Below are 72,089 nucleotides of genomic sequence, written 5' to 3'. Positions count from 1 at the left end.
TCTATTTCCTCATCACCTCATGCCTAGACTTTTGTAATAGATTATTTGCTGGTTTTGCCTGCCTCACATTTCTGTCCATTCCAGTCCATCTTCTATTCAGATGTCAAGTGATCTTCTTAAAGTGTGGTTCTGACTACATAACCTCTCATCCATCCTTCCCATTCAATAAACTCCAATGGCTCCCCTTCACCTCTAGAATCAGATCCTATACACTCACAAAAACATAGCCAAAAAGATTGAGACAGAAAAGGTTATTGTGTGCAATTCCCCAAAACTTGTAGTAGTTGAAGGTCTTTTCTTCAGGCAAATTTTGTGCTTCACGTCTATTTTTATATATTTTAGTATAATTTGAGAGCTCTATCATTTAGTCACACTTTCCACTCTTGTATAGGAATCTATACCTATTTCCAAACCAAAAAAAAATTTCATATTTTGTTGTTGAGTTGCTTTTTAGTTGCATCCTACTTTTTGTGTCCCCATTTGGTGTTTCCTTGGGAAGGATACTGGAGTACTTTATAATTTTCTTCTCCAGCTCATTTGAGAGATGAGGAATTGAGGCAAGCAGGATTAAGTGACTTGCTCAGGTCACACAGCTAGTGTCTTAGGCTGAATTTGAACCCAGTTCTTCCTGATGCTAGTCCCTGCATTCTCTCCATTGACTATCTAAGAAATTTCCTAAGGGGCTATCAATTTAACAACAGGCTCTTCCCTGGTCTCTCAAGAAAAGAAAATTTTCCAAGGAGAATCCTTCAGCATTTTGCTACTCTAGGAACCCATAATTCTTCTCCATTCCTGCTAAGTCACCCTATACCCTGGGACAAAATTTCTAAATTTCCCCAATCCTTGGGGTAGGTCCAAATTTAACCTAAAATTAAGCTTCCCAAATCCCTGGGAGAAAGCTTGTAAGCCTCAAAAACAAATTATATATTGAAACACATCCAAGCTGGAAGAAAAAGGGGTGGAGAGACTTCTATCTTACAAAACAGTCTTCCTCAAAAAAGTCTCTCAGTGAAGGTTAACTAAAGATCTCTAGGGAGTTTTTATGGAAAATGGAAGTGGGGAAGGAGGCTGATGGGGTTTAGGGGTTAGAGTTCAGTATCATGACTTGACCTAGCTGGTTCTTTCAAAAACTGTGGCTGATGAAAGATGAAATGACTGAGGAAACCATCGATCTTCTGAGCATCAATTATAAGCAAAGCATACCCATTGCTCTTCCTCAGTTTAGGGCTGGACCCAATACAGGGGCAGACAGACTCTTAGATATTAAAAACAATTAAATAAGGCCAATTAATTAAAAGGAAACAATATAACATTAGGTAATCTGATTACTAACTAAAGGAAAGATTAAGGATTTTCCAGGTTGGGAAGGGGAGAGTGAACAAGAATAGTTCTCTAAATACAGAAGAAGAGGTGTCTAACTCCCCCAATATCAGTATGAAATCAAAAGAACATGGAAACACTAGCTAATTGATCAATATGAGGCCAGTTTTCAGATAAGTTATATGGGTTTCTTGAGATATCATGTATGAAAAAATTCCATAATTCTTTGGATCTACCATGGGTTTTTGATCAGCACAACTTAGATTCTTGGCTAAAGATATCTAAGCAACAGGGAAATGAGGCTTCCCAGCCATGGAGAACTAAATTCTGATAGTGCAATAAGGTTTTCTTTCAATTCCCAAAATGAAATAATTCTCAGAAGACAGAAATTGGACTAGACTCAGAATTGAATAGAAAAGGAACTGATCCAAGGCAATCCCAATAGACATTGGACAGAAAATACCATTTGCATCCAGATAAAGAACTATGGACATTGAATGTAAATTGACATATGGTATGTTCACTTCTTTTTTCGGTTTTTTATTTTTCTTCTCCTATGGTTTTCCCCCTTTGTTCTAATTTTTCTCTCTTAACATGATTCATAAAGCAATGTGTATTAAAAATAAATAAAGAAAAAAGAGAAAAGGAATGAGCTAGCTCCAGAATGGAGTCACATGATGGAGTCAGTGTGGTTCACTCAAATCCCAGAATTAACCACTTGCTATTCTAATTCCTTAAGTCCCTCAGTACTTCAATTCTGTTTAATTCTTCATGACCCCATGGACCATAGCACATCAATATTCCTTGGGATTTTCTTGGTAAAAGTACTAATATTATTTTCCATTTCCTTCTCCAAGGGATTAAGGCAAACACAGATCATGTGACTTGCTCAACATCACAAATCTAGTAATGTCTAAGGCTGGATTTGAACTCAGGTCTTCTTGGCTCCAGACCTAGCACTGTATCCACTACTCCAACTAGCTGCCCATGTAGCTATTACCATCCCTGTTTTACATCCCTGAATAAATGTTTGTTAGGAAAGACTATTGGACTCTTAGAGGTCATCTACCAGGACCATCTCGTTTTATTGAAGAAGCAGCTTAGGACCAGAAAAAGGAAGGATTATATTTTAAATAGTAAATAGTATTTAAATTTAAATAGTATTTTTCCAGTTACATGTAAAGATAATTTTTAACATTTATTTTTAAAAATAATAATAGTTTTTTTATTTTTCAAAATGCATGCAAAGATAATTGCAAAACCTTGTGTTCAAAATTTTTTCTTCCTCCCTTTCCTATTCCTTTCTCTCCCAGACAGCAAGTAATCCAATATAAGTTAAACATTAACATTCATTTTTCATAAGATTTTGAATATTCAATTTTTTTCTCCTAAACTCGGTTTCATACCCCCTTCCCAAGATGGCAAGCAATCTGATGTTACATACCTGCATTCATTAAACAGTTTCACATTAGTCATATTGTAAAAGAAGAAAGAGATCAAAAGGAAAAAGCCACAAAAATACAAAGTGAAATTAATATGTTCAATCTGCATTCAGACTCCTATCTCTGGATGTGAATAACATTTTTCATCCTGACTCTTTTTGAATTGTCTTAGATCATCTTGTTGAAAAGGGTTAATTTTGTCATAGTTGATCATTGCACAATGTTACTGTTACCGTATACAGTATTCTCCTTGTTCTGCTCACTTCACTCAGCATCAGTTCATGTAAGTCTTTCCGGGTTTTTCTGAAATCAGCCTGCTGGTCATTTCTTATAGCACAATGTATTCCATTATATTCACATCCCACAGCTTGTTCAGCTATTCCCCAATTGATGAGTATTCTTTCAATTTTTAATCCTTTGTCACCACAAAAAGAGCTGCTACAATAATTCTTGTGGGTTCTTTTCCTTTTTTGTAATCTATTTGGAATGCAGACAGTGGTGATGTTATTAAATCAAAGGGTATACACAGTTTGATTGTCCTTTGGGCATAGTTCCAAATGCTCTTCAGAATGGTTGGGTCAGTTCATAATTAGGGCATGTATACAGGAGCTTTCTCAAGTCTTCCACCTTCTCATCAATTCATCAGGAATTCCAGCATATGCCAGCCTTGAATGCTTCACTCTCATCAACTGTTTCCTAGGGTTTCAGGCCTTAGAATTGGCACAACTCACCATTATGGGCCCCTGGAGTGGAAGCCATGGGCATATCTGCACTACTCATGCAAACACTGAAGCTCCCTGCTCCCTGTGTCCAGCATGGCCATTGGGAAGGACCCCACAAGCCAAAGGAAGGAAACGGAGGAAACCAGTCTGATTGGCAGCAGCTAGTTTTTATTGGCCCACTTGGTCCAGTCCCCACCAATGTGGGGAAAGATATGGCACACTTCAGAATGCTCCAGAACAGAGAAATTCAAATTAAGACAACTCTGAGGTACCACCTCACACCTGTCAGACTGGCTAAGATGACAGGAAAAGATAATGAATGTTGGAGGGGATGTGGAAAACTGGGACACTGATATATTGTTGGTGGAAGTGTGAAATGATCCAGTCATTCTGGAGAGCAGTTTGGACCTATGCCCAAAGAGTTATCAAACTATGCACACCCTTTGACCCTGCAGTGTTGCTGGGATATAAGCCCAAAGAGATCCTAAAAATGGGAAAGGGACCCACATGTACAAAAATGTTTGTGGCAACAAACTGAAAACTGAGTGGATGCCCATCAGTTGGGGAATGGCTGAATAAGTTATGTTATATAAATATTATGGAATATTATTGTTCTGTAAGAAACAACCAGCAGGATGATTTCAGAGAGACCTGGAGAGACTTACATGAACTGATGCTGACTGAAATGAGCAGAACCAGGAGATCCTTATGCACAGCAACAAGAAGACTAGATGATAATCAATTCTGATGGAGTGGCTCTCTTCAACAGTGATAATTCAGGCAGTTCCAATGAACTAACTCATGATGATAACCGTCTACACCCAGAGAGAGGTCTGTGGGAAATGAGTGTGGACCACAACATAAAATTTTCACATTTTTTTGTTGCTGTTGTTTGTGAATTTTATTTTCTTTTTAGTTTTTTTCCTCTTTGATCTGATTTTTCTTGTTCAGCAAGATAATTGTATAAATATGTATGCCTATATTGGATTTACATATATTTTTACCATGTTTAACATATATTAGCTTACTTGACAACTAGGGAAGGGTAGAGGGAAGGGAGGTGGAAATTGGAGCACAAGATTTTGCAAGAGTCAGTGGTGAAAAATTATCCTTGCATATGTTTTGAAAATAAAAAGCTTAAAAAAAAAAAAAGAATTCTCTAGAAGCCCTTTTTCCTTAAAGGGACTTTGGTGAATAACAATTCATAACAGATAAAGGGGTGGCAGGAAGCAGAACAGGACAGAGGGCACAGTCTGAGCAGGGGGTGCAGAATAATCCCTGATTACAACAGTTATGATTACTAAACTATGATCTTCATGAATGTTGGGACTGGGTCTTTAAACTTTGCTCCTCCCTCATCATGCTATACACTTTTTTTTTTTTTTTTTTTGCACACAAGTGATCCATGCTTTGGGCATGTGACTTCTACCCCAGCCTCAATTTCTCACCTTTAGTATGAGGACAGTGGGTTAGATGACCTTGTACCGCCCCACAGCTCCTTTTTCTCCCTTTCTCTGAGTATCCTCTCTAAAATGGCACCTGGGTCACTTGCCTGGTTGGGTTGCTTTAGGTAAACTTAATCACTAGACAGTAGGAACTGTTATTTTTTTTTCTTTCACCTCAGGAAAGTAAATGGTGCAGGAAGGAAGTGCTAGATGAAAGGACTGAAGCATTTTTATGTCATTGCTTCATGGGTTGTCTGGCTGACCTTTGGCAGTCATGTTTCTGGGAAAATCTGCCAGTCTTCCCTGTCATCCCCATGCTCTTCTTTCTCTTCAACAAAGTCTTGTTCCACACAGTGTAGGAGTATTGGATGCTCAGGAAGTGAAAGAGAGGATCATGATGAGGAAGGCAAAGAGCTGGGCAACGTGGTATGGAAAGCACGCTAGATTTGGAGACAAATTGAATACTGACCATTACCCACCATGCTGCCACCAGCCTGTCACTTCCTCTACCTTGAATACTGTTACTTCCTCTAGACCATTTAGATGCTGAAGAAAATGACCTCTAAGGTACGTCTTGCTCCAAATCTGTGAATTGCCTTGTCTGGTCACAACAGAGAACATGGGGAGGGAGGGAGAGGCTGGAGGACAGACTGACTAGATTTGCCATGAGGAGAGCTCCACGTGGAGTTCCACTAGATCTCTGGACAGTAGATAGTTAACTCTGGGGCAGTAACCTTTGGCTACTCTGGCACAAATGTGCTCACCTCCTTTATATTTTTAGCATCATCTTAGTCTTTCTTGGCCCTATGAACCATACAGGAGCACATGTGCATACACACTTACGTTACACAGGTGTTCCTCCCTCAGAAGGGTGAGGAGTCAATGTCTATGAGCCCGTTGTTCCACCCCTGTCCCTCCCACATGAATACCCAGTATTGCCACAACTGCCTTTGACAAAGAGTTTTTCCCAGAATCTCAGATAAAGCAGAGAGCCTACGTGATGATTGAGTCACTATCAGTGATCTGTGTATGATCTTAAAGATCAGGAGAGTTACCATAAGAAGAGTGAAGGGAGTGAATATGTTTTGGTTGAATTTTAAAAGTGATTTAGATTTCTGGGCAGATTCTAGATCATATTGTTAAAAAGAAGATAATGATCATCTGGAAAAGGAAGCAGCAAGCTCCAGGAACTAGCCTAGTTTCATCAAGAATAGATTATAACATCCTAATCTTATTTCCTTTTCGGATGGCGTTGTGACACTGGAACAATTAAACAAGGAAATACTGTAAATACAATATTCAGAACCATTTGCATGACTAAATACATGTAATCTGATGTTCGCTGATGTGATATTGATTAGTTAATTCCAATTCTTTGTGAACTCATTTGGGGATTTCTTAGCAAAGAGATTGAAGTGGTTTATCATTTCTTTTTCTAGCTAATTTTTTCTTCTGAGGCAATTGGGGTTAAGTGACTTGCTCAGGGTCACACAGCTAGAAAGTGTTAAGTGTCTTAGGTCAAATTTAAACCCAGGTCTTCCTGACTTCAGAGCTGGTGCTCTATCCACTGCACCACCTAGCTAATTTTACAGGAAACTAAGAAAACTGGATTAAGTGACTTGTCCAGGGTCATCCAGCTAGGAAGTATCAGAGGACAGATTTGAATTCAGGAGAATGATCCAAGCCCTGTGCTCTATCCACTGCACCACCTAGCTGGGCTACCATAAAACTTTCTTAGGCTATCTTAAGATGGCATCCCAAATGGGGGACATTCCAGTACAGCCTGTACTGTGCTCCATTCCATTCCATTCCAAGTGTGACAATTTAACAAGTTTAGGAGTATCTAGAAAATGGTGATCAGGATACTCTGAGAGGAATAAAGAACAGGAGAGTGTGTATACTCATAGATTAAAGGACATGGGGTGCAAGTTGGGAGTAGAAATGGAGGTTGAGAATATGACAGGCATCAAGTATTTAGAAAGATATCTGGGAGAAGGATTAGATTTTTTAAAATTTTATTTTGAATAGTGTTTTATTTTCTATGTAAAGATAGTCTTCAACATTTATTTTTTTAAGACTTTGTGTCCTTCACCTCCCCTCCTCAAGAAAGCAATTCTATATAGATTAAAGATGTACCATTCTTTTAAACATATTTCTATACTTGCCATATTATGCAAAAAAAAATGTCAGACCAAAAGGGGCAAAAAAAACCCCCAAAAACAAAAACAAAATAACATGAGAAAGAAAGAAATAAAAAAGAGAGAAAGAAACAAAAAGTGAAAATACTATGCTCTGATCTATACTCAGTCTCCATAGCCCTCTTTCTGGATGCAGATGGCTCTTTCCATCAAAAGTCTATTGGAATTGGCCTCATTGTTGAAAAGAGCTAAGTCCATCAGAATTGATCATCACATAATCTTGTTGTTGCTGTGTACATTGTTCTCTTGGTTCTGTTCACTTCATTCAGCATCAGTTCATGTAAGTTTTTCCAAGCTTTTCTGAAATCAGCAAGAGGCATTAGATTTGCTCCACTTGGACCTACTGGAAGAACTGGGAACAATAAGGAGAAATCCCCAAATGGCAGATTCAGGGACAGTTACTGCTTGAGCTAGTAGATCTTTCTTTCTTATTTCTCTGGTGTCCAGACAGAACGGGCATTCTGGAAATGAGAAATGCAAGACATGTGGAGTGGAAATGCAGGGACACAGTCCCTAAATATTACACTGAATGAGACTTTTAAAATACAGTTGACTGCTTTTTTTTTTTTGACACAAGGAAGAGGTGCTCTGGAGAGAAACTACTTAAATAGTGGGGTCAGAGACTCCTCCTTTTCTCTCCTCTCTGACTTCCCTCAGTTTCTTCATCTCTACAATGGGGAAGATATGTTGAATGAGATGGTCTCTAAGATACGTCCAGGTCTTGATCTATAACCCTACAATCCTCTTCTCAATCTCCTGTCCTGCTTGGCTCTATTGCTTTCTCTTAGACATTTGGGGTAAGATATGGCAGCTGCTAGGAAGGAAGGGAAAGTTTATCAAATAGCCACTAGATCCCAGGTCCTGTGCTAAGTGCTTAATAAATATTTCATTTGCTCTCTACAAGAATCCTGGGAGATAGGGAGGTGCCATGACTTTCTCCATATGGTAGATGAAAAAACCAACAGGTTAGTTCAGAATCACACAGCTAGGAAGGGTCAGAGGCCAGATTTGACACGGGTCCTCCTGGCTCTGAGCCCAGCTTTCTGTCCAAGAAGCGACCTAGTTGTCTCTAGACTAGCAACTGCCCATAGGGCAACTTAGCTCAACAGGCAAGAAGCTCTTTATGTTGGCAGAGTGGGCAGGCTGAAATTCTCTTCCTTCAGGAACTAGAGCAAAGTAGTCCATTCCTTTTTCCTTGCCATTTTGTCCTTGAGTGTAAGGCAAAGGATGCTAGGAGGGTTTCTTCATTAACTAGGTGGGTTAGAAGTATTGAAGAAAGGAAGCAGGGAATGGGGAGCCCAAACCAAGTTGTGCCCTTGGGGAAAATGAAGAATTAAGTTCCAAGAGGCTCTGACCACTGGAAATGAAGGTGGCTGAGCTATTCATTATCTGAGTGGTGACAGTCCTTACTGGAAGTTGTGAAAGGGCCAAATGGGACTTGATATCAGGAAAAACTTCCTGCCAACTGGAGCTGTCCAGAAGAGGTGTGGGCAGCCTGCAGAGTTGGGGGCTCTTGGCCCTGAAAGTTTGCATTCAGGAGCCATATGGTCTCTTGTCAGATATGTCATTAAAGAGATTCCTGCTCAGGAAGGAGTTGGTTTGGTTTGCCTCAGAAAGTTCACTAATGTAATGGGGTGAACTGTTAAATTATCCTAATTTGTGATTAGTGTAGTCCCACCTATGTGCAAGAATATAAAGAGAAGGCCCCTCCCCCATCTCCTACTGGCTGATGTGCTTGCTATTGCCTCCTCCCTTATCTATGCTGGGTGAGTCATGGCGGATAAAGCATTGTGTCTGAAGCCAGGAAGATCTGAGTTCAAATCCACTTAAGAAACACTTAATAGTTGTGTTGCTGGGCAAGTCATTGAATTTCTCTCAATCCTAGTTTCTTCAACTATAAAATAAGTTTAATAACAGCACCTACATCCCAGGTCAAATGTGATAATATGAGTAAAATATGAAGCACAGAGCCTGACATAATAGGTGCTAAATACTCATTCCCTTCTCTTTTTCTATTTTAATTGATTCTCCTATGACCTAGTCTTCAATGTTCTCTATCCAGATACCCTGTCCTAAACATTTGTCATCTTGTTAGTATCATATTTTTCTCTGTGCCCCTCAGCTTTGTGCACTCAGGAAAACTGCCCCATTTGCCTCACCTTTGTTACAGTTGTGCTCTGAGGTCCCACCTGCCTCTAAGAGGCTGTAATTCTCTCCTTTCCAATTTGGCAATTCTATAGTCTTAGCACATGGCTTGGCAGGAACTCCAATAAAGTACAGTCACTACTTAACACAGTCCATCCCCTGATACATAGAAGGGGGATGTCCATAGAAAGGAAGCCTGTTTCTTGGATGCCTCATTCTGGGCCCCATACCTTGCCTAGTCTTCTCTGATCAGAAGAATAACTTATCTGAATTAAGCAAAGAGCTGCATTTGAAAGCTTTGTGCAGGGAAACAGTGAAAATGTTCTTTTAAGTTTCTTGGGTGCTGAAGTGTTTGGGATGAATCCTGGCTGGGCTGGGTGGGGCTGGGAACAGGTGCCCCATGCAAGGCAGGGCTTTGAGTAATCAGTAATCACTGGCTCTCTCCCCTCCTGTGAGCCCAAAGCACTTACTGAAAGTGGGGGCAGAGATTGAAAGAGTTCTCACTGAAAGGCAGGGATTCATCTCCATCATTATTACCTGTTACTCCATTTTAAAAATTCAGCCTCAATGGTAATGAGATCCCCATCTTCATCCACACAATAATTAATTTTTTTTTCACATACTAAGATTTCTTTTTCAAACATTTATTTACTCTCTATTAAATACACAGTGAAATTCCAGTGTCAGGGACACAAAGATCAATAGGACATAGCATCTGCTCTCATTTAATTTATACTATAACAGGAGAAGTAAAGACAGCTGGTGGTGCCATAGTGCACAGAACTCCAGCCTGGAATCTAAACTCATCTTCATGAGTTCAAATCTGGTCTCAGACACTAACTGTGAGACCCTGGGCAAGTGCCTTAACTCTGTTTGCCTTAGTTTCCTCATCTGTAAAATGAGTTGAAAAAGGAAATGGCAAACCATTCCAATATTTCTACCAAGAAAACTCCAAGTGGAGTCACAAAGAATCAGACACAAGTAAAAGAAAACTGAACAACAATAACAAAAATGGGGAAGGACAGTTGCACAAATTATTAGGATGCAATCCCTTGTGAGTTAAGGAGAAAGGCAAGGCTCAGGTAAAATATTATGAGAAATCAAAAGAGGAAAAAAATCTCTTCCAATTGGACATATAATGAAAGGCTTAGAAAGTGGAAATTTAATGGATGATGATGGAAATGGGAAAGGGAGTTAATTTGGAGGCATGAGGGTAGTTTGAACAAAGTCCCAGAGAAGGAGAAAGGAAAGATGAAAAAAGGGGATTGATAATCATTCAGTTTGACTGAAACATCAAGTGTTTGAAGGGATATCCTATGGGCAAGTAAAATGGAGCCTTTGGATTGAATTGGCCATTTTTGAGAACAATGGAAAATTGGTCTTGGGAGAGAGCAGAATCACTCCTGCTATCACAAATAAACTTCTCAGAGTGAAAACTAATGTCAAGAGATTGTTCTATTCATCACTAGTCTAAGACTCCTGGGTGCAGAGCTAGAAAGAACCTTATTAATCAAAAGTATAATTCTCTAATCTTATAGCTAGAAAATTGGGGCCCATAAAAGTTAAATGACTTGCTCTAAGTCACTTATAGAATAGGAGGATTTAGAGACAGAAGAGACCTAAAAAAAGTTTTTTTTTTTGGGGGGGGGGCAGCTAGCCTGAATAGATAGAGTTGCAGCCCTGAAGTCAGGAAGACCTGAGTTCAAATCTGACCTCAGACATTTAACACGTCCTAGCTGTGTGACCCTGATCAAGTCACTTAACCCCAATTGTCTCAGGAAAAAAAAAATGTATTGTTGAGTCCAACTCCATTTTTCAATGGAGAAGTAAACTGAAACAGAGAGAATGGGACTCCTCCTAGATCATATAAGCAGCAAGAGGCATTTGTTCATTTAAAGCAAGTTGTTTAAAAAAAACTAAGAATTTTAATGAACTGATATAGAGTGAAGCAAATGAAGCTAGGAGAATCATTTATACTATAATAGAAACTCTGTAAAAATGAAGAATTTAGAAGACTAAAGAACTCTGATTAACACACAAGAATCAAACATGATTCCAGAGAACCAGTGATGAACCATCATCACTGAATTAGACTCATATTTTTGAAGAAGGCTGATGTGAGAATTTGTTTGTTTGGTTTTTTTGTTGTTGTTGTTATTCATATTTATTCCAACGTTTTTTCTTTTCTTCATTTGGGAGAAGGAATGGAATGAAAGAGAAAAATAATTTTTTTTTTGACAATTGGATGGGAGAATGTACTTTGTAAAAAATAAGAAATAGAAGTAGTATTTACTAACAAAATTGACCAAACTCAGGAAATATGGCTTTTCCTTCCAGAAGGTAGAAGGCTATCTCTGTAGCCTTGGATTTCTGGAACAAAGGAAAGCACAGAGGGAGACAGATGATTTAGGTGTCTTCTATGTACTTGACAACTCTGTCTGGTAACTATCCTGCCACATTACCACATGAAACTTTGGACAGTTTATAAAAGAATCCCAGTGAATTTGTCTTTGTTAATTCTTTCCTTGTTTCTTCTGTGGTGTCTTCAGGAGCTAACAGAGACTTCAGTCCTGTGAGAGAAAACAGAATAATTTTCCAGATTATACAAAGAAGAACCAGTATCACAGTGCTTCCCCACTTCCTTCCAGAAAGCTTCAGTTTCTATCCCAGCAATCTTCAGTTACTTCAGCTGGGTGGGACTGAGATTCATTAAAGGAAATCCAACCTAACTAGACTTTTTACTTTTCCTAACTAGGCTCTGCATTTTATTCAGCCCAGTCTCTCAGAATGACCTCCCACCATCTCTGCCTGTCAATGACCTACCTATTCTTCAAGCTCAAGTCCAGATACCAACTTTTCCAGGAAATCTTCACTTCTATCCTCAGCCAAAAACATTCTCTCCTTCCTCTAACCTCTCATATTTTCTGCTAATGCTCCAACCCACAATAGTACTCTTCTTTGGATTATATTTATATTCAAAAGTGTAAATTCCTGAATGGTTGTTACCATGTTTTGTTCAATTGTGCAAATACATAAATGGATCTGTGATCTCATTAATTCTGAAATTCCCTCAAATGATGCAGATTTGCAACCCATCCATGCCTACCCATCCCAGGTTCATGTTTTCTCAAAAGTTCACAACAACTACCTTGCTGAATGCCTTCCTCACTTTCTTCTAGGGCCCATTCATTGTCCAATTGTACTGTTTGCCCCATACACACACACACACACACACACACACACACACATATGTATATATTTGGACAAATGATATATGGAGTCCCAGTGTGTGTATATTGAAATCTGGGTAGTAGGCCTTCATCCACTTAGTCTTTCTTGTGTGGAAGGACAGATCAAACTTCTTTGAGTAATATTAGCTCTCTTCTAGGATGCAGGGATGAATTCATTCATTATGATTATCCATAAATAGGAGTATCAAAGGGATCTTACCATCCATAAAGAATCCTTCCTTGATCTAGACTCTGTGCTTGATCTTCTTCATCATAGTAATAAATAACGCCTTTAGTCACTCTACATCTATCAGTTTCATCCGATATTTATTATCAGAGTCATTATACAGGGTTATTTCATTATTATATCTTCCAAAGAATGATCTTGATACACAAAAGGATATATCTTGCTCTAAAAGAGCCTATAAGGTGAATCTTCTGAATCAAATGATTTTTCATAATCAACAACAACAAGCACAATGGGATCTTATATTTTTGAAATTTTTTATTATTAGTCACAAAATAGTAAATATTTAATCCATTGTTGAATAGGGCCTGTGAAAGTCAGCTTGTTCTCTTCTAAAAACTTTCATAGAGAATGTCTTGGTTTGTGTATGGATGACCCTCATATAGATTTGATATCTATAGTTGAGTAGGCATCTGGTTTGGTGCTTATTGATGTTCTCCTAATAATCTTTGAAGGGCATTAAAAATGTTTTGATGTTGTTCCTGAGTTGTTTTAGTTACATTTGACTCTTTGTGACCTCATTGGCAAAGATATTGAATTGATTCATCTTTTCCTTTTCTAGCTCATTTTACAGATGAGGAAACTGAGGCAAACAGGGTTAAGTAACTGCCCAGGGTCACACAGCTAGTAAGTGTCTGAAGCCAGATTTGAATTCAGGAAGGCGAGTCTTCCTGACTTTAGGTCTGCTACTCTAACTACTGCACAACCTACTTGCCTTTATTAATAAGGTTAGACATTTTATTTCTAGATCTTTGGTATCTTCCCTTTCTTCAGATACCTTTTTAAAAAAATATCAATTTATTTTAATAAATCAATAAATTTATTCCTTAAATTTTTAATGAGCAAATATATCCCCTTATTTTATTAAAAATATAAATATAAAATACAAAATAATAAAACACAAAAAAATTATAAAAAACCAATAAACATTTTTCTACTTTATTGGACCACTTTTTGTGACTATTAGTAGCTCAATGCCCTCACAATTATATGACCTCTAGCAGGATACTCTCTTAGTATACTTCTATTTCCTCATCTTTGTACTTTTTAGGGTCATTTTTACCTTTATAAGCACCTGAATGATCATAACATAGAATCCAAATATGGCATACACTATCATGTTGGAGAAAAGTTTGTTGAAATTATTTTTAAGAATCTTTTCCATGTGTGTATATGTGTGTGTTTGCACATGTGTGTGTGCTCATTCAACCCAACACACTTTTGTTAAAGTGTCTGCTATGTTTAAGGCATTGTAATGACCTTGAAAATATAAAGATGACAAACAATGTAATCCTTGACCTCAAGGAGACATCATAGGAACACAGAAAGTTATGGTACAGGGGAGAATGTGATAATGACAAAGGAGGGATCAAGGCAAAGCAATATAAGAAATTTGAAGAAGGAAAGATCATTTCAGTTGGAAGGGTTTTCATTGGCTCTTTATGGGAAAAATGGTCCCTGAGTTGGACATGGAAGAAAGACAAAGATCTGAACATGTGAAAACTTGGAAGGAGCTCATTGTAGATAAATATGGATTGTAAAAATGCAAAGGGACAAGAGAAAGCAGAATAAGACTGGTCAAATTTGTCAAATTTGGCAGAAATTTAGAATTTAAGAGAAGAGGAAGAGCAAGAGAGTAGACTCATGATCTCATAAGTGAGGATTCTCCTTCCAATGAGGGAGATGTCAACTCATTCATGCTGGACATTCATGGTGTTGAATATTCATATCCTCTCATATAGAATTATATAGCTAGAGTTGAAAGGAGATTCAGATTGCAGTGAGACTAACCCTACTATTTTACAGGTGAGGCTCAGGACTTGCCTAAGGTTTTCCAGGAAACTACACATCAATTTACTAATTTACTTAATAGGATGTGAACTTTCTTCTAATTCTCTTGACATTTCTTAATAACAATGAAGCACATGGGCTGACCATCAGTTTCTTTCTCTCTTTCATACATCACTGGCCTATTTTTTTTCCTGGTCATATGTTTCTGATAATATCCTTTACAATAAAGGATTCTCTACAATCAAATTATGAAAATGATTAAACCCCATCCTTGTATCCCTAACAGTACTTAACATAGCATCCCCATATAATGAGTATTCAATACATACTTTTTGAATGAATAAATGAATAAATGTCTTGAATGAGTGAATGATAAGCAGAGATCTTTGCCTACTGAATTTTTATTCATTCCCTAAAACCTAAATCATATACCATATCTTATATGCTGTAGTTAGTCTTTCCCAGATCCCCTGACGGTATAGCTCTTCCCTTTCTGAACTAAAATAGAATTTGGTTCTCTGTCTGTCTGATGGGCTTATGTGATATTTTTACTGGAATTAGTTTTGTTTATACATCTATCAGACTGTAAGTTCCATGAGGGTAGGGACTGTCTTACTTTAATTTTGTATCTTTCCTTTTCTGAATAAAACCGTAATTAATTAATAAATATTTGTTGAGTGAATAAATGAATAGGACTTTTATTGTTCAGTCAGTTTTCACTCGTGTCTGACTCTTCATGCTTCCATTTGGAGTTTTGTTGGCAAAAATACTGTAGTGGTTTGTCCTTTCCTTCTCATTTTACAAATGAGGAAACTAAAGCAAACAGGATTACATGACTTACTCAGACTCACATAGTTAGTACAAATTTGAAGTTGGACTTGAACTCATGAAGATGAGTCTTTCTGGCTCCAAGCCCCATCTAGCTGTTGTATAAGGCTTAGGAAAGAATGTATAAGCCATAAAGTTTAGGAAACAATGTTTAATGAATGAATAAATTAACACTAGGGCTCAGAATTCCTTGTTGAATGAATGAATAAACAAATTTATTAATAGGGCTCAGTAAATATTTGTGGACTTTGATATTTGATCTATTATAACTATTATAGGTCCCTAGTAGGGTATAAACCCATAGGGCAAAGACAACATTGCTAGCTATCTTTATCTCCTCAGTCACCATCTTCATTCCTCTGTCATTGTGCTTCTTTCTGTTTTTTTTTTTTTTTTTTTTTTTTTTTACAGACTTTAACACAATGGTTCTCAAACTTTTGTTTTCAGTATCTTTATCCTATTAAAAATTATTGAGGATCTCTCCAAAGCGGTTTTGTTTATCTGGATTATATTTATAGACATTTACCATATTGGAAATAAAAAATATTTTTGAATTTGTAGACCCTCTAAAAGGATTTCAGAGATCCCCAGGATTCTCTAGACCATACTTTGAGAACCACTGCTTTAACACTATGTCCCCTTTTAAGATCCTTCATCTCCTCCTTCCCTATTCTCCTGCTCCCTCCTCCTATTCCCTTTAACTTCTTTTTCTGTGCTGTTTTCTTACTTTAGCATATAAGCTCCTTAAAGCTTTATGCTTGTATTAGTATCCCTAACACTTAACACAGAGCCAGTGCATAAGTGCTTAATAAAACTGTGGCCTGCCAACTTTTGGAGCCCTTACCTCTGTGGTACTCCTTCCTGGCCACATACTCTTACGAGGTGAATTCTTTTCCTTTCTCAGACCAACCCTAAGAACGTGAGAAATCCCTTATCATTTTGGAAGTGGTTGGCATTGAGGATAACCAGATTCCTGAAGTCTGGGGAATGGTGCTAGATTTGGTTTTCCCTGTGAAACATTTCTTATTTTCTTCTCGTACCTGGAGATTGAGAAACAGAGATTATACATTTCTGGGTTTCAGCTGCTTTCATAAAGGGAAGGCTGCGAGGAAGAGGAAGTGGTAGCTATGGCTTTGGCTATTGATGATGGTAAATAAGTAAGCCATGGTTCTTGCTATGGGACCAATCTGAGAAATTCCCAGGATCCAGGAGCATCCCAGGATGAAGAGTTGAGCAAAAGCTTTAAATGCCAGTACCCTGTGGGGAAAAGATTGGGAAATGGAATCATTCCCCTAAATGTCTTGGAGACATGTACCTAAGGTGAGGTGATTAAAACTATTGCACAAGATATCAAATTTATCACTCTCTAAACTGAACTAGAATATCTTTTAGCACTTTTAGTCTTTCAAAAGTATAGAAAGATAAGAACTTAACACATCTTATCTTCCAGTCAGGATCTGTGGTGTTCTTGTTCTTTAAAATATAAGAGTTCTCTCTGAGAGCAGGTTTCTTGGGGAGGTTTTCTGGAGGCAGCCTTAGTTTCAGTTAAAAGTAGTAATCACCCCAAACGCAGCCAGGTGATAAAAGTTCAGATCTTTTATTGTGTCCTTCAACATAGCCCGCTTCGCTTTCTTAGAGGCCTCTCTCTCTGCTTGGTTCTAAGAGCTCTTGCAGATTTGTCCTTTGCTTCTGCCTCTGCTTTCTTTAGCCTCCAGCCAGCACCTCCTTGCCTGGGGCTGGGCAGCTTTCTGGAGAGCCTTTCAGACCAGCTTGGTCTCAGTGGGGGAAGTGCAGGAGCCCAGCCACCACAGTAGTGTGAGATGAAGTGCGCCTCCGAGAAAGGGCTTCTCCTGAACTGACTTGACGGTCCCCTCTTTTCAGCTCAACTCCCAGAGAGAGCCTCTGTCTGTTTCTTATATATGATCTCTTCTGAGAGAGTGGGATTATGGGTTTCTCCCAGAGTGCTTTCTGGCCCTAGGAGCTTCAAGGGAGGTGTGAATTTGGATATCTCATACTAAACCCTGAAATCTCCCAAATGTGTGAGCTCCAATGAGTACAGATGTGAACACAAGCATTGTTTCTCAGTTCCACTTAGTACCTTGTTTCAAGTTGAGTTAACACTAGGATTCCAACAAGGATCAAAGTAATTTCCCTGAATGCATAGGTCTGCCATGTTACACTCCCCCTCCTTAATAAGCTTCAGTGGCTCCCTGTTACATCTTGGATCAAATTCAAAATTCTCTGTTTGGCATTTCAAAGTCCTTCATAATCTGGCTTTCAGTCTTTTTACACTTTATGTGCCATGATATACTCTTCAATCCATGGACAGCAACCTTCTTGCTCTTTAATTAACAAGATACTCTCAGCTTCAGGCATTTTCCCTGGTTGTCCCCATGCCTGGAATGTTCTGACTCCTCATCTCTGCTTTATGGCTTCCCTGGATTCCTTCAAACCTCAACCAAACTCTAGTCTTCTACAAGAAGCCTTTCCTAACTCCTCTTTCTTCTTCTTTTTTTATTATAGCTTTTTATTTACAAGATATATGCATGGGTAATTTTTCAGCATTGACAATTGCAAGACCTTTTGTTCCAACTTTTCCCCTCCTTCCCCCCATCCCTTCCCCCAGATGGCAGGTTGATCAATACATGTCCTAACTCCTCTTAATTTTAGTGCCTTCTTTCCTATTTATCCTGGCCTTAGTTTGCTTTGTATACATTTGTTTGTATGTTGTCTCCCTCATTAGAGTGTAAGCTCCTAGAGGCCCAGGGCTGTCTCTTACCACTTTTTGTATCTCCAGAACTTAGTATAGACTCAAATGTTGTAGATACTTAATAAATATTGAGTGACTGATCGTGTTTATAGCTCATTTGTACTTATTTGTTTAATGTCTTCTCCATTAGAGTGAGGGCTCCTAGGGTAGGAACAGCTCTAGAACTTAGCACAGTACCTGGCAAATAGAAGATGCTTAGTAAATGCTTATTGACTATTGAATATCAGGAATAATCTGACTGGAATTTGAAATAGCAGATTTCAAAGGGTTTAAGGAGAGAATAGAGGCTTGCAATTTAAAGTTCTATAATAAAAATCCGAGGACGCTGGAGAAAAAGTTCTAGTGGAAAAAATTCCACTGAGGGGAATAAAGAGTAACTGCCTAAAGAAATTGGTGAGGTTGTACGGGGAACTAAAACCAGTTAAAATTTCAAAAACATATTTGTGAATGATTAAATTAAGGGCCGGTCATTAAGTTGAAAACACAAGAGAACTATAAATGTCTAAGAACAGTGTCAGGAGTACTGAAGTTTAGAATGAGATGATGATGGTAAAGAATAATAAAGGCAATCAAAAAGCAGATTGTGTGTGTGTGTGTGTGTGTGTGTGTGTGTGTGTGTGCTGTAGAAGGCTGAAGAAGGATTAGAATTACATATGGTTCAGAATAGAGAAGAATATAGTATTTGACAACAGAAGACAATGTAGAAAATAGCAGGAAAAAAACCCCAAAAGGTCAGGGATCTTCTGTGAGGTGACAGATAAACAAGCAATCATACAGACACAGAGATTGACACAGATAAAGATTTTACAGTTATAGGGCATTTTTTGGCATGAGGGCTTGGAGCAAACAAAAGGGAATTATTATTCCAATTCTATAATTTCCAACAGCAGAAAGGAGAATTTATTCCTGGATTTTTATAATTAAAGGAATCAACAGTTTGGGCAGAGAGGGCTGTGATGATGTAGGGCAATGAAAGAGGTGGGGCTTTGTTATTCCCCTTTATATTGGCTGTGGTTTTTCCCCTCCTATAATCAGTGACCCTGGGCAAATCACTTAACATAATACAGTTTGCCTCAGTTTTCTCATCTGTAAAATGATCTGGAGAAGGAAATAGTAAGCCCCTCTAGTATCTTTATGAAGAAAAAATATCTTTCTTCATAAAGATAAACCCAAATGGAGTTACAAAGAATCAGACATGACAAAAACAACTCAACAACAAGGGGAGATAGGATAGGAGATCACAACAGGCTAGAACACTGAAGCTTTTACATGGTAAGGTAAAAATTAATGAGAATAAATGTAAAGTGGGCTGTGGTTTAAAAAATCAGTTTTCCAAGTAGATGATGGAGAGATATGATTGGAAGAAAGGAAAATATGAAGCTAGCTTCTTTTTTCCTTTTATTGAGCAAATATTTATGCATCTAAATGTGTTGGAGCACAGCTGAATGTCAGAGGAACTAATACCAATAACTGATTTACATATATGTCAGGTTGATAGTTATGTTCAAGGAGCTCAGCTGACAGGATGCATCTGTTTTTGCACCAATATTCAGCATCAATTGGGGGAGAGGAGACTGTGTCAACCACACCATGGCCATAAAGCAAGTAAGAGGCATCTCCAACCACAAGCTAACAATTGCCACAGAAAGTCTCTGGGGCCAACTCAATGGGGCAGATTTGCTCCAAGTAGCACCCTTGCAGCCCTCCTCCAAAGAAATCAGCAGATGATCCTTCTGTTCAGAGAAAAGAACAAAAGCTAAAAATACGGGTTAATAACTGGGGCAAAGAAAACACTGCAAAGTGATTTGGAAAACCAGAAAAGCGGTAATTTTCTGATGTCTCAACAGACCCCAGTTTATCTAACATGGCACAATATAACATGTATAGCATAACATGACACAGCTGCTCCCTTCAGTTCTACCCTCCCAGGAGAAATTAGACTCTGGGGGCTTGAGCTCCTGTAGATGAGCTGTTCCCTTATCTTGCCCAGAGCCAGGCTACCAGGACACTTCCTGGTCATTTCCAACTATGCTACCTGAATATGAGCATCATCTTCATCTCTGTCACAAAGGAACTCAGGCTCTGTTTCTCACACTGCCCTAGGTTTTGAGAGATTATCTTTCACTTTATCTAGCCTGGAAATGAGCCAGTATGTCACTTCTCAGCCATTTCCAAATCATGTGGTCATATGTTCGTGTTCCCTTCTGTCCTCTTTTCTAGTTCCTCTTTATTATTGTCTTTAGAACTGGACCTCTTTAAAGGAAGGTATTTTCTTGCTTAATTCAATTTATAGTTCCAGTGCCTGGCATATAATAAGCACTGAATATATTCTCTTTCTCATGTTTATTCATCCTATAATGCTCTTCAAAATACCATCAAGATCTCAGGTCTCTACATTATCCTGTGACCCCAACTGTCTTTGGAATATGGTGGAGAGAAGCTACTAAGAGAGCCTGAGTTCTAAAATGAACATTGGAGAATCTCAATCTGGGATTGTCCCATCCAGGCTTTCTGTGGCATCAGGAAGGGATGCATCCTGTCCAACCCTCATTCCTGTAGTGTCTCCACCTTGATCAGAAGCATTTGGTCCACTGGGCCTTTAAGCCCACCTGTTGTATTTGAAGGTTAATACTTCTCCATTGACACTGGACAACTTCTTTCTCAGGATCCAAAGGGTCCATGAGAGGAGGACTGAATTAATCTGCAAGAAAATCAGAAATTTTAGTAAAAAGAAAACCTATTAGCTCCAAGGCAGCCCATTGCACTTTGGGATAATTCTAATTTTTAAGATTTCTCCCCCTGCCACATCCCCTCATTGTTCCTATTTCTATCCCCTGGAGCCAAGCAGAATAAATCTAATTCTTTTTCCCTGTGATTTCCCTTCAAATACTTAGAGAAAAGTTTCATATTCCCTTCAAATCTTTTAAAAAATAAATTTCTATGCCAGCTATAATGATCAATAACCATAATCCCTGCCAGCTGGGAATGGTGAGACAGGCAGATTTCTTGAGGTCAGGAGCTGGGAGCTAAAGTAAGAGATGGAGCTTGGGTAAGTGCAAGAGGTGTCCATTTTAAGTTTGGCATTAATATGATGAGGCTGTTGGGAATGGGGAAGGAAGAGAACCAGTTAAAGTCAGAAAATAGAGCAGATTAAAGACCCTGTGCCTATTAGAGAGGGGTTCATCAGAAACCTTTGTACTTCCAATCTGTATGAGATAGGAGACCCAGTCTTAAAATTAAAATAACTAAATATATTTAAATTAATCACTAAATTATTAAATTTAGGTTAATGTCTAGTATAACACTTAAAATTGTTAAAAATTTTTTAAATTAAATTAAACATTTTAAGATTTAAAAAATTAAAAATAATTTCTAATCACATAATACAAGGAAAAAATGGAGGAGATAGCATCTTGGGACTCCTAGAACCATGTCATTAGACCAGCTGCCCATTTCCCTGATTTGTAAGATTGACCCATTCAAGTCCAGAGCCCAGTGATCTCTTAACCTTGTCGTGATGAAATGGAGCACAGGCCTTGGGTTGAACTCCTTTCTCCTGCCCCTCTTCCCAATTTTCCTCAGGAAGACACTTAAACCAATGACTTACATACCATTATTACTGTGCAAACAGGTTCCACAAAACTCCAGATGAACCCGGTGTCTGTATGTAGCCAGCAGCTTTGGAATTACAAAGGAAAGTCAGCATTTATCACCCAGTCAGTGAGAGGGTTGGGGCAGGAAATGAGGGTGAAACAATCCCGGCTCACCAAGCCCCAGCCCTCATGTAACAGCTGTATTTCCTAATGAGAAAGGAGGATCTGGGCATGGTTTCATGGGATGTTACAGATGTAAAATCCTCTAGAACCCTGAGTACAGAATTTCATAGCTGGAAGGGTCACAGGAATAGAGGATGTCAGGGCTGGAAGGGTTCTTTGCACAGAGAATTTTAAAAGTGGAAAAGAACTTAGATCTGAAATTCTTAACTTTGTGTATGTGTGTGAAGAAACACACACTCCTCAAAATAATGTCTTTAAATATAGAAAATAAAATGCATAGCATCAAAAGGAAACTAATCACACTAAAATATATTTATAAAATATATTATATATATTCATATTTAAATATAAAAATGGATTTATAAAATATATATATCTGCAGGCCCCAGATTAAAAATTTTTGGCAAAGGCAAAAGGGACCTTATAACCCAGGGTATTAACCCTAGGAAGTCTTCAGGATGCAGAACATAAAATGCTAGAGTAAAAAAAAAAATCTCAGGGGCAGCTAGGTGGCACAGTGGATAGAGTACCAGCCCTGAAGTCAGGAGGACCTGAGTTCAAATCTGACCTCAGACACTTAACACGTCCTAGCTGTGTGACCTTGGGCAAGTCACTTAACCCCAATTGCCTTAGCAAAAAAAAAAAAAAAAAAAATGCCCCAAATTTCAGAAGCAGAGTTAAGGAGGGTCTCAGAAGGCTTCCAGTTCAAGACAGACTTGAGTAAGACTTCCATCTCTAACATGCTTGACAAGGACTTATTTAAGCCCACTGATGAAGACTTACTGAAAGAGAAAGCCCTTCCTCCTTTAGGGCTGGTTCTCATTGATAGCACTCTTCTATAGCTTAGGCTTATCTTACAGCATGCCCCCTCCTTCATCCCTAGTTCTGCTCCTTGGGGCCAAGCAGAACTTAGCTAGTCCTTCTCTCATACATCAACCCTTCACGTATGTCTCCCATAAAATCCTATCCTGTTATAGACTAAATGTCCCTCAAGTACTCCAAGAAATAACTGTCAGAACTAGAAGAGATCTCGAAATATAGAAAATTTGACCTGGGAGGAACCTTAAGACATGGAATGTCAGAGCTGAGAGGAAAAGAGGAAAAGAGGTGGAAGGGATGTTAAAACATAAAATATGGCATATCAGAGCTTAGTGAGTTCAACCATAAGCTAGTTCAACCATAAGAATTAAGGAGGAACCTGTGCCCTGGAAGAGGAAGGATTGTTTATGGTTCAAAGGAAGAGAAAGTAATGGAGACCAGATTTGGACCTCGGAATTCTGACTCCCCACTCCAGCCCAATAAACTTCCCTTCCCCATACTGACTGGTTATGCATCCCATAGCCTTCCCACTGGCTTCCTGTGGCCACCTCCACTATCAGTGCTGGGAGACCGTAGCCAAAGGCACAGAGGTAGAATACTTTGATATTTTGGGAGCCAAAGAAATTCACAAGTTTGAGGTTTCTGGCCATCAGGAAGAGCATTACGGCCTCCACCCACATCCAGGCAAAGCAGGCCAGGAAGAGGTATTGTAGCAGACCATCAATGACTGCACACACCATCTGCAAAGAAAGGAGATCCTTCATACTCCCCTCAAAGAACCATGGAAGGGGCCATGGTGGAAAGTGCCCAGCCAAATAAACCAGTAACACCAAGGACAAAGTGCCTCCACTGGCCAGAGAGCTGGGAAAGGGATGTTGTAGGTTTGGCCTGGGTCAGAAGGATGGTAGGGTCTCCCGAGACTCTCCTCAGAAGGGTTGTCCCAGGCTGTCCCCCTCACTATCCTTTTGGCTAAAGATCACAAGATCATCTAGGTCGGGTTGTAGAGCTAGGAGAGACACAAGCAATCAAGTCTAGATCCCTTAGATTATAAAGGAGAAAACCAAGGCTTGGAAAGGCAGAAAGACTGACCTGGAGCCATAGAAGGAGTACATGACCAAGTCAGGATTCAAATGTGGATCTTTAGATTCACCTCTAGTGCTCCTTCAGGTGGACACGCTGGCCCAAGAGCTTGGCCAGCAAGGCCAAAGAAGCAGAGTCCTCAGTCACAGAGAGGCTGGGGGGACACAGATCCAGGTACACGTGCAGAGGACAAATCCCTCAGACTGCCTGAGTCTCAGACTTCATCCATCTTGCCATAAAGAGATCTCAGATGATACTGTTACTTTTCTATGTGTTCATCACACTCAGCTGAACTTCTATGATGCAAGGGGCCAGGCTTTCCTTGGCCAAGAGAATTAGTATCTCCCTGGGGAATTAGAGGTGGAAGAAACCTTCAAGATCGTTGTATTCTAAGCCTCTTATGTTACAAATGAGGAAACCAAGGCACAGAAATGTTATGTTATTGGTCTAAGAACACAAACCCAGTCAATGTTTAAGATTTAAATCTAGTTCCTCTGACTCTAAGTCTGGTGCCCTATCCACTGCACCATGCTGCCTCTCTATTTGCCTGTGGTCTTAAAGTACCAAGAGTGAAACACATATAGGAAATGGGTGGTTGGGGAGTCTCACCTGAGGATGGGGAGCAAGGAGGAGCCTGAGCAGAAGGATGAGGAGAGGGTCACTTAGCACAAGGCAGTTGAGACGTATCTCATTCTCTGTCTTGGCCACTCCTGTGAGGAAGAGGAGCTTAGCTAGGAAGAGGCAGATGCACAGGTGCAGGTAGAGGGTGGTGTTGTGATTCTGGATGGAGCGGCACAGCAGGAAAGTGGCAATGGCCAAGGCAAGACACACTAGGGAAAGAATCAGCTCCACGTGGCTTATCAGAAACAAAGCAAAGTCCATTTGAAAGGAAGGTGGCCCACAGAGGTCACTTACACAGCACCAGCTTTACAGGTACTTCTTAGACAGGCACTTTCAGGGCTCATGCTCCACCACCCTCCCCCACCTCATCAAAGTGTCTTCCTGCCACATTAAATAGCAGAGGCTCTAGCTTGTGCAAGGATTCTAAACTGGTTAAAATAAATCAAAAGTCTGATTTCCCTCTTTATCCCTCCAGGATATCACTTTCCTAAAGATTTCCTTCTTTCCTCACACCATTCCCCTCTCATTTCTGCCCTCTCCAAATCTCACCCATTCTTCAAGGTCCAGCTCTCCCAGGGAGCCTTTCTGGGCCACATCAATCCAAAAGAATCTTCCTCTCTATGTTGCTACAGCTCTGAACATCGTCCTACTCAGCCCTTATGAATGTATGTCATTCATTTTCTCTTGGTAATACTTGTCTTCTAGCTAGACCCTAAGCTCTTTGAGGGCAAGGACTTTGTCTTATGCTTCTTTGTATCAATTATAGCCCTACCCACATCTAACCAGTTCCTGGTTTACTTGCCTATCCCTCATTCTACTTCTGTGACTTCTCTCCTGTCTCCTCCTTCTACCTATCCACTTTTTATTTACTATCACCATCCAACCCTGGTCTTTTATTACCATTCATCAGGACATTAGTACTGTCCAATCTAATACTCTTCATTCTACCTTTTATAGCACTTTCAGAAGAATCTTTCTTTCTTATATACATAGAGTTGGCTATTTCACCTCCTCAAAAATGTCCAAGGACTCTATTGCCTCCAAATTAAGTTCAAAGTCTATAGTCCAATATTCAAGACCCTCTACAATCTGGTACCATACTACCTTCTCAGCCTTATCTGTTCAAATTGACTCACTCTCTTCTCCTAAACAATGTCCTGCAATTTTAAATGTCCTTGTCTGGGTTCCATTGCTCTGTATTCCTGAAATGTCTTAAAAATCTTTTTTTGGCTATACTTGCACATTATTTTTTTTTTTTTACATATTTACATGAATCATGTTCGGAGAGAAAAATCAGAACAAAAGGGAAAAACCATGAGAAAGAAAAATGGAAGAAAAATAAAAGTGAAACTAGTATGTGTTGATTTATATTCATTCTCCATAGGTCTTTCTAAATGCAGATGGCATTTTCCATCCAAAGTTTATTGGGATTGCTATGGATCACTGAATTGCTGAGAAGAACCAAGTCTGTCTTGGTTGATCATCATATAATCTTTTTGTTGCATTGTATGATGTTTTCCTGGTTCTGCTTGTTTCACTTAGCAATAATTCATGTAAATCTTTCTAGGTTTTTCTAAAAGCAGCCTGTTCATTGTTTTTTATAGAACAATAATATTCCATTACTTTTATATTCCATAACTTATTCATCCATTCCCCAATTGATGGGTATCTATTAATTTTCCAGTTCTTTAACCATCACTAAAAGACCTATAACAAATATTTTTGCACATGTATATCTTTTTTTCTCTTTTATTATCTCTTGGGTATATAGATCTATTAGAGGCACTGTTGGATCAAAAGGTATGCACAGTTTGACAGCCTTTTGGGCATAGTTCCAAATTGCTTTTCAGAATGGTTGAATCAGTACACAACTCCACCAACAATGTATTAGTGTCCTAGTTTTTCCACATGCCCTCCAACATTACCGTTATCTTTTCTTATCATCTTAGCCAATGTGATATTCCTTTTACCTTTTGAGCTGTTAAATACCTTCTCATCTTGTTAAGCCCATCTCAAATATTGATTCCTCCAGGAAATCTTCCTTGGTTCCCTCTTGATAATAAAATCCTTTCCCCCTCCCCCCTCCCTTCCCCCCCCCCCTCCCTTCAACAGGACTTTGGTATATTTAAATATTTGAAGCCAGGTAAGTTTGTATATTGTTTTATCTGTGCTTATGTCTGTAGTCTCTACTAGACTAGAACTCCATGAGAGCAGGAACCCTATTTTATCTAAACTTTGCAACTCTGTTATCCCCCATCACAATGACTATTTTATACAGTTGGTGTTTAATAAATGTTTGTCAAATGAATTAATAAATGAATAAATCATTGACACTTTGGTACTTCTTGGCTGATTTGTTTGATCAGTAAAAATTAGTTCTGCCTGACAAGAAACCCTGTAGCCCATCCTACAATTTCCCCCACTGACCATGATCTCTCCAGAAGCCACAATAACAGCCACATTGGTCAGGTGATTGCAGCTACATGTGGTATGTGTCTCAGTAGAGTGAAGTTTCACACAGCCTGTGGTTCTCCACTGTCCACCCTCGATCTTTACCTCCCAGGAAATGCAGACGGATGTGTCCGACTTCTTCTTTGGCTGCAAAAATATAAGCCCAAATCACCAAGATGATTCTTTCCCAGTGTTAATTGCAAAAATAGTTTGATATAGAGAAGGGAAAGTCTGATTACAAGTAAGAAAAACTAGATTTGAGCCTCACTTCTCCACTAGTGTCTGTGTTCAACAGTTGATCTGTGTCCTATCACTGGATCTCATTTTCCTCATCTGTGACATTATTTAGGTATATCTCATGAGTCTAGTAGATCTACATCACTATGTAACTATAGAGCACTATAGAAATGGGAGCCATTATTAATGGCAATGAAGCTGGCTGGAGAGAGCGGAGTATAGGAGATGAGAAGAAATGGAAGTACTAAGAACTCTTTATACAACACACCCTCTGCTACTAACAAAACTGAAGGGGAAACCAAAAACTTTAGTGATATCAGAGGGAAATGTCAATTGCCATGGAAATCAAGGCTGGGCGTGTTAGAGGTAGAGACTAGAAACCAGGACTTTTTACATCTGGGGCAAATATCACAAACCATGATTTAAACAAATGTGCCCTCAGATAAGTCAGAGTGCAAGATGCTTCCACTGGGTGTGTGTGTATGTGTGTGTGTGGGAAAATCACAGATCCTGGGTTACTGAGACAAGGTCACCCACATGGAGAACAGAGGAAGGTAGGGCAAACTTGGAGCTCAACACAGCCTGCCATGTAATAGCTTCCTACTTCAGCTAATTCAGCTAATTCAGCTTATTAAACTCTTACTCTGAACTGCTGAAGGATTGTGCTTTCAGTATCCTTTTGATGTGATATTCTGGAGAACAGCCCTCGTAACCTCACAGAAAAGATTCATTACATATTTCCAAATTGACTGATGGTTAGAGACAACCTACTAATGATTTATGAAGGCTTTTAGAAGGGATTGTGGGAGGTTCAGTTCAAGGACAGAGATAACCATCCTTCCTGGAGATTCTCCAAAGTATAGATGATTGATTGGAGAAGTTGTTTTTCTTGTTGTCGGTGATAATACCACTTACAATGGGAGAATTTATCCAAAGTTTCTGAGGAGAGCTGGTCAAGTTAGCCTCTGGATTGTAGAAGAAATTTTCATCCAGAATGGACTCCATGCCCAGGAGAGAGGTAAAAGCTACTCCCGTGATACCTGACCAACATTCCATAGAGAAACACCCCATCAATAATAGTAACAACAACATTTATACAGAGCTTACTATGTGCCAGAAACCATGTTAAGCACTTTACAATTACCATCCCATTTTACAGCTGAGGAAACTGAGACAAACCAACATCACTCAGCTAGGATGTGTTTGATTCTGGGTTTGAACTCCGATTTTTCTGACTCCAAGCTTGGTATTCTTTGTGGCACCAGCTAGTTGCCCCAGTTAGATGTTAACTCCTTAAAAGTAGATCCTTTGTTCATAGCTATCTCTTTAATGAAGGACAGTGATTCCAAATGATTAAATATAAATATAAATTAAATAAATGTTTTCTGGGAATTTGGTTGGACACTGGTGCTATTGAGACAAAACTAAACAGACTCAAGAAATTCTTAGAATTACTCCTTTCTTTTACGACTCAGCTCAAGTCCTACTTCCTGCACTAGACCTTTACGGGTTGTCCCACACCCCTACTCTAACCCATTAGTATTTTTTTTTCTCTAAAAGCATTTGTATCTGTTTTGAATATAACTATTTTTGTTCATATTGTCTCCCCCATTAGAATGTAAGCTTTTTCAGAGCAGGGACTGTTTCACTGTAGTCTTTTGTAACTCCAGAACGTAACACAGTGCCAGGTACACATAAAGTACTTAATAAATTCTTTTCAATTAATTGATTGAAGTAACTTACATTTCACTGAGAGGAAATAAGTAAACAGATCACTATATTCATGATCCTTTGAGGAAGAAGAAAATAGAGGAAGCAATAGCAACTAGTGGCATTAATACTAATAATAGCCAGCATTTTTATAGCACCTACTTGGTATCAGGCACTGTGCTAAGCACTTTACAAATAATATCTCAGTAGATCTTGGCAATAACAATGCAAAATATATGCTATTCATATTTCCACTTTAGAATTGAGGAAATTAAGTGGCTTGCTCACAAAGCTAGCAAGTATATACTTTTATTTTTGAATTTGGGGATACCCTGAATTTGGGTAGCTAGTGTATAGTGTTTAGACAGTGTATAGAATGCTAGTCCTGGAGTCAGGAAGACTCATCTTTGTGAGTTCAACTAGGTCTTCAGAGTCTTGCTGGCTGTTTAACACTGAACAAGTCACTTTACCCCATTTGCTTCAAATTCCTCATTTGTAAAAATGTTTTGGAGAAGGAAATGGTAAACCACTATAATATCTTTGCCAAAAAAAAAACAAAACAAAACAAAACAAAACAAAAAAAAAAACAATAGAGCGAAAAAGAATCAGATACCACAGAAACAACTCTACAAAATGAAGAGCAATAACTTCTTGATTCCAGGCCCAGCATTCTAGGTACTATGTCATTATTTAGTTGCCTCAAAAGCTGTATTAAAAAAAGTTTCTCACCAAAGGTGTCACCTGATCTGTGAAGAAACGGGCAAAGGTAAGAATGGAGCACATCCCAGGCACATGGAGGCAGGAGATGCCAATTTCAAGAAACAGAAAACATGGCCAGTTTGGGAATGGTCCTTCCTTACATACTGAGGGAGAAGGCTTTTTGTTATAAACAGAAATAATGTGTTGAAATAAAATTAATATAATACCAATTAAAATATTATTTTATCATTTATTAAATTGTGTTATTCATTATATATTAACCAGTGGAATAGAGATATTAAAATATTTATTCTTTATCAAGTTAATATTTTATCTGTAATTGTAATACACTGTTGATAAAGTTCATGAATAAACATTTTTTAAAATAAATAAAATACTCTCTCACTTATTTAGTCCCACTGCTTCTCTTACTACTAATGTATCATCCTGGTGTGATGATGCTTACCTTCCTTTTCTATTTATAAGCAGATTCTGACAACCTTTTAGAAAAGCAGCTCTGATCACCTTTATTAACTACCATCAGAATAGCTCATGGGAGCTTAGGTCCTTAGCCATTATTATAGTGGCTACCTTGGATTAGATACTTCTATTTGCATATTTAGTTATACCTTCAACCAGGCTATAAACAATGCCCTCCAAAGACACAGCTTTTCTATGATTCATCCTAGCCATTAAGACCACCTAGCTATTTTTTTTTGTTTGTTTGTTTGTTTGTTTTTTTTATTTAATAGCCTTTAATTTACAGGATATATACATGGGTAACTTTACAGCATTAACAATTGCCAAACCTCTTGTTCCAATTTTTCACCTCTTACCCCCCCCACCCCCTCCCCTAAATGGCAGGATGACCAGTAGATGTTAAATATATTAAAATATAACTTAGATACACAATAAGTATACATGACCAAAACATTATTTTGCTGTACAAAAAGAATCAGACTCTGAATTATTGTACAATTAGCTTGTGAAGGAAATCAAAGATGCAGGTATGCATAAATATAGGGACTGGGAATTCAATGTAATGGTTTTTAGTCATCTCCCAGAGTTCTTTTTCTGGGTATAGCTAGTTCAGTTCATTACTGCTCCATTAGAAATGATTTGGTTGATCTCGTTGCTGAGGATGGCCTGATCCATCAGGACTAAGACCACCTAGCTATTAAGGGCCAAGTGCATAGAAATCCTCCCAGATTCCAACAGTCTGTGAGACCAGAGACACTTTGCCTATATTAGGAGGGTCTAATCTGGCTAGAGAAGGTGGTAGAGTGGAAAGAGTACCAGCTCTGGGGTCCAGAGCAGGTACTTATTCAGACGCTTAATCAGTTTGTAACTTGGAGGCATTCAGACCTTTATCTGCCATGTGAGCATAATGGAGTTTTCTAACTGCTTCCTGCATTGTTGTGAAGTTCAAATGGAACAATACAGATTATGGCCATTCTGTTATGAATGTTAGAAATTGCAACTAGGATGATCAGGTATCAGATTATGGTTTCCAGAGCTTAAATCTATACTTGATATTAAAAAAAAATAGTATTTAATAGAAAGAATAATGGCTTGAGATTCAGTAAAACCAGATTTGCCCTAAATTTTTTGACTTGTATGATTCTTTGAAGATTACATGTCCCTTAGTCAGAAGCAGTGTGGACGAATGGATAGAGCAGAGGATTTAAAGGCAAGAAGATCAGAGCTGTATCTCTGATTAAGTCACTGTTAAATGTAGGACCCTAGACAACTCTTCTCTAAGCCTGTTTCCTTGTCTGTATGTAATGGATTTGGGTGCGGGTTGGCCAAGAAGAGCTAAATTCTTAGACTAGGTTCAGTGTCCTTTGCTTGCTGCTAATTTAGTTCAAATGGTTTAAAGACTGGTCACTGGCAGACCTGAAGTGAGGAAGATTCATTCTCCTGAGTGTAAATCTAGCCTTAGATACTTAATAGCTAGTAGACTCTGGGCAAGTAACTTAATACTGTCTGTTTTCTCAACTATAAAATGAGTTCGAAAAAGAAATGGCAAACCGCTACAGTATCTGCCAAGAAAACCCCAAATAATGTCATAAAGAGTTGGATATGACTGAAATGATTGAACAACAAAAGACTTGTCCCTCATTGTGGCTCCTTGGGACTTGTCTCAATCCTGTGGCCAATCTCCATGGCTACTAAGAATTCTCTAAGGCTCGATCCTTATTGAACAATCTTCTTACATACAAAATAGCAATAATATCTACAATTCCTTCTTTGCTGGGTTGGTGTACAGATCAAATAACTAACGTAAGATACTTACAAAACCTTTTGGTACCTCCACAAAGACCAGTTATTAATAGCATTTTTACTGTCAAAACATCACTGAAGGAAAGGAATAGATTAGGACTATAGACCTAGTTTTCTGGTGTGACCAATAATAGACCCACAGTAATGACACTAAAATGGACCTCTTTCTGCCTTGCAGTTACATCATTCTATTTCCTTCCTTCTGTCTCAGACCCTCTCCTAGAGTCCCCCAAAGTATGGATCCACCTGACAATGTGCCCGAGGATATAGCTTCATTGATGGTACTGCACTCAATCTTCATGGAATCACCTTTGGCTGACAAGACTAAGTTTTCGGCCAAGCAGTCATCTTGGATAACTTTGCTCTCAGTCTCTAGAAAGAGAGGGAAGAGCTCATCTTAGAGAATATCTCCCAGCAACACAATAACCTGGAATGCTCCAAAGAATTCAGTTTCATTCCAAGAAAGAGCCAGACTATGTGTCACGGGAAGAGCACAGGATTTGGACTCAGAAAAACCTGGGTTTCAAATCCTATACTAGCCACATACTGTGTGACCTAGGGCAAGCCATTCATCTCTCTGTGTCTCAGTTTTCTCTTCTGTAAAATAAGGGGAGTTAGTTCTGTAAGAAATGACCAACAGGATGATTTCAGAAAGGCCTGGAGAGACTTACACGAACTGATGCTAAGTGAAATGAGCAGGACCAGGAGATCATTATATACTTCAACAACAATACTAGATGATGACCAGTTCTGATGGATCAGGCCATCCTCAGCAACGAGATCAACCAAATCATTTCTAATGGAGCAGTAATGAACTGAACTAGCTATACCCAGGAAAAGAACTCTGGGAGATGACTAAAAACCATTACATTGAATTCCCAATCCCTATATTTATGCACACCTGCATTTTTGATTTCCTTCACAAGCTAATTGTACAATATTTCAGAGTCTGATTCTTTTTGTACAGCAAAATAATGTTTTGGTCATGTATACTTATTGTGTATCTAAGTTATATTTTAATATATTTAACATCTACTGGTCATCCTGCCATTTAGGGGAGGGGGTGGGGGGGGTAAGAGTTGAAAAATTGGAACAAGAGGTTTGGCAATTGTTAATGCTGTAAAGTTACCCATGTATATATCCTGTAAATAAAAGGCTATTAAATTAAAAAAAAAATAAGGGGAGTTAGCTAAGATGACCACTAAAGGCCCTCACAGCTTCAAAGCCTAGGATCTTATGACTCAAATTTTCAGTAAAAGGAAGGAAGTGGAGGGTCAACTGATGTCTGAGAACAGATTCCAGAGGGCTTTGATTTTGAATTCAAGGGAAGAGTCAAAGATAGCAGAGAAATTAAGGCAGAAGCTGGAGGAAGGAGGCTACAGAAAACTCTCAAACCTAAGGGATGGAACTAGGAGGAGACAAATTAGGAGGAAGAAGCTGGAGCTAAGTCAAGAGCACTGCAAGTAGAGAGAGGCACGGTCTACTTGTCAGTTTGTCCCAAATCTATAAATGCTTTAAAACCCAAAGGCAATAGCTTGGAGCAGAGGCAGGGGGCAGTCACTTTCTGAGAGCTCTCTGCTGTGACTACAGATTTCTGTCTTGGTCAGATCCAGTGTATTGGGAATCACAGAATCCTGAAATAGAAATACCATTTCCTTCATAAAGCCTTCCCTGATCACATCCCCCTAGTCAGTAATAACTTTTCCCTCTACAGACTTCAAATAACACTTGCTTTTGTATTTCTTTGTGTCCTTCTCTTTTATTATTTTGTGCCATGGTTTGTCTAGATTTATGTCCCATTTACTATTGAATTTTACAAGAGCAGCAACTCTGTTTTATAAAAACTTTGTATTTTCTTCAAAGTCTAGCATAGTGCTCTGCATGTGGTACGTTGAAAGAATATAGGAAGCAAAGAGAAAGGAAGGAATGAAGAAAGGATGGAAGGGAGAGAGGGAAGGAGAAAGAAAGAAAGGAAATGAGCTACAGCTTGTCAATGGTAGTGATTCCTACCTAGATAGTCATTTGTTACTGTCTGACTGGCATTCCCAGAAAGACTGTCAAAAGCTGCCAATGTGGCACTCTCCACACTGTCCAGAAAATACATCGGTAGGGTTGAGGTCTTTCTGACTCAAGTTGTGCCATGTGGATTTCTCTTTGAGGATAGATGCCAACTTCTCAGCAGCTTTCTGTCAAAAGAAAAGATTTTTCTCAGTACATACTTATTGATTTTTATGTAATGAGAGACTCAAGTGTGCATAAGAGTCCACTCAGCATCATCTAAACTTGGCCACTGAGAAAAGCAACAAACTTTCCTTCTGATTTCTTCTGCCTGTATTGTCATCCCAAAAGTCAATTCAGATGAACTTTCTATCCAATCTCTTACCTCTTTGGAAAAGAAAGGAATGGGGAATGGACCAAATTGCTTTCATAACTCTGAAAGCCTCAGAGCCGTAACCCCTAACCCACCTCCATCTTGCTCACCTTGAGCTCACAAATAAAATCATGGTTTAAGCCACATGCTTGACCCAGACATGGAAACATAAATGATGTAGTGAGCACCAGGGTTTCCTCTCCTCAAAAGGCACCGACAAGGGTTAGCAATTTGAAACATACCCTGAAAATTCAAGGAGGGATTAATATAATGACCAAGCTTGGATACCCAGAGAAGATATTGCAGAGATGAGGGACTATGGCTGTGGAATATACTGTCAGATAGGGTTGATGCTGAATTGCTCTCCTCACCCTTTTCTTTTGCAATCTCTGTTACATTCATCATCTGTTACCCATCAGACAGCAGAAGAAGGAAGGATATTTTTGAAAATGAAGGCAATGTAAAAACAAAAGAATTATACAACTAAGCAATAATTGAGAACAACTCAGTTGGGAGGGGAGGGAGAGTTAAGTCCACTGCAAGTACTTTAGGGACTAAGGCCTTAATATTGGAAAAGATTTCAGAGGTCATCTAGTTCAACCCATGGTTTGGGGATCATGGGTTTGCTTCCTCCCACACTTGTCTTTTCTAGGATGAAAAAATACTGCTTAAGGGAAGGAAGGAAGGAGATAGGGTGGCACACCTAAAATGGAAGCAGGGAAGGAGAAGGAACTCTGAGGAGTTAAGTCCATAGGCACTTGACTTGATTAGGGAAGGATCTGGATGGGACAGATTATGGATGTCTCTGTGGAATGAAGGTGCAGCACATGGTCCCTATGCCTTTTGGTCCCTAAAATTCCTCTTCCTCTACTTCTCTGGCATCTTCCCAGAGTATCATTTCACCTCACCTACTATACTGTTGAAGTAGAGTACCTATTAAATTTTTGTACTCTTAATTTCTGTCCCTGGCTCAAAGTACTTGTTGTCCCACCTTAGTTTCAACTCTGGTCAGCTTTTACTAAGCTTCTTTGTCCATGTTTCAGTGAATTCCCATGACTCCTCTAACTTAACTCTTACCTCTAAAGACACAGTGGTGATCTTATTCTCACAAGTGTCTTCTAGAACATTGAAGATGGAGTCCAGTAGCATGCAGAAGGAAGTCTGAGTCTAAAAGAGGAAAAATACAAGGGTTAATTAGAGGTCCCTAGAACTTTGGAACCTTGAGTCCAGCCAACCAATCTATAGACAGCATGATGTAATGAAGAGATTTGGAAGCAGAGGTCTTGGATTCAAATCTTAGCTGCCTTTCCTTGGAATTGCCCTTGAGAGCCAGAGATCACCTCACTAAGATGATGAGACTTTGGAGAAAGATGGCAGAAGAGAAAATGTCATATAAAGAAGTCTAAAGCTCACCATCTGATGAAAGCTGGATCTTTGCCATTTAGCAAACATGTAAAACTCCCCAAACCAAACTATGTAAATAGGACCCTAAGAGGGACAACTTGAGCAAATCATAAGAAACAGAGTACATAAGCTTCCCTGAGGAAGTTACACAGTTACTTTTGCAATGGTGGTCATCAATCCTTCCCCAAAAGCTGCTATGGACTCATGGTCCTTGAAACTGACCCATCACATTACTAGGAAGCCCAAACAACTGTCTTGTAATCCCCCTTCCATCACACCGCTATTGCAGTCTCTCTAAGATTACCTCCCTTTATTCTGTACACATCTTGTAGAGAACATAGTTGTTTTTCTCATTTTCTTCCCATTGGAATGTAAGCTTCTTGAGGGCAGGACCAAATTTTTGGCCTTTCTTTATATCTTAGAGCCTAGCACAGCATATGGCACATATAGCAAGTGCCCAATAAAGTGACCAATAGGTGACTTGGCTTGCCATTCTTTAGGGTTTGACAACCAGAGATTTCAAGGTCCCACAACCTTTGATCCAAGAATCGCCCAGGAATAAGAAAGGTTTCAGAAGATGTCAAGGATGAAAATGTTGTTAAGCATGTGGCCAGTCTTTCAATATATTTTGTGTCTAATCCTTAGGCAGCTTCTGGCACCCTCACTAACAAGGGTTACTCAGAGATACCCACAGTACAGAGAAACAACAACCTAAAAGCATCATGAAACTAGCCAAGCTTCCATATTCCCTATAGGGGGATTTCTTTGCCATGATGACATCTTATTAGGCTCTTTTGCTTGCCTTCATTCTAAAACTCTCACTTTAATCACTATAATGCAATGTCCCAAGTTAAAAACTATTCTCCTAAGATCAGGAGTGAAACAAGGCTGCCCACTATCACCGTTACTATTTAATATTGTATTAGAAATGCTAGCTATGGCAATAAGAGCTGAGAAAGATATTAAAGGAATAAGAATAGGCAATGAGAAAACCAAATTATCACTCTTTGCTGATGATATGATGGTATACTTAGAGAACCCCAGAGATTCTACTAAAAAGTTATTAGAAATAATCCACAATTTTAGCAAAGTTGCTGGTTATAAAATAAACCCACATAAGTCATCAGCATTCTTATATATCACTAACAAAATCCAACAGTCAGAGTTACAAAGAGAAATCCCATTTAAAGTAACTACTGATAGTATAAAATATTTAGGAATCTATCTGCCAAGGAAAATCAGAAACTTTATGAGCAAAACTACAAAACACTTTCCACACAAATTAAGTCTGATCTAACTAACTGGAAAAATATTAAATGCTCTTGGATTGGGCGAGCAAATATAATAAAGATGACAATACTACCTAAACTAATCTATTTATTTAGCGCTATACCAATCAGACTTCCCAAAAACTATTTTGATGACCTAGAAAAAATAACAACAAAGTTCATATGGAAAAACAAAAGGTCAAGAATTTCAAGGGAATTAATGAAAAAAAATCAAATGAAGGTGGCCTAGCTGTACCAGATCTAAAATTATATTATAAGGCAGCGGTTACTAAAACTATCTGGTATTGGCTAAGAAATAGACTAGTTGATCAATGGAATAGGTTAGGTTCAAAGGACAAAACAGCCAATAACCTTAATTATCTAGTGTTTGACAAACCCAAAGACCCCAGTTTTGGGGATAAGAATGCATTATTTGACAAAAATTGCTGGGAAAATTGGAAATTAGTATGGCAGAAACTAGGCATTGACCCACACTTAACACCGTATACCAAGATAAGGTCAAAATGGGTTCATGATCTAGGCATAAAGAATGAGATCATAAATAAATTGGAAGAGCATAGGATAGTTTACCTCTCAGACCTGTGGAAGAGGAAGGAATTTATGACCAAAGAAGAACTAGAGATCACTATTGACTACAAAATTGAAAATTTTGATTATATCAAATTGAAAAGTTTTGTACAAACAAAACTAATGCAGGCAAGATTAGAAGGGAAACAATAAACTGGGAAAACATTTTTACAGTCAAAAGTTCTGATAAAGGACTCATTTCCAAAATATATAGAAAACTGACTCTAATTTATAAGAAATCTAGTCGTTCTCTAATTGATAAATGGTCAAAGGATATGAACAGACAATTTTCAGATGATGAAATTAAAACTATTACTACTCATATGAAAGAGTGTTCCAAATTACTATTGATCAGAGAAATGCAAATTAAGACAACTCTGAGATACTACTATACACATGTCAGATTGGCCAGAATGACAGGGAAAGATAATGCAGAATGTTGGAGGGGATGTGGTGGAATTGTGAATACATCCAGCCATTCTGGAGAGCAATTTGGAACTATGCCCAAAAAGTTATCAAACTGTGCATACTCTTTGATCCAGCAGTGTCTCTACTGGGCTTATTACCCCAAAGAGATACTAAAAAAGGGAAAGGGACCTGTATGTGCCAAAATGTTTGTGGCAGCCCTGTTTGTAGTGGCCAGAAGCTGGAAAATGAATGGATGCCCATCAATTGGAGAATGGTTGAGTAAATTGTGGTATATAAATGTTATGGAATATTATTGTTCTGTAAGAAATGACCAACAGGACGAATACAGAGAGGATTGGCGAGACTTACATGAACTGATGCTGAGCGAAAAGAGCAGAACCAGGAAATCATTATATACCTCAACAGCGATACTGTATGAGGATGTATTCTGATAGAAGTGGATTTCTTCAACAAAGACAAGATCTAACTTAGTTTCAATTGATCAAGGATGGACAGAAGCAGCTACACCCAAATAAAGAACACTAGGAAATGAATGTAAACTGCTTGCATTTTTGTTCTTCTTCCCAGGTTATTTATACCTTCTAAATCCAATTCTCCCTGAGCAACAAGAAAACTGTTCGGTTCTGCACACATATATTGTATCCAAGATCTACTGTAATCTATTTAACATGTATAGGACTGCTTGCCATCTTTGGGGAGAGGGTGGAGGGAGGGAGGGGAAAAATTGGAACAGAAGTGAGTGCAAGGGATAATGTTGTAAAAAATTACCCTGGCATAGGTTCTGCCAATAAAAAGTTATTTAATTAAAAAAAAAAAAACTATTCTCCTTTTTATCTACTGACTAAGAGTGGTAGAAAACCAGGTACTCAACTCAGGGCTTTTGGCAGCAACTGGATGACTCAGGAGATAGAGCACTGAGCCTGGAGTTAGGAAGAACCAAGTTCAAATCCAACCTCAGACACTTGCTGGACAGTCACTTAGACTGTTTGCCTTGATTCACTGGAACAAGAAAGGACAATCCACTCTAGGATCTGCCAAGATTCTGTACTGGGATGTTCTGATCCAAGGGGTCACAAAGAGTGAAGCAAGACTTTACCCACTGAACAGCTAGAACTGCCTCTCTGCCTCATAGATCCATTGTCCATCTTCTAGAGAAAATCTTCATTTAGGGCCAGGTCCTACTCTCTCCTTCCCTCCATACCCAAGAGGGTTTTTGCTTCTGACCATAGTAATTCCTTCAAAGGAAAGACTTCTAAATCACTTTTTAGGAAAATCATCACTTACATATTCTGGGAGTCCAGGGAGAGTTGAGTTGCTGTGGCAATCCTGTACCTGTTCCTGATCCAAGTCTTCTTTGCACTTGACAAGAGTCCCTAAGAGGCCCCAAATAAGTCTGTTTATGCTTCAGCAAGGTAAGCTTAATTAAAAGTCCCAAAGCATCAGTCAGGCCAAGGTACAGGGGAAGTGAGGGTGGCCATGGGGTATGGGTGGGCAAGGAGGGGAAAGAGAGGAATTGTATGCATCCCTCCATGTGGTTAGACACCTCCTTGTCTCAGGAGAGGACCTGGTCCATGACTGTCCCTACCCACACTACTCAGCCCACCTATCAAATCTGTGTTCTAGATTGCTATTGGGGAAAGAATGCTATAGTTGAATACTAGAGGGTTGAGAATTTCCAGTCAGCTGCTTGGCTCGCTTTCACCTCTGTAAATGACTAGGGTCTCTGTGCCATCTAACCTCTGGAATGCTCCTCCCCACTCCCCACTTTTCATCTTTTTTTGTATAGTGTCTTCCCTGATTAGATTGTAAGCTCCTTTGTTGGAATACATGGGAGCCAACTGACAGTGGCTGCTAAGAGATCCAACCCAGAATGGATCTCCTCTTGTGAGAGGATGATGCAAGGAGCCTGAGAGGCAGTTGCTGTTCTTTGACTTCTCTCCTCAGAGGCTGCTGTATTGTCTGACCTCTCTCCTCTTCCCTCTGCCTCCAATTTATTTCATTCCCAGTCTGCAACACCTGTGTCAGCAAAGGCTGCTTTAAAACTCCTTCATATGTTGTGATCCACAACTGTGGAGGCTCTCGGAGAATTGACCTGTTCCTTAACACTCCTTGAAGGCAGGGATCCTCTCTTTCTTAGTTGTATTTCTAGTGCTTAACACAAAGTAGGTACTTAGTAAATGTTTATTGACTATTGATGTAGGATAATGCTTATTCTGTTTACTTCCTTTGGTCATTTTAATTAAAGCACTTTGCAAACCCAGAGTTACTGTATACATGGGAATTATCATTATTATTTTTTTACTTGATAGCCAAAAAAGTCTTTTTTGAAATAGATTCGGTTATATAATTCCTCCTCCACCCCCTACCCCCAGAAATCTTCAGTGGCTCCCTATTGCTTTTAGGATGCAGTAAAATATAAAGTCTTCAGCCTGGTGTTTAATGACCCACAATCAGACCACACCTTCATATTTTAAAAAATAGTTACTCTTCTTCACTTCCTATTTATTAGTGGACAAACTGGATTATTAGCTTTTTGGGAATTCATTATTTCATATCCCCCATCTTTACTGTCCCTCATACATTAAACACATTCTCTCAACACCTTCATCTCTAAGAATCCTTTTTTTCCTTCAAGGCTTAGGACTTCTCATATTACTTTACATCTGTTCTGCGTAAATGTTGTATGTACCTAGTTATTTACATGTTGTCTAAGTGGGAATATTATCGACTGTAAGCTCCGTGAGGACAGGGAATTTTTTTTTCCCTTTCTATCCTCAACATTTATCACAGTATCTGACACATAGTAGTTGCCTAATAAATGCTAATTAATTTAGGAGAAATCTAACTTCAAACTTCTAGAAATAGGGAACTGAGGGCATAGAGAGGAGAAATGAGAGAACAAACAAATAAAATAAAACCACAATAGCTCAGATGAATCTGAGGACACGGTCTGCTCCCTCTTTGGAAATATTTGCTTATAGCAGTCCTTCCCTATTCTGTTTACTTCATTTGAAGGTCATTTTAATCAAAGCACTTTGTTTCTAGAATCAGAGCAAGCTCTCCCTCCTCCAAGTCCCTTATTCTAGGATGCTTTCCCTGATCCCACCATCTCAAAGAATATCTCCCTTCTTTCAGTTCCTTCCTCATTTTCTGTTCAGATCACTAATTCAGCATTAATCATTCACTGATTGCCACAGCATATTACAGATCTACAGAAATCTAGAGTTTCAGAATTGGAGGGAATGTCAGCAGCAATCTAATGAAACTATACTTGAAAGTTTTGGCTGTAACAACCTGGCCAGGCTAGGTTCAGTGGCTTCCTGAAGGATAGTCTTGTGACACTGAATGCTATGTGAGGTATGAATAAGGAGATATGACACTGAGTGATTGAGTCACTCCTGAGCATGAGATGTTCCATACAGATGGGGGACATGACTTTGCATTTAGAAAAGAAGAGAACTCTTAGAAAAAAAAAAGAGTTTGAAAGAAACAGACTGAGAGAAGAAAGATGCAAAATTTGGAATGGCTAAAGGGAAAACCCTGGACTTGTAGATCTGTGAAAAAAGTCAACTCCTCCTCCCCAACATCTCTACATTCTCAGAGGCTGCTGAGAGGTATCTCTAGTGACATTGTCCCCACCACATGGCTCTTCTCAACAATGAGATGATTCAGGCCAATTCTAATGATCTTGTAATGATGAGAGCCATCTACATGCAGAGAGAGGACTATGGGAGCTGAGTGTGGATCACAACAGAGTATTTCACTCTTTTTGTTGTTATTTGCTTGTGTTTTGTTTTCTTTCTCATTTTTTTTTCCTTTTTGATCTGATATTTCTTGTGCAGCACAATAATTGTGGAAATATGTATAGAGGAATTGCACATGTTTAAGATGTACTGTTTTACTTGCTGTCTAGGGAAGGGAGTAGGGAAAAGGGAGAGAAAAACTTGGAATACAAGGTTTTGCAAGAGTGAATGTTGAGAATTATTCATACATATGTTTTGAAAATAAAAAGCTTAAAAAAATACTTTAAAAAGAGATTGTTCCCTCCTTGATTGAACTGAGATTTTATTTCAATCAAAGATTCCATTTTTATTCTGCATAATTTCTCCAAATTTCCATATTGCTACTTGCTTAATTAAATTTGCTTTTCCATTATTTCTTTTCATAATTATAACGTTTTATTGACAGAACTCATGCCTGGTTAATTTTTTACAACATTATCCCTTGCACTCACTTCTGTTCTGACTTTTCCCCTCCCTCCCTCCACCCCTTGCCCCAGATGGCAAGCAGTCCTATACATGTTAAATATGTTATAGTATATCCTAGTCCATTATTTTTTAAATCATCTTTTGTGTAATAAGCAATTGGTAGGAAAGAGCTAAATTTCTAAGTTGAGTAGAACTTGGTTTCACTTTAGAGAAACAAAGAAAAGTCACTTTCACCGTGAGCTGTTAAAAGTGCATTCTACCCAGCAAATGCAAATATCATATTTATAACAGAGAGATGTAATTCTAGCCCATTATCCATTCTGGAGGCAGGAAGGTAGAGAAGTAAACCTTAGAGATGGCTTATCTCCTGTTCTGCCCAAAGATAAAAATGTCAATCTCCCTTTGAATGTGAATTAGAGCTTTCCAGAACCTAAATATTGTCTATTCAAATTTATCCCTGCAACTTGGGCTCCCCTGGGATCTTTATGGCCAAGAATTGGTGCCCCCATGAGTCAATAAGACAGCACTATCATACCAAGAAATACTCATCAGTCTTTTCTTGAAGACCTATAGTTAGGGATTCCCCCTATTCCCTGGAATAGCCTAATATCCTCTTTGCAGCTTCCATCCCTTCTTCTGCCCCCTAGGATCAATTAGAAAAAGTCTAACCCTTTTTCTGTATCAGAGGCCTTCAAATATTTGAAGACAACATATGGAGAGATCCGTGGCACAGTGGATAGAATGCCGGGCCTGGACTCAGGAAGCTTTGCGCTCAATTCTGACCTCAAATACTTATTGGCTATGTGACCCTAGGCAAATTTTTGTACCTCAGTTTCCTCAATTGTAAAATGAACTGGAGAAGGAAAAGGGAAGTTACTTTAGTATCTTTATCAAAAAAAACTGCAAGAAGGGTCACAAACAGTTAGACATGACTGAATAACAGTATAGTCTTAGAGATTTGCTTAAAGCCCTTAAAATCTTATAAGATTTTAAATGAATTTGTCCATGGTCACATTAGATCTGCAGTATGGATAGAGGGGTGACTTGAAATTAAGGCTATTTGGTCCTGAGTCTGGCTTTCTGTCCACTCTGCTTTATTACCTCTCTATTTTATCCAAGTCCTTCCCAAAATGGCATACCCAGAACAGAAGAGATGCTCACTTGCTTTTATGCTGCAGCCCAGCCCCTGGATGAAGCCCCCAGGGTACTCTCTAGTTCTGGTGTTCCACAAGTAGATGGATAAGATACCTTTTACCTCATCCAAATATCATCTTTTTTATGGACTAAAATCATGGTTTTCCTTTCTGCTTCCATCACTCCTGAGGCTAAAAAGTCCTCAGGGTCCAAATTCCCTGCCCTACTTTGTTAAAGATCCCAGACAGATTCACAGGAATGCCTTTACTCACTTTTGCACTGTGTTCCTTGGTTTCGGAAGCTCACTTCTGAAGTGCTGGACTTAGAGCCAAGGTTGCAGGTGCAGGAATAGTTTCCTGGTGCATTAGTACACATAGCATGTGCTGGACAAGCTGTGACATCCATACATTTGTCCACATCTGGGGATTGAAGAAGAAAATGCCATCATTCCACAAATTGACCATTGCAATCAAATGCTTTTGGAACCCCAAAGCAAGACAATCTCTATGAGTCACCCACACTGCTGCCCCAAGGGCTAAAGAGTGGAAAATATTCTACTTATGTACTTTTTCCTATGTGGGACAGTAGCATCCACAAAAACAATCAGAGACTCTCAGAGTAAGAAAAATCAAAAAGGGGTTTATTATGATCTCACGATAAAGGGCATTTCTTATATGACAAGGTGTTTGTCCATAAAAGATTGCAAAGCATAATTTCAAAACACAAGATTAAAGAGCCTAAATGCAGAAGTTCCCAAAGCCCCTTTTACCCCCAGGCTGGCCGTTTCTCCCAATGTTTGGGGGAGACCAGGCTTATATTCTAATCATGGAAATCTAACTCAGAAACAAAAGAATACAAGTCAATAATAATAAATTCTTAATTTAAGTTTCCCTAGAGAACTGAGACACCAGAAGATATAGAATTCAAAGCCATCATCACCTTTAAAAGAAGAACTGAAATGCTAATTAAGAAGTGATGGGAAATAGGAGGGGACAAAACCTGCAACTTTTTAGCTATAGCTGTATTTCTTATTATAAAGTCTCAAGTCACAATTAAAATATAGTTTAGTGCTATATTCCCACGAGTGTCTTCACTCATAATTCCAAACATTCCTATCTCTCCTTTATTTAGAGTCAATAAAAAAGCTTATTCTCCCAGTTTTTTTTGAGTCTAAAGAATTTCTTTCAACCAGTTGGAGTGGGGAGGGTGTGCTCTAAGGGAATAAATAGCAGAAAAATTCGTCACTGCCTAGAAACTGTATAGAATGTTGCTCTGGCAAGGGATAAGTTATTTTCTCTCTTCTCCTATACCCTCCTCCTGTTTTTACCCTCACCAGCCTGTCTTTCCTGTTACCTGCCCATAATAGCTAGAATTCTTTCTCAAGCCCTGAGTTCTATAGGTCACATAATTAAATTTTCAGGAAGATGTGGGGTCAATCCCACTTGATGCACATTGTGAGAGGACTCTGAGCAAGTGCTTTTGTTTCTCAGTCCCCCAGATAAGGGGTGTACAAATCACAGCCTGGAATGTACTTGGGAAAAGAGAATAGATAAAAAATACAATAAGACATAGATAACAGTACATATGTAAACAAACTTAACATGAGAATTCCGCTGGGATTCTCACACATAGCTTAATGACACTCATTTCTATCAGACTTAGATACCACTGCTCTGAACTGGTAAATTGCCACACAAAAACCAATCTACATTGGTTAAAGGAGTTCTTCCAGTGAAAATAATTTTCTATACCAATGAATTCATGAGAAAGATTTTTTTTTTTATGTTTAATGTTAAATATCTAACAAGGAAGAAGAGAATTTGAATCTGGACTTTACTTGACAGGAAACTTACTCTAACAATAATTAGTGACTGCTCCATAGTCTTAGCAAGTTGCCTACAGTGCACAAGTCCAGGGTTCACCCAGCCAATGTTTAGCAGAAGCATTAAATCATACTGCCTCTTAAAAAGCATTTCTTTTTTTAATGTTAATTTTAAATAATAGTCTATTCCTGGATCACTGTATTGCTGAGAAGAGCTAAGTCAATCTTAGTTGAACATAGCACAGTGTCATTATTACTATGTACAGTGTTCTCTTGGTTCTGCTCATTTCACTTTGCATTAATTTGTGTAAGTTTTTCCAGGTTTTTATGAAAGTAGCCTGTAAGAAACAAAATATCTTACCAAGAACTCCACGGACTAATAGATGAATGCAGGAAAGATTTATTTTACATTTTTGCAAAAATGGTTGCCTAGATTAATAGACATATTTCTGAAACTCCAAAAACAGTATTTTTCCTTTTCTGAAGCACAAATCCCTCCCCTGATTCCCCATTAATTGGATGTTACAGGAGTTACACATGAATCTCCACTCCTCATTACATAGTCAGTCTCTGCCCCAAAGGAGCTTATATTCTAAAGGGGAAGGTAACAGAGGAAGGCTAGAAGCAAAAATCCAAAGATTATTTTCAAATCTCAGACCACCTCCTCTGATTACAAAAGTCAGTTCCAGCCACCAAGGAGCTTAATATTCTTTTGGAGGAAGATAGCCTCCACCCTTGATTATTCTTGATTGTCCTTGTGGTTTCAGTTTTTCATAACTGTTTCCTCCTTTTTTCTTTTTTTAATCATTTAGTTTCCACATCCTTCTCTAATCCCTAAAATCTGGATAATACTTTTTACATCCCACTTCATAAAAGTCTATTAACCCCTGCACAGATCTTCTTACAGAATGGATAATTAATCCCTCAATTCTCTGCTAATTCTGACAGGGATGTACTAGAAGTAAAACTATCTCCAATTTCAACATTTGTTCCTACTTTTCCAGCCAATAACTAATCCAGAGTCATTCTATTTTCCCATGCTATTTTGCTAGTGACATCTAACTACTCTGCTATTCCCTTCATTGCCTCTCTGGTATAATTTATCTAATAATATTTACCCACCAAAGTAGGAATGATCCAAATCCCAAATTAATTAGATTTTTAGCCTGCATTCATCAATTACTATCCTTGACTTAATTCTTCCTGATTCAGTCTTACTTTCTTCATCAAAAATCAAGGATAAAAGTGATATAAATTGTGTCCCCTTTAACCTTTGGGGGCCTCCTGAAACCGTGGTCCCCTTTAATCTGTGGGGGAAGTGTGATTCTGGGTCTCAAGCTCTCCCCTGGGAAAAGCACAACTTTTCCAGACAATACCCTGAAGTTAAGTGGTTTCATTCAATTGGAGATCTTGATCAATCATCCTCTATTGAACTGACACAAACAACTCTCAGCAGTTCAAACTCCCAGTTAGGTAATCTTATTCAATTTTAAATTGAATGGAATTGAAAACCAGTCTCTCAGGAGTTGTCCCCCATCTTTGGGCCAAAGATCAAACTACATGCTCAGATATCTTTGCAGACATCTTAACAGACTTTGCCCACTGGTGAAGATATTCTCTTCTCAGTGTTAACCTTTGCTATCTTCCTAATAGGACCTTTTGCCTACTAATAAGCTTGTCTTCCTAGCAAGCTGGCTTCTCAATGGCAATAAATCCCTTTTTGCCACACAGATTTCGGGTTTGCAAATTCTTTCACATAGGACCTGTGTCTCCGACCAGAGGGGATCTCCCACCCCAATTCTTGCACCTCATCGTTTGTACCTCATTATCTGAGCATGAGGCAATCTGTAGCACAGACATAGAAATTGCTTTTTGTTCAGACTCTTTGAGGAGTACTTTATCAATTCTGCCCAGATATTGGTGTCTATCTGTTTGGGACAGTGACCCTTACCCAAATTAAAAATCAGAGACTCTCCAAGTAAAAAAATAAAAGCAAAAAAGAGATTTATTATGCTCTTGCAAGAAAGAGCAACTCCTAACAGACAAGGTGTCAATAAAGGAGTGCAAAGTACAAACAGCAAAACAAGCTTTACAGACCAGAAACCTCCCTTGCCCTTCACCAACCTTTTCTCCGATTGTCTGGGAGAATCCAGGCTTACACTCTAAAAGTCTATCCCAGAAACAAAAGAATATTAGTAAATAACAAACTCTTAATTTAAATTTCCCTAGAGAACTCCTATACAAGCAGATATTCTTGCATGAGAAAATTCTGTTACCTGAATTCCTAAGCCATTATCTCCTTTAAAACAAGTACTTAAGTGCTAATTAGAAGGTGGCAGGAAATAGGAGGGGAAATGTTCATCCAAGACAATCGAACACCTACAGCTTTTTGGCTATAGCTCAACTTCTTATTGTAAAGTCTAAAGTCACAGTTAGGGAATAGTTAAGGGTCACATTCCCATGAGAGGTCTTCACTCTGTCCCATTCATATCAATTGCCTTAAATCCTTGACTTGATTCCAAATCTTCCTAACAGATCTATACCTATTACATCTATTCTCAAATTGCTCTTTGATTTATATTTTCTAAATGTCCAGCCCTTATAACAAACCAAACATTATTCCAAATTGGACAGGCAGTTCCATAAAATCCTCTTTCTCTATCAGGATACAAATATATATTTTAACTACTTGTCTGTAGCTAGTCAAGCCTCTAAAATTCTATAATTTGACAAGCATTAAAGTAAATTGTTTGTAGGATATCTTTCTCAGCAATATTAACCCAAATCTTAACACAATGTCCCCCATCCTGCGTCCCAAATAAAATTCTATGGCAGGGGAATAGATTAATCCTATATAACCTCCTGCCTTCACAGAATTGATGAATTCCATACAGGGAACCCACTCAAACATTGTGTAGTTTGGGATCCATTTACCAATAAATTCCAGTTCCTTCCTAAATAAATGGGGCCCAAAGCCCTTTGGGGTATGGGGCAATTATTTCATCTTCATCTTCTGAAAGTACTTCTTGCTGACAATGGACAATGAGCTGGGCAAGTGTCCCATTGGAGGAGTTTGAGCTGATTGAAGATAAAGTGGGTTGAGTTAGACTCCTGAAGCTGGTTAATCCATCTGTCTAGTGCTGATAATTTGCAGGTGAATTGATAGAGGAAAACAAACGGAAAGGGGGGGGGGCGAGGGGGGAAGGGGATAGAAAGAGAGAAGAGAGGAGAGGAGAGAAGAGGAAAGGAGAGGCAAAGAGAGAAGAGAGGGGAGAGAGGAAGAGAGAGAGAGGGAGAGAAGAAGAGAGAGGGAGAGAGAGGCAGACAGACAGAGACAGAGAGAAGGAGGGAGGGAGAGAAACACACACACACACACAGACAGAGACAGAGAGAGACAGAGAAGAGAAGAGAAGAGAAGAGGAGAGGAGAGGAGAGGAGAGGAGAGGAGAGGAGAGGAGAGGAGAGGAGAGAAGAGGAGAGGAGAGGAGGGGAGGGGAGGGGGAGAGTTCCCAAAGGTAATGCCAATACTGCAGGTACAGACATAACTTCCTGGGGTATCCCAACAGGTATAATTCTAGGGGCAGGCTGTTTCAGGCCCAGCTGAGACAATCCTAGACACCAGATCAAGTCATCAGTGGCACCATGAATATTACCTCTACATTGGAAAGGCCCTATCTTTCCAGGGACCCAAGAGTTCCCTCCCAAGAGAAGAGAATCCAGACAAACAGCTGCATTTGTATTTTCCAATGGTGTTGGTGCATTTGGTATTGGGACCACAACGATGGGGATTCTCAGGACATTCATCCACATCTAGGTAGAAGGTGAATTTGGTCAAAAGAGTTCCCTACACTAAGGCTCCAAGGCTAGTTATTATTGTGAATGGGAATTAAAACAATTTTCTGTTTAATTATTTCCATCATATGTGATTGTTCCCGATCCTGTTTGGGGTTTTCTTGATAAAGATCCTCGAGTGGTTGGCCATTTCCTTCCCCAGGTCGTTTTACAGATGCAGAAACTGACACAAACAGGGTGAAATGACTTGCCCAGGTAGTGAGTGTCTGAGGCCAGATTTGCACTCAAGAAAATGAGTCTTCTTGCTTCCATCCTGGTACTCTATCCAGTGCCCGCTATGGAAGCATTTACAGAAAAGTTAGTATTGGTAATTCTCCTTTATAGAGTTAAGAAGGAAACTCGGAACATGTCAAGATCTCTAAGTTGGAAGAGACCTCAAAGGTTCCCTAATGGAACCCAGACCAAAGCAAGAATCCCTTTCATAATATTTCCAACAAGTGGTCATCCAGATGCTGTTGAGAGATCTTGGGTGATGGGGAAAATCAGTACTCCTGTGGTAGCACCTTCATTTCTGGAGAGCTCAAATTGTAAGGAAGTTTTTTTCTAAGTAAATCTGTGCCTTTTAAGACTTTAGCAAATTAACAAGTCATAAAGGCAAGTTACAAAGAAGTAAAACTGCCTCCTACTTAAACTATATTTAGAATTGACTAAAGATTTAGGCTCTTTGTTGTGTAAGTCATTTCTATATATTTTACAGGATGTGAGATTTTGAGGAACTTTTTTTTTGAGGGGGAGAGAGAAAGAAAGACAGAGGGACGGAGACACACACAGAGAGAGACAGAGAGAGAGAGACAGAGACAGACAGAGAGAATGAGAGAGAGACAGAGACAGAAAGAGAGAGAGACAGAGACAGAGACAGAGAGACAGAGAGAAAGACAGAAGGAGAGAGAGAGAGAGAGAGAGAGAGAGAGAGAGAGAGAGAGAGAGAGAGAGAGGAAGAAAGAGACACAGAGACAGAGACAGAGAGACAGAGACAGAAAGAAAAACTCAGACAGAGACAGAGAGAGAAAGAGGCAGAGAAAGATTTACCTCAAGGACATAGATCATCCTTGTACCTTTTCTGAAATCCTTCTTTTGCATATACTAATAGGAAAACCTTGGAGTTGTTAATTGCTTGTTTTGTTTTGTTTTGTTTTTTAGTGGGAACATTGAATCTTAGAGAAATTAGTGATTATCAGACAAATGGTCATTGCCTTGTTATGGTCTAGCCTGCAGAGATGAAGATTGGGGAAAGGTTCTGGGTGACTCCCCCAAGTTAGGGGGAGCTCCATCACCAAGCCCTAAAGCAGGAGGAGTTGTCAAGAGAAAAGACTCAACTTCAATTCTCCTATGTCCAACCTAGTAAGTGGTAGTTGATTGGTCACTGTCCTTTATCTTAAAAGGACCCAAATAACCTCACTAGGGTGGAGTCCAAGTACAACGTGTCCAATTGTGACTGCTCAGACCAATAGGAGCTTGGAAGGCCCTACCACACATTGAGCACAGATAGTGCACAGGAACATTTGGAGTGGAGATGTCTCTAAATCTGCATTTCTCGTTTTCCTTTCAAGCTACTGCAAATCTCTTTTGCCCACAGAGTTGGTGGCCAGTCCATCAGGATTGAGATCTCTGCTGTAGTCGTTGAACGCTTGGCAGTTTAATTATTTTTTTTTCTTCCTTTTTTTTTTTTTTCTTTTTTATTTAATAGCCTTTTATTTACAGGATATATGCATGGGTAACTTTACAGCATTAACAATTGCCAAACCTCTTGTTCCAATTTTTCACCTCTTACCCCCCCACCCCCTCCCCTAGATGGCAGGATGACCAGTAGATGTTAAATATATTAAAATATAAATTAGATACACAATAAGTATACATGACCAAACTGTTCTTTTGCTGTACAAAAAGAATCAGACTCTGAAATATTGTACAATTAGCTTGTGAAGGAAATCAAAAATGCAGGTGGGCATAGAAATTGGGAATTCAATGTAGTGGTTTTTAGTCATCTCCCAGAGTTCTTTTTCTGGGCATAGCTGGTTCAGTTCATTACTGCTCCATTGGAAATGATTTGGTTGATCTCGTTGCTGAGGATGGCCTGGTCCATCAGAACTGGTCATCATATAGTATTGTTGTTGAAGTATATAATGATCTCCTGGTCCTGCTTATTTCACTCAGCATCAGTTCGTGTAAGTCTCTCCAGGCCTTTCTGAAATCATCCTGTTGGTCATTTCTTACAGAACAGTAATATTCCATAATATTCATATACCACAATTTATTCAGCCATTCTCCAACTGATGGACATCCATTCAGTTTCCAGTTTTTAGCCACTACAAAAAGGGCTTTGGCAGTTTAATTGAAAAAGAACCGTAATATCTGGCATCTTAACTACCAAGTGATCTTCAGATAAGTGATAACCCTCAGAATCTAGGCTTTAAATGGGCTTTTGTCTATTCTGGGCTAAAGGACTTTCTAGAAGAACACAGCCAAGGATCAGAGCTGGGTTTGGGTTCATCAAGGAACAAGCTCAGAGAGTCCATTGGAGACACTATAACATATAAAGAGCAAACCTATCTGAAACCCATATAATACAAACATGGAGGCCCCTGCAGTTGTGAGTTATCTTGGCCACATATATTACATAAAGGTGTACTTCCTAACACTGCACTTCAAGATCATGTTCTCTGTCCCCATGGACATGGCATGTATTTGTGAGAGAATGTTTTTCAAGTTTTTGAAAGGGGAGGATGTTTTGTAACTACTAACTGCTATGCCATTTAAGCAAATGGATTTACTAAAAGCTAAATCAATCAGTTGCTTCTGTTTCTTCAACTGAAAAATGAGCTGGAGAAGGAAATGGTAAACCATGAGGGTCTTTGCCAAGAAAACCTCAAATAGGTTACCAAAAGTCAGACATGACTGTAAACAACCAAACGAGTTCAATCTACTAGTTGATTGTTCAGTCTAATAGCAGTAGAGTTTTGTTTTCCAATATTACAGAATTTTCTCAATAAAACCTATGATCTTTCAAAAGAATTTAATACAATCAATCATCCACACTGGAAAAACAAAATGAATAAACAGTGCAGGTTTTCCAGTGTGCTTTTGAATAGAGGAATGACCTTGGAGTTTGCCTATCAGTACATTTCACCTTGAACTAGCACTTCATTTGAATAGGAAGACCAGAACCTTTGGAGAAATGGTGCAGCATCTTCAATGATCATAGGATTATGGAATTACAACAAGACCTTAGAAATCACTCATTTTACAGCTGAGGAAACTGAGGCCCAAGATTATGAAGATAGTAAGGGACAGAGCAGGGATTAGAATTCAGGACAGCTGGGTGTAGTGGGTCAGTCCCACAATCCTAGGTGATGGAGAAAATCTTGAGTTGAGGATAATGGATCTTGAGCTCAGGAGTTCTGGGATGAAGTTGGCTAAGAAGATTTAGTGTCCACACTAAGTCTAGCACCGATAAGTTGGTTCCTAGGAATATGGATTGACCAAGTAGGTTGGCCAAGGAGGGACAAAGCTGACCAGATGAGAAATAAAGCATGTCAAAGTTCCTGCACCAATCCAATTGGATCAATTGGACCAATCTTGAGCCAATGAGACTGAATCCATGAGAGCCACATGTGTAGTTTTATGTGTAGATGGTTATGAATAGCTCCTAAACTTCCAGTTAGGGTGGGATAGGAAAACCTAGTCTTTTATTATTATTATTATTATTTAATAACTTTTTATTGACAGAACCCATGCCAGGGTAATTTTTTTACAACATTATCCCTTGCACTCACTTCTGTTCTGATTTTTCCCCTCCCTCCCTCCACCCCCTCCCCCAGATGGCAATCAGTCCTATACATGTTAAATAAAACCTAGTCTTTTAAAAAAAATTAGATTGAATTAAAAAAATTAAAAATAAAAGAATTAATGACCATCTCCAAATTCAGCCTACTTTAGCTTGTCCCCGCCTCTCAAGACGTTCACTAGTATGAAGATCCATAACTTTCCTACTTTTATTCCCCAAATGATACAAAATGACTGCCAGTCACAGACCAATCTTAATGAAATTCATATTGCAAGTTATTCAAAGGGCAGTAGAAAGATGCACAATGTATAAAAAGATAGGAGCTAATTGTGGTACAAGAAGGAGGGATAAAGGATGTTATTATTACTATATTATATTATTATAAAAGTTCAAATGCTTCGTGAGTATATAAAAAATTAAAGTTAAAAAAAGTGAAGGAATTCTCTAATGCTCTGAGTGACTGCACTATAGAAAATTCATGGAATGCCATCCAAAGAGTCACGTGGGATGGGAAGGCTAGAAAGGAATGTGAGTCATACTGCCAGCAGAAGAAGTGGGAGGGGAGAGAATCTAACCAGTCATCTAAATAGAGCCATGTTCACTTTCTAACTTTATTTTATTAAAATTAGATTTGCATTTTACAGGAATTCCCTCCAGTCATACCTACCTTGGCACTCCATTACTGGGTTTTTCCTATTCCTCATTACAAAACTACTTTTGCAGGAGCCTATGTAGTTTCCTGGAGTACTGATACAGATAGAATACTGTGGGCATACTGTGGGATCTGCACACTCATCTTGATCTGAAATGTAGAGAAAAGGATTACACAGGATCATGGCTAGGATAGGAGTAATACAGTGTAATCTCAGTCAGTTAATACATATTTATTGAATGCTTATTATGTGTCAGGCACTGTACTAAACCCGGGGGATACAAAAAGAGGCAAAAGATACTGTCTTCCTGTAAGGAGTTCACAGTCGAATCAGATAGGCAACATGCAAAACAAATATGGGCAAACCAGTTATACACAAGATAAATAGGAAATAATTCAAAGAAGGAAATTGCTAGGTTTTAGGAGACTTGAGGAAGGCTTACTGTAGAAGGTAAGATTTTATCTGGGACTTGAAGGAAGCTAGAGAAGCAGGGGGGAGGGGGCAGAAAGGAGGAGGAAGAACATTCCAGGCATGGGAGATAATCAGTGAAAATGCACAGAGCCTAGAGATTTATTATCTTTTTCTAGGACAAGCAAGGAGGGTTGTATCACTGGGTTGAAGAATATGTAGAGAGAGGGTATAAGGAGTAAGGAAACTGAAAGGGGAAGGAGATTATGAAGGACTATGAGAGTCAAATAGAAGATTTTATATTTGATTCTGGAGGTAAAAAGGAGGCATTAGAGTTTATTGAGTTGGAGGGAGATGTGATCAGATCTAGACTTTGATAATTGAATGGAGAATGGACTAGAATAGAGACTTAGAGCAGGGAGATCAACCAGAATTCTAAGACTTACTAGGTAGGGAGCATAAGGAATGAGCCCAGATGAATATAAAAGTGTGTGTGTGTGTGTGAATGGTCCTGGAAACCAGGATAATGGTGGGACCATATCTCCCAGGAACTTTGGTTGCAAGGTGATGGTTCCAATGTATTCTCCAAATCCCAGATTTTAACAGTCCTTTCACCCACTCTGTGGCTCTTTTTCTTATAAACTATGAATTTACAAATCTAATTAAATTGCCTTTTTAACCATGAATTTGGGATCTGAGTGGTTACTGATTGCTTAGATTGAGAAGAGTTACCAGTGGCTGGGAACCAATGACTGAGAAATAACTACAGGGAAAGTTTGGCTTATTCCCATTTTCTCCACCAAGTGCCTCAAGCCTGAACTAGTCTACAGGAACTCCCCATGTGCAGGTAGAATGGGCTATTACATATCTGAACCTATCCTATCACCCACTACCTACAACTAGGAAACAGGCTGAGATAGGTTAAGAGAATTATATGAAGTCATCTGGTTTAAGGAGCAGTGCTAGAATCCCCACACAGGCTTCTGACTACAAATCCAATGCTCTTCTTGATACCACATCATTCTGCTTCAGCACCCAACATATAGGAAACTGGGTGGCACAGTGGATAGGCAGTTGAATTTGGAATTTGGAAGTCAGGAAAACCTGAATGCAAATCCTACTTCAGACTGTGTGACCCTGTGTAATGCCTTAGTTTCCCTGCCTTAAGTTTCCCTGAATTGTAATACTTCAGTTTCCTTGATTGTCACCTCCCCTTCCTTATCCATTTTGACCCAGAGAATAGGGGTCTCAAAGCTCTGGCCATTCTTACATTCCAAGGAATGTAAAACTCCAGATGGTTTATCTCAAATGTTTGGGTAGATCAGGCTTCCTGTCTCCTGCTTTCAACCCCCAACCTATCAGAATTTAAAAGTTATGGTCCTTTCCTGGAATTTCCACTCACCCAGTGCTCTGCCTAGCCTTGCCTTTGTTTCCTTGATAGCTGGAGATTTATAAAAGTCTCTGAAATTACTTGTTGATTGTTGGATTCTTTGAGACAAGAATCCCATACAACCGGCTGGCTATGGCTAGTCCAAATTCTCCACTATTAAAATATTTACCTCAGTTTCTCCAACATTATATCTGGACAAGAATTTTAATCTGTTTTAGCCTCAATTTCCTCATGTGTAAAATGGAGACATAAGAGCACTTACCTCTTAGGGTTATTATAAGAATCAAATGAAACAGTATTTACAAAGTGCTTTGCAAATCTTAAATGCTATATATATTCTTATTATTTCCTTACAATTGCTTTGAAATTAATACTACCATATCTCCAACGAGGCTGAAACCCCTTACAGTAAGAAAATTATTTCTCATACTTATAGTCTATATAGTCTCTATCTAACCTATATAGGTTACCCATAAGTCTTCACCCACTCCCACCTATCCCCCCACCCCCTCCATTCTTAATTTCAATATCTCTCACCTTCACATTTCTCATTTGGGTCAGTGAAAATACAATCTCCAGAGGCCAGGGTAAATCCAGGGTTACAGGAACAGTAGTATTCCTTTCCTGTTTCTATGCATCTTGAATTATTAGGGCAGGCCGTGGGGTTCAGGCAGTTGCTGGATGATGGAAAAATTGGAGGACCTAGACCCAAGGAAACCATGAGACATTCACATGCAGGTAGGTTACATGGGGCTCTCCAAATTGATGTGTGGTAATAATAATAGATCACATATCACAAGTCCAATGCTTGGAATATATCCATCCCCTCCTTATCTTTGCTTCTTAGAATAATCAGGATCCTTTAAGACTTGGCACAGAGATCCCTTATTCTGAGAAGTTACAGCTGATCTTTCCCATTGTCAATGTCCCCTCCCTCTTCAAACTCACTTCCATTTATTTCACAAAAGCACAGGATTTCAGAACCAGAAAGGGTATCAATAGCCTTGAAGATCCTGAAGAAGAATCCCTTCTAATCCCTACCTCTCTTTTTTTTTTTGGATTGGAAACCTTCCCCAGGAAATCATGTCTTTGGGCCGCTCTCTGTGCCAGTTGTTCTTTGATCCCTTCTTAAAGGGTACATAGGACCAGGTCGGTTCCCCATTATCTTCCTTCCTTGGAGCTTTTTTTGCAGATGATTGGCTACTGAGTCAAAAGAGTTTTCACTTAGTGGACTTTTAAATAAGAAACAAGATATGCTCTCACTGTCTTCTCCACTCTAATTGTGTGGATTTGACTTTATTGCCTCATCCTTCCCAAGAGCAACTCTGGCACCTACATGCTTGGGGTGGTTACAGCATGTCCTTCACTTGTGGGCCTGATACTTTATTTCTACTGCCTTTTTTGGCTAGATTTCTTCAATATCTGAACCTGAGATGAACCTTTTATATATGGACTATTTCATGGAGAGTTTGAAAATGTCTCACTCCACTCCACTGACTAGAAGAGGGGAGGATATCTGCCTATCAAAGTCCTGGGAAGCCATTCAGTACTAATGAACTTCTTAGAGATTAATGCCTTTGTCTACACTCCCCAGCCCTGCCTGTTCCTTCCTAATTCCTTTTTGAAGGAAGCGGCTTACCTTCCTAGGTCTGTGTCGTCCTGGAAGTGAGACAGACTAAACCTAGAAGAAGATAGAAAAATTATATTCTGATAGCCAACATGTCATCAACAATCACTTATTAAATACCTTTAGTATGCCACATAAAAATTATCATCTATTATCATCACAATAAAAAAATCTCCTTCTTCCATGTGAGATCTCAAAGGCCTAGGAGTATGCATGTCTGGGCTGTCATTTTATTGATTCATTCAGTCCACAAACATTGATGATACAACTACAATGTTCAGAAACATGAAGTTCAAATAAGTACATTGAGAGAAGGGAGCTGGATTTGGGTGGGAAAGGTAGGGAAACAGTAGGATGCAGTCAATCAACAAGAATTCATTAAGCACCTACCATAACTATACTAGGTGCTAAGGATACAAATAAATGGAATCAAATAAATCCTATCATGGAGCTTATATTGTGAGCAAAACACATCTGATTTGGGGCTATCCTATATTACCCAAGAAATAACAGGAGATCTCAAAGATTATAAATTTCCCTGCTAGTATTTTATTAACATATTTGAATCAATTAGAGATATTTGCCTATAGTGCTTTTTTTTCTTCAATAGTATTTTATGTGTGAGTATGAGAAGCTAAGTTTGTACAGATATTAAAACAAGATGAAGGGAGGGGTGAAATATCTTGTTAAGTTACTTTTCCAACCAATCACTGTGTGAGTCAAGGAGGTGAAGAAAACTGGAAAAATAAGAAAGGGCCAGATCAAATGATCCTTGGGGTAATAGAGAGACACCAGAATTTATTAAACAGGGGCCTAGAAGGAGGAGAATAATGAAGCCTGGGATTAGGGAAACTCTTTGGAGACTGCTGGGAGGATGAACTAGAGCAGGAGCAAGCTTGAGGTAGGGAGATCAAAGAAAAGACTATTGCAATAGTCTATTCCAGAGGCAATAAATTCTCCTGAACTAAGGGAGTGACTGTATGAATAGAGAACACCAAGGGGATATATGTGAAAAATGTTGTAAAGAGAGAACCGACAAAGTTTGACAATAGATTGGTATGTAGGATAGGTTTGCAAGCCTGGATCCTGGGAGGATGGTGGTGACCTCCATAGTAACAGGTAAGTTAGGTAGATGGGTTTGGGGGAAATATACTGAGGTCTCTTTTGGGAACGTTGAGTTTGAAAAATCTCTGAGAGATTCAGTTGGAAATATCCACAAGACAGTTTGCAATTTGAGATTGTCACTTGGGAGAGAGACAGATTAGGGCTGTATATCTAGATCTGGAAGTCATATGAACAGAAATAGTAACTGAATCCCTGAAGGGTAGGAAACCAGCATTTATTAAATACTTACTATGTTTCAGGCATTGTGCTAAGTGATTTATAAATAATTTCTCACTGTATCGTCACACAACACTGGGAGGTAGGCACTATCATTATTCTCATTTTTATAGTTTAGGAAACTGAAGCTGTGACTTTTCCTAAAGTCACAGAGCTAGCAAATGTCTGAGTTTAAATTTGAACTCAGGGTAGTTCTCTCTATCCACTCCCATTATCCTGGGAGATGATGAAGTCACCAAGAAAGAAAGTAAAGAAAGAAAAAAAGATGGTTTAGGACAAAGCCTTGGGGTTCATCTACCATTAGGGGAGATTACAAGGATGAAAAACCAATAAAGGAATCAGCAAAGGAAACATCAAGCAGATAGGAAGGAAACCAGGAAAGAAGGGTATCCCAAAATCTTAGAAACAGAGAGTATCCAAGAAGAAATGGTCAATATATCAAATGATGCAGAAAGTCCAAGGAGGAGGATTAGGAAGAGGACATTTGATTTCATTAAGAAACTGTTGGAGGAGTATTACACTTCAGGAACTGAAGTTAACAAAGAAACTTAACACAGTTAAGACCAGAGAGAACAGTTTCAATTGAATCATGATATTAGAAGGCAAATTACAGAGAGTTAAGAAGAAAGGAAAGGAAGTTACTAAATGTAGATGGCTCTTTTCTCAAGTTTGGTTGAAAAAAGGAGAAAATAGGATGCTGAGTAGTATAGTTGATAAGTTCTTGTGGGGATCTTTTAAGGATGGGAGCTAACTGAGCCTGTTTGTAGGTAACAGAGAAGGCAGCAGTAGAGAAGGAGAGAATGAAGAACCTAGAATGAGGAAGGGGATGATAGCAGGGATAATCTGGAGAAGGCAGGAGGCTATGGGATCCAAGGACTATATAGAGAAGGTGACCCTGTTTTTTCCTCTCTGAAATGAAGGAATTGGGTTAGAAGAACCCTTTCAATAGATAATCCTATGACCCCCTGTTACTCAGGTCCAGAGAAAGGAAAGCACTTTGTTCCAGGTCCTATGATGAATGAGCGGCTCATTCCCTTATCCCTATCTGACCTCACACTTATCTAGCAGAAGAACAATTCCTCTTCCCTGAATGATGCTGATGTATCGGGGTCTTCAAAGAGGAACCTCTTCTTCTTTAGCTTGCTTTTGAGTGATAAATGAGAGGGGAGGGAAAACTCTTGACCACAGGAGAAGGGCCCACTAGCAAATGAATCTTGTTTTGCTGAGTGTTCACCTCTAAAAGTTTTCTATTTTAAAATAAATATTTATAGTCAATTCTAATGTTTCCTCTTGGAAAAATGGTTGGAAGCCCAAGGGAAGAGCACAATGTGACGGTGAAGACAAAGTTTCTTTTGGTCTAAGGAAGCAGAACCCAGGTAAGAGAATGTAGCTCTCTGAGGGAACTAGGAAGGTGAACCAGCCCCTCCTTCCCTCCCACCCTCCTTGCATCAGACAATGAAAGGAACCTGAGTTCTAATCCTAACTCTGCAACAAATTTGCAAATAGTCTTTTCTTCTTTGTTCAACTTCACAGATATTTATTAAACACTGACTACAAGAACAATACTTTGCTAAGTCCTTTCAATTTCATTGAAAAGGGGCACAGAACTAAGTCTATCATAGTTGATCATTACATAATCTTGCTATTATGGTGTATAATGTTCTCCTGGTTCTTCTTACTTCACTCAGCATCAACTCATGTAAGTCTCTCCATTCTTTTCTGAAATCAGTCTATTATGCTAATCATTTCTTCTAGAACAATAGTGTTACATTACATTCATATACTATAACTTACTTTTTTCTCAATAGTATTTTATTTTTACAAATACATGTAAAGATAGCTTTCAACATTTTATTTTTGTAAGACTTTGTGCTCCAAATTTTTCTCCTTTCCTGAAACCCTTATCTCCCTCTTCCCCAAGACAGAAAGCAATCTGATATAGGTTAAATATGTGCGATCCTTTTAAACATGTTTCCATATTTGTCATGTTGTGCAAGAAAAATCATACCAAAAGGGAAAAAATGCAAGAAAGAAACAAACAAAAAAGGTGAAAATGCTATGCTTCAATTCACATTCAATCTCCAAAGTTCTCTCTCTGAATGTGGATGGCATTTTTCATCTCAAGGCTACTGGAATTACCTTGAATCACTGCATTGTTCAGAAGAGCCAACTCCATCCCAGATGATCATCACATAATCTTGTTATTACTTTACACAATGTTCTCTGGCTCTACTCATTTCACTTCATTTTACATATGTGGAAATTTAACTTTAGAAAGGTTAAATAGCTTATTGAGAGTCACATTGCTAGTGTCTTTAGGCAGTATTTGGAATAGGGTTCAAGACTCTATCTACTCTATGACCTTGCTGTGTATAAAGTGAAAAAAGGCTGGAGAAGTAATCTGGGAAAGACCTCAAATATGAGGTTACATATTCTGGTTTTTATCCGAGAAACAAAAGATGACAACTATGGGTTTCATATGAGAAAAACACAAAAACTTGATGTTTTAAATCAGAGAGTTTTGTGTTAATAACATGGATATGGACAGGCAGAATGGGATTCTTGACTCTACTCCGTAATCCCTATATTTGCTTTATGTATATTATGCTTTTTATAACTGCCCCGACCAAATGGTCATTTAAATATCCTCTGTGCTATGGGATCCTTTCAACATCCAGGTAAGGCAAAGTCAACAGAGGGTGTTGAACTCCAAGCAGAACAGTATGGTCTGTGTTACTGAGAGCCAGGAGGAGCGGGGCAGGCCAGGATGTTGTGACCAAATCTAGGGGAGACCAGGTAGATTGGTCTGAAGCTAGGGTATGGCCTGCCCTACCTCATGGCCTGGGGTTTCTCAGACTGATAGCACTTTCCTTAGGGCTGCTTTTTCTCTGGGTGACCTTGAGCAAAAGTTCATAAAAGGCTGAAGGAAGCACTGTTTACTAGCTGCCTTTGCTTAGCAAAAATAATGGTTTAGGGATAGCTAGGTAGTACAATGGCTAGAGCACACACCCTGAAATCAGGAGGACCTGAATTCAAATCTGTCTTCAGACGCCTACTAGTGTGAATCTTTTCAAGTCACTTCACTCCAACTGCCTCCAACAGAATAATAATAGTATTTATTACATTATAGTAATATATATACATTATAATAGTTATATGATGATAGTGATGACGATGATGATGATGATTTAAATGAATTCTTAGATGGAGTAAACCATTGTGTCTGTTAAAAAACCTCTGGAAACTACTGAGGACTTTGAGCAAGATACAAATGTAATGAAACGTGATGAGAGCTAAGGACTAGGAAAGAGATTTCTGCAGCCTGTAGAATGGACTGGAGCAGAGAAGGGAAAACCAGGGATGTTTAGTCTGGAAAAAACAGAGGGTGGACCCTGGGGAGGGGACAATAGGTCTTCAAACAGTTCAAGGGCAAACAAGTAGAACAGAGATTAGTTTTGCTCTTACTGGCCCTAGAGATGCCCTGGAGCTGTGGAGTGGAAGCAAAGAGGCTAGAGATTTAGTGTAGAGTCAAGAAAATCTTCTTAATCTTTAGGGGAAATCCTAGGCATTGCCAAATATGTAATAGTCCGCCTAGGGAGGCAATCGACTTCTTCCCTAACTTCATCTCACCCAAGGCTGCTGATAGGCTCAGTCTGCAGGAATTCACCCACCATCTGACACTTTCTTGCTTTGTTGGCCATTTCCACTTTCAGAAAGTAGAGGAAGCAATGAGAGAAAGTGCCTCTTTTCTGACCATCCAGAACTGAATAGGATGTGGAAGTAAAGACAAGCTGGGAAAGGATTAGTTTTTCCTAGTTCAGAAGAGGAGAGGAAGCTTTGAGTAGTGACTGGTGTGAACCTGACATCAAGGAGCCCTGCATTTGAATTGTATTTCCAACACTGACTAGATTGGGAACCATAATCACTCACCATGATCATGACCCCCAGCCTCCATTTCCTCCTCTATAAAGTGACAATAATAGCATCTACTTCACAGAACTGTGGGAATAAACAGTACAATTTCTGAATAAGTTTTTGTAAATCTTAAAGCACTAAATAAATGTGAGCTATTATGTGTTTTTGTTGTTATTATGAGAACTTCAGGGCAGTTGTGGGGAAAAATGTTTTGTAAACTTTAAAGAATTGCAAATATGTGATCTATAATTATTGTTTTATTTAGTAAAGCAGGTTTCTAAAAGTCCAGAGTAGGGGAAATATGATCAGATTCCTCAAATAATGTCAGATTTGGATAGTTTTACCAAAGTAGTGATTTTTTTCTTTTTCTTTTTTTCCTCTTTTATACTTTGTTATAAGGGATGGCTCTCTGGGAGGAGGGAAAAGGATATTTTGGGAAATATAAGTGACAGAGAAGTAAAACACACTAACATCAATTTTTAAAAGTCAAAAAGATAAAGTAGTCCTACCAGAGCTTTTATCATTTAGTTCAATTCAATAAACACTAAATACTTTGTATATGCTGGCATTGTGCCAAATTTATACATATACAAATGAGAAAGACAGTCCTTACTCTCAAGGAGCTTACAATTTGGTAGAAGAAAATACACTAAAAGAAGCTTTTCTTTTCTTTCTTATATATGTTAGTGTGTGTGTGTGTGTATATATATATATATATATATATATATATGTAAAAATCCCTATAGCTGGGACACCTCAAGCACCTAGAAAGGTTTGTCTGGGTTGTCAGAGCTCCACACTATGTGTGGACTGGGGTTGCCTGGACTTGAAATTTTTTGCCACATCTCAGCAAAGTTCCTTCTTGACTAAGGAATCTTTACCACCTTTTCACCCTCCCTGGGATGCCAGAGAAGGTAAGGCACTATAGGACTAAGAATTCTAAGGCTCATGGCCTTAGACAGGACAGTTCACCTATCCCTAAATCTGCTGAAGGGAAATTGAGAGTAGACCCCCATCCCCTGTGACCCCTGGGCCCTTATCTCTTAAATCAGATTCTGAAACCTCCTGGACCCCACTTCTGTCCCTCCCATACAATTTCCCTTTTGGATCTGGACACCCCTTCCTAAACTCTAACCATTGAGAAAAGTAGTGGATTATTAGGGCGGACCACTCAGCATGCATGAACCTTTTTCAATGCCAGATGTTTCCCAGATTAAGGAAAAACTTGGCCATTACTCTGAGGATCCCACTAGATATATTGAGGGTTTTAAATCCTTCTCCCTCCAATTTGATTTTACCTGGGGAAATATTAATATCATTTTCTTCTTGTTGCACCATAGAGGAGAAAAAGAGAATCTGGGATACAGAAGTTTGGGGATGATATGGTTGAGTTCTCCTTCTCAGGGGCTATTGCTGTCCTAGTCAGAGTTTCTGGATGGGATTATCAGGAAGGAAGCAGAAGTTGAGAGGAGAAGAGATCATTTTCTAATCTGCCTTATTTAAGGCATGAAGAGAGAAATTAATAAGCAGGTTAACTATGAAAAACTTAAGGAGCTGAGGAAAATCCTGCCCTTTTTCAGGGGCCCTTTGTAGAGGCTCTAAAGAATACACTAACTTCTCCAGAGGGGACCACTGTCCTCAGCATGCATTTTATTAATCAGTCTGTCCCAGACATTCAGAGAAAACTGCAGAAGTTAGTCATGGATCCTCAAACCCTCTATACACAGCTGTTGGAAACAGTTCTTTAGAATTTTCAATAACAAGGATCAAGCTGTGGCAGAGGAAGAAGGCAGAGCTAGGGAGAGGATCAGAGAACAGACTCAAATTTTAGCCACTTCCATATCCAGAAACCATGGGAGTTCATGCCTCAGATGCCATGGCTGGGACCATTGGTCTTTTGGTGGTCCTTGGAGGAAACCCCCAAGCCTATCCCCTAAGAGCAAATAGGAAGGGCACAGGAAGAGAGACTGTCCACAGTGGGGTTGAGCTGTCTCTTCCTAATGCCCTGTCCTCAGGTCTCCTCAGGATCAGGAGAGATAGTGCCCAGGGTTTGGCCAGGCTCCCCCTTACTCCATCACAATGGCTAAACCCCATAGTAATTTTGGATGTGGCTGATAAGTCCACTTGAAGAGGGAACCCCAAAACTGAAAATCCTCAAAGGAGAAAACCTTCAACTCTGCCTCAGTGAGGGGACTCCAACCCAAGCACAAACAGTTTCATTTTTGTTATCTGGGTGGGGTTGGCACCCCACCGAAATGCATTGAATTCTATTCAAATTCTAATCCTAGCTGAAACGCAGCAAGGACCCAACCTGGGACTCCACCTATGAGCCCCCTTCAGTTTGTAGCCAAAGCCCCCTATTATAAAAAAACCAAACTAAAACCTTCTCTTTGCAGAGGTTCCTAACACGTCAGCTATACTATGCTTGGCATCCCCAAGCCCAAGGGGGCTTCTGCCCCCCTGGAATACTGTTTCCAGTGCCCTCTTCTCTTTACCTAACACCTTTTACTAACTAGACTTTAACCTTACTTCCAATCCCCATAATAAACCTCTTTTATCAATCTAGGTTTTCGGGTCTGTAAATTCCTTTACAGAGAACTGCTTGTGCTGCTAGAAGGGGATTCTCAGAACTCCCTACCCTTGCACCGCCACTAGACCTTATTTAACTCCCTGATCACCAGAAACCCTAATTTCATTTGGGTACCCCAAATCTAAACCTCATCACACTGAATTTAGCTATTTTGAGACTTTCCCTCTGCCTTGTCAGTTTGCTGACCTGTTATTCAAATACTCCTTTTTAAAAATCATTTCCTCCTGTTCTGTCCCCTTGTTGGGGCGTGACTTAATGGTGAAATCAGGGACTCGATTTTCTCTTCTCAGACATACTGGTGTCTTTTTGTGCTTCTCTCAAAGCCCTCCCATATTCCATCTGAAATCTGGGAGGAAGTAGATTACTCTGTCTGGGACCCAGGAATCCCTGGATGGGCTTCTCATGTCCCCCCAGATTTGGTGTGCTTCCAGGATCCCAGCATGCTCCCTCATAAGTGCGAGTAACCAATGAAAAGAGAAAGGGATTGCACCCTCATTGAAAAATTTCTTAAGCACAAGCTTTTAGTTCCTTGTCAGTTTCCCTGTAATATTCCTATTCTCCCTGTTAAGAAATCAAATGAGGAGTTCTGTATCATTTGGGATCTCAGAGCTGTTAATGAGCAGTTAACTTTCTAGACTTTTGAAGCTATAAAGTTTCTTTGTCTAAGGCCCACATTGCCTGTCAGTCTGTTCAATATTTGGGCCATGAACTAATTCCCGTTTCCCATTCACTCACAGAGAAGAGGAAGCAGGCAAATTTGTCACTCCCTGGAACCTCTCAAAGAAAGCTAAACCGACCTCAGCCCCAGGCTTGGCCTTGCTTGATTTAAATGGGCAAAGGAAAGCAGGGTACTCTGTGGTGAGTCTCAGCAGCACCTTTGAGACTAAGCTACTCACCCCTCCTCTGCCCAGAGGCCCGAATGCACTGCCTTCACCAGAGCTTTAGAACTGGGGAAAGGAATAAGAGGAAACATCTGTAATAACTCCAAATATGTTTTTCATGTCTTGCATGCTCATGGGGCTATATGAAAAAAAGGGGACTTTTGACAGCCAAATAGTCCCCCACTAAGGATGCAGGGGAAATTCTACAATTACTACAAGCTGTCCATGACCTAGCCAGCTTTGTTATGTTTTGTAAAGGACACCAGAAGGGGGTTCACTTCAGACCAACGGAAACAGACTTGCAGATTCAATTGCCCGTGCTGCTGCCTGGTTGCCCTTGACCATGGTGATCCCCCAACTCCCTAACTCCTACAAATCCCTCATTTACCTCCCAAGAATAGGCCCTTGCTAAAGAAAGGGGAGATATACCCTTTCTCCTTCTGGGTGGTTTCAAAAACCCTCAGGCCAGTTTCTAATCCCAGAGGCAAGCCAGTGGAAACTTCTTTTTGATCTCCACCAAACTACTCAATTGCGAGAAAGTGCCCTCCAGTCTCTAGTAAAACCTATTTTCACTGGTCATAAACTGGGAGAAACAATTAGAGAGGTCTGCCTCATCCTAGCTTTCTTTCTTTGTTTTTGTTTTTGTTGTTATCCTCCACTTCTTTTGCCAAGTTAATTGTTTTTTTTCCCTAACTACTTGTGAGTTTTGCATCTTCCAGACTTCAGGCCATGAACTTCCCAACCAGAATACTATTGGCTACCTAATCCTAAAACTCAACACCCCTTGGATGCTGCTGCCACCATCTTCAAGTCTCTCCTCCTCAATCTGGACTCAAGTTAGGCAGGGCCAGCTCTACATCTCTTGTAGACCTGAAGCAGTTCCAGAAGATGAGACCTTCCTCTCTTTCTCAAATGAATTTGGGTTTCAATTGCTTGAGGGGAGAAACCCTAAGGCTACCTGGCCTTGGGAGTTTCACAAATAATGCTGGCTATCAGAGAAGAATCTGTTGGTCAGTAAGCAATAGAGCACAATGATGGGAACTACTCCATCCCTACCACTCCTCAACTGTACCTCTGAGCCATAAAATCTTTCTTTCTCTTTCCTATTAAAATTATCTTATTTTTGGCTCCTTCTCTAGATTTCCTTGAAATTTTATTCCACTTTAATTGGTATTACAATTATAATAAATCTTTGTCCCTTAACTTGGAGACTGAGTGTGCAAATTCTTTCTTTCCTTTTTTTTTTTAATAGCCTTTTATTTACAAGATATATGCATAGGTAATTTTTTCAGCATTGACAGTTGTAAATCCTTTTGTTCCAACTTTTTCCCTCCTTCCCCACACCCCTTCCCTCAGATGCCAGGTTGACTGATACATGGTAAATATGCTAAAGTATAAGTTAAATACAACATATGTATATATGTCCAAACAGTTAATTTGCTGTATAAAAAGAATCGGACTTTGAAATAGTGTACAATTAGCCTGTGAAGGAAATCAAAAATGCAGGCAGACAAAAATAGAGGGATTGGGAATTCTATGTAGTGGTTCATAGTCATCTCCCAGAGTTCTTTCACTGGGTGTAGCTGGTTCAGTTCATTACTGCTCTATTAGAACTGATTTCATTCATCTCATTGTTGAAGAGGGCCACGTCCATCAGAATTAATCATTGTATAGTATTGTTGTTGAAATATATAATGATCTCCTGGTCCTGCTTATTTCATGCCAGCATCAGTTCATTTAAGTCTCTCCAGGCCTTTCTGAAATCATCCTGCTGGTCATTTCTTACAGAGCAATAATATTCCATAATATTCATATACCACAATTTATTCAGCCATTCTCCAATTGATGGGCATCCACTCAATTTCCAGTTTCTAACCACTACAAAAAGAGCTGCCACAAACATTTTTGCACATAGAGGCCCCTTTGCTTTCTTTAAAATCTCTTTGGGGTATAAGCCCAGTAGTAACACTACTGGGTCAGAGGGTATGCACAGTTTGATAACTTTTTGAGATAGTTCCAAATTGCTCTCCAGGATGTCTGGATGTATTCACAATTCCACCAACAATGTATCATGTCCCAGTTTTCCCACATCCCCTCCAGCATTCTGCATTATCTTTCCCTGTCATTCTAGCTATCTGACAGGTATGTAGTGGTATCTCAGAGTTGTCTTAATTTGCATTTCTCTGATTAATAATGACTTGGAACAAATTCTTTCACCAAACCCACAACACTGACTGAGGACCCTAATCTTGTTGGGATCACTTCTGTCTCAACAATAGCCTCATTTGGGGATTTGGTGGTAATGATACTGCAGTGATTTATAATTTCCTTCTCCAGTTCATTTGACAGACGAAGAATTGAAGCAAACAGGGATAAATGACTTGCCCAGGATCACACAACAAGTAAGAGTTTGAAGTCAGATTTAAACTAAAGAAAATGAGTGTTCCTGATTCAAGACCCCTGTCCATTGCTCCACCTAGTGGAGTGCCATAGAGGGCAATGCCCAAGAGAGATGGGATCCTTCAAAATTCAGAGCACCTCTCCCTCCTTTGCAGAATACAATTATATATGATCCCAATGAGGAAGAAAAAAGAGAGGTATCTAAAGATACAAATGTATTTACACAGATGGCTCTCTGAGCTAAGATTTTTTTTTAAATTTTTAATTAAAGCTTTTTATGCATGGATAATTTTTCAACACTGACTCTTGCAAAACTTTCTGTTCCAAATTTTCCCCTTCTTCCCTCCATCCCCTCTCCTAGATGGTAGGTAGTCTTAATACATATCAAATATGTTAAAATATATGTTAAATCTAATATAGGTATATATATTTATATAATTACCTTGCTGCACAAGAAAAATTGGATCTAGAAATAAAAAACCTGAGAAAGAGAAGAAAATGCAAGCAAATATCAACAGAAAAAGTGAAAATGCTATGTTATGGTTCACACTCAATTCCCACAGTCCTCTCTCTAGGTGTATATGGCTTTTTTTCATCACTGAACAATTGGAACTAGTTTGAATCATTTCTGAATTAAGATTTTGAAAGAACATATATAAAAGTTAGGGAAGGACTCATAGAAGAGGAAGAATACAAAAAAGTACCATAATTCTGTAATGTGAAGTATGGCTAGCTTCCTGGAGTGCCTCAGGATCAGCCAGAGTCAGGATAAATTAAAGTCCTTGGTCTTTATGGGGAGAAGTGAAGGAGACAGACAAACTGCCACAAGGCTTGCTAAAGATGTAGCCTAGATTCTCAAGTCCAGAGCCACCAGCCTCTCTCCTTCTTGCCTTGCCGCAAAGTGACTCTATGGCCCCCCTCTCTCTCCATCCAGTCCTTTCCTATGATTATCTTAACACCAAACATTAGCAAGCACACAACAGTGAGAAGAGCCAAACATATGCTAACATATGATGTGAGTCATTGTCTCACATCAAATAGGTAATTTGCCTTAAGTACTTGGTTGTCTGATTCAAGCATACCTTTTTGGAATTTCAGCCTTCTACATCTCCCACTTTCTTTTGTTTTAGAACACAGGTGGTTACACCCTCCCTGACTTCTCAGGGAGGTGAGAACGCCAAAAAGGAGGTGATCACACCCCCCTGACTTCTCAGGAAGGGAGGTGAAAGCGTTACAAAGGAGATACTCATGCCCTCCCTGACTTCTCAGGAAGAGAAATGAAAAGCAACAAAGGGAAGTGGGGAGTCAAGTCAAATATTATTAGTGGGTTTCTGGGATGAAGGGCCTTACTAGAAACAGGTATACACAAATCCATCAGTATGGAAGGTATTACACAAGCACATAGCAATAAAGCACAGGCTAGCAGTGATGATTTTCCCCACAGCTGGTGAAGGCTCAATGTGGTGTAACAAACATGAATTGTACATGCAAGTAGTGATATAATAAACAATGTGGATCAACATGATATTGTAAAAGGTTACCAGAAGTCCTAGAAGGAGGGTATGTAAATCATAATCACACATACGCCTCCTTCAGCAACCAAGAGATAGTCCAAAACCAATCTATTGTCCATTACTTCAAGTGTCAGGGAATGCGATGATCCTTGCAAGTTTTTGAAGTCTTGCAACAGTCTTTTTATGTATTAGGGAATCCAATGATTCCTGCAGATTTTGAAGTCTTGCAACAGTCTTATCATGTCTCAGAAAATCCAGTGATTCCTGAGGGTTTTCAAGTCCTATAACAATCTTTTCATGTCTCAGGGATTCCAATGATTATTGAGAGTTTTTGAAGTCCTGCATTAGTCTCATTAACTATTTTTGATGTCCATAAGTCAATTGCCATAACTGCCATGCTCTTTCAGTAGTGGGCACAATCAGCGATGGGACCACCCAATATTTCTTAGGTCTTCTCCTTTGTTTCAAGGGTCTGCTCCAACTCTCTCCAATGGACAAGGTGAATATGGCTTGTTGGCACCCATCTGATTCCTTCTCCATCTGTAGAGATACAAGCAAACCCTCTCTCCCAAGCAATTAACCTATCTGGTCCCTTCCATTCACCACTTTTTGGATCTTTCCATATTACCTGGTGATTATTTAAAGAGAGTGGAGTTGCTCATACTAGACACTGCCCTTCCAGTGGGTTATAAAACCTGTCTGCTGGAGCTAGTGCATCATTGTCAAAAATCAAGAAGTTAATTGTATAAAGAGCTAAATTTAGAAGTTTTCTAGGGTTACCTCTGGCTCCCCCTTTCTTTTGTTTTTGGAGAAGCATCTTAATGTCTCTATTTCTCCTCTCTACTATTGCCTGTACTTGGGGATTAAAGGGTATGCCAGTAGTGTGTAAAGTCTTATACTGTGCACAAAAGTGTGCAAAATGTTTAAAAGTATATGAGGTTCATTATCTGTTTTTATTGCTTGTAACACATCCATAATTGCAAATGATTGTATAAGGAATTCAGTGACCACTTGGGCTATCTCTTTTGCTGCTGGTATTGCAAAAGTGAATCCTAAAAGGTGTCTAGTACAAGATGGATAAAAGACAGACGACCAAAAGATTTATAATGGGTCACATCCATTTGCCAAATTTCAATGGATCTCAAACCATGAGGATTCTTGCCTGGAGGGAGTACAGGAGTGTGGAAAGGAAGGCAAGCTGAACAGGCTTTTACTATGCTCCTAGCTTTCTCTCTTCTTATACCAAATTGTAAATGTAAAGCTCGAGCAGTCTGATGATATTTAGAATGAGATTCTTGGGCTTCCTGGAATAAAGGAGTATTGGCAAACATGGTTAGAAGGCTACCTGCCTTTGAATTACCATCAAAAATAGGACCTGGAAGTCCACTATGAGAGTGGACATAGAAGATATAAATCTTACCTGGATGCTTTCTCACTTGCTCTTGAAGTTCCTTAAAGAGCTGATAAACATTGGAAGCTACAAATTTTATTTGGGCTGTGGCAACTCTTGTACCACACCTACTGAATAGGCTGAATCAGATACTATTATTTATATTTCCTGGATAATAAGTAAGAGCTAAAATGATTGCATACAATTCATTCTGTTGAGTGGACTGAAAAGGAGTTCTGACTACTCTCTTTATAGTTAAGTCACTAGAGTGTATAGCACAAATATTATATTTGGATGCATCTGTAAAGAGAGTTGGTCCTTTGAGAGGAACTTTAGAAACCAAGAAAGGAGAAGATATACTCCTTTTAATTTAGAAATTATCAAAGATCTGAAAAGGCTTGCATTCTTTATGGGGCTACATCATTTTATGTTAAGATGTTATTACAAAATTTGGCTTATGAAATTTTAACTACTAGTGAATGGAAATCTATAGCAAAGACATGCTTAGAACCTGAACAAAACTTGTTGTGGCTCTCTGAAAATAGTGAACTCTGTAGGATACAAGCCCAATGAAATAGGCAAACTAGAGTTAATACTCCAATCATCTGTGACCAACTAACAGGGGTAGGTTATTATGCAGACACTTTGGCACAGATTAATTAACCCATAGCAGCATATGAACAAATTACTTCTGCTGCTATTAAAGCATGGAGCTTTATCACAGGTAAACAGGACAGAGAAGAGGCCTTCACAAAAATAGCACAGGGGCCAAATGAACTCTTTGCTGATTTTGTGGGATGTCTGCAGACAACTATCATATAAACTATTGGTGAAAATACAGCAACAGAAATTATGATAAGGCAACTTGCTAAAGAAAATGCTAATGAGGTTTGTAGAAGAATTATACTAGGATTACACAAGAATGCTCCTTTAGAGGAGATCATAAAATGCTGTGCCACAGTGGGCACAAATACTTTTTATACCCAGGCTATGATACAGACTTCCCAAGATCCAAACATGGGAAGACAGGGTCCCTTTTGGCAAGGGATTTCCAGAGAGACTCGTCATTGCTTTCAGTGTGGTAAAGTACGGCATCTGAAAGCTCAATTTGGCATAGAAACAGAGTGAGAAAACAGGGTGGGAGAACAAGACCCAAAATCCCATGTCCAAAATGCAACAGAGACTTCCATTGGGCATCAGAATGTAGACTGATTCAGGGAAATAGTATGGGTGGGGGGCCCAGCCCCAGGGCCAAAAATAAAAAATACTTGGGGCATGATGGTAGAGTAAAAACAAAGAATCATCT

General features: G+C 39.1%; 1 protein-coding gene across 1 annotated transcript; it reads right to left on the bottom strand.

Moving 5' to 3' along the window:
- Positions 1 to 16,279: 16,279 nt before the first annotated feature.
- On the bottom strand, positions 16,280 to 53,354 carry LOC100913482 (adhesion G protein-coupled receptor E1). Its single transcript, XM_031947799.1, is given in 18 exon segments — positions 16,280 to 16,625; positions 20,748 to 20,839; positions 21,750 to 21,816; positions 23,238 to 23,473; positions 24,483 to 24,700; positions 26,867 to 27,039; positions 27,971 to 27,992; positions 27,995 to 28,162; positions 32,061 to 32,186; positions 33,825 to 33,934; positions 33,936 to 34,000; positions 35,263 to 35,346; positions 39,159 to 39,247; positions 43,489 to 43,646; positions 48,542 to 48,638; positions 48,680 to 48,743; positions 48,745 to 48,848; positions 53,342 to 53,354. Coding segments are annotated over 18 exon segments (2,232 nt in total).
- Between the last annotated feature and the right edge of the window lie 18,735 nt (positions 53,355 to 72,089).

This window comes from Sarcophilus harrisii, chromosome 1, assembly GCF_902635505.1.
Source record: "Sarcophilus harrisii chromosome 1, mSarHar1.11, whole genome shotgun sequence".
Lineage (NCBI taxonomy): Eukaryota > Metazoa > Chordata > Mammalia > Dasyuromorphia > Dasyuridae > Sarcophilus > Sarcophilus harrisii.
The sequence above is the reverse complement of the archived record's forward strand: the minus strand, read 5'-3'. Positions and strand labels throughout refer to the sequence as shown.